Source organism: Mustela nigripes, chromosome 14 (genome assembly GCF_022355385.1).
Source record: "Mustela nigripes isolate SB6536 chromosome 14, MUSNIG.SB6536, whole genome shotgun sequence".
NCBI lineage: Eukaryota > Metazoa > Chordata > Mammalia > Carnivora > Mustelidae > Mustela > Mustela nigripes.
Window position 1 is genome coordinate 33,120,696 of NC_081570.1, and position 71,263 is coordinate 33,191,958.

The 71,263-nt window shown below is 43.4% G+C and overlaps 4 protein-coding genes across 5 annotated transcripts; 1 reads left to right on the top strand and 3 right to left on the bottom strand.

Annotated features, from left to right (window-relative positions):
• Positions 1-11,838: 11,838 nt before the first annotated feature.
• Positions 11,839-19,600, bottom strand: LOC132001676 (L-amino-acid oxidase-like). 2 transcript variants are annotated; one of them, XM_059376447.1, is made up of 7 exons: positions 19,421-19,600; positions 17,121-17,335; positions 16,564-16,676; positions 15,287-15,488; positions 14,698-14,766; positions 14,345-14,481; positions 11,839-13,822 (listed from the first exon to the last, which is right to left on the bottom strand). In XM_059376447.1, the coding sequence occupies exons 2-7, from the start codon at positions 17,310-17,312 to the stop codon at positions 12,997-12,999; spliced, it is 1,539 nt and encodes a 512-aa protein (XP_059232430.1). In that variant the 5' UTR covers positions 17,313-17,335; positions 19,421-19,600; the 3' UTR covers positions 11,839-12,996. The 2 variants fall into 2 exon arrangements, with proteins under 2 accessions (XP_059232430.1, XP_059232429.1); XM_059376446.1 differs by lacking the exon at positions 19,421-19,600 and adding an exon at positions 18,968-19,038.
• An 18,428-nt stretch (positions 19,601-38,028) lies between these two features.
• On the top strand, positions 38,029-38,976 carry LOC132001678 (olfactory receptor 2A12-like). Its single transcript, XM_059376448.1, has one exon. It carries the CDS (start codon positions 38,029-38,031, stop codon positions 38,974-38,976), a length of 948 nt encoding a protein of 315 aa, XP_059232431.1.
• A 7,503-nt stretch (positions 38,977-46,479) lies between these two features.
• Positions 46,480-47,427, bottom strand: LOC132001679 (olfactory receptor 2A12-like). The gene has a single exon (XM_059376449.1). It carries the CDS (start codon positions 47,425-47,427, stop codon positions 46,480-46,482), a length of 948 nt encoding a protein of 315 aa, XP_059232432.1.
• Positions 47,428-64,266: 16,839 nt separating this feature from the next.
• On the bottom strand, positions 64,267-65,220 carry LOC132001680 (olfactory receptor 2B2-like). The gene has a single exon (XM_059376450.1). The coding sequence runs from the start codon at positions 65,075-65,077 to the stop codon at positions 64,280-64,282; it is 798 nt and encodes a 265-aa protein (XP_059232433.1). The 5' UTR covers positions 65,078-65,220; the 3' UTR covers positions 64,267-64,279.
• Positions 65,221-71,263: the final 6,043 nt, after the last annotated feature.

The following is a 71,263-nucleotide window of genomic DNA, read 5'->3' on the forward strand; positions in this document are numbered from 1 at the left end:
TGAGCAGGCTAAATAAATGGTGTAAAGAAGCCATCAGACCTTGTAAAAGCAAAGACTTGAGTACATATATTAGTGTTTGCAGGGATATCAACGACAGTGTTATTCAAGGGCAGGTTATGGCTGCAGCTATCACTCAAGGTTTACAAGGATTACAGGGAGCTCAACAATATAAACATAGGGATACTCCTGGAGTTTGCTATTACTGCAGGAAGCCAGGACACCTGTAGGAGCTATAGTTACCAAAGAAGAGAGTTGGACCTTCCTATTTCAAAGCTCCTCTCCCCAAGAAACCAAGCTTCTCACAGTGATAAAAGCATTTCAAATGTTTCATCAAGAACCCTTCAACCTTTTATCAGATAGAAGATATGTGGTGCAAGCTGTCTCTAATATGAGTGACTTACAGAATGTCTCCCGACAGCTCTCCCAATACTTGCGGGAAAATTAGTCTGCAGAATTCCAAAACTATACTCAGCACCTGCTACTAGGCATAACAAGGATAAATAACACCAGAGGTGAGCTTGCAACCCTCCCAGAGATAATCAAAACATTGCAAGATGTGTTAACCTTTACGAAACAATGGGCTAGCATAATTGGTCTGATGATAATCCTCATAGTGGGCTTCATTCTACTAGTAAGGAAACTGCAAATTTGGAGGTGACAGCAACATAGGCAACAGCAAGCCATGGTGCAGGCCTTGTTAGCCATCGAGGCTGGAACATCCCCCCAAGTGTGGCTAAGTATGCTGGATCGGTAGTCAATGACGGGTAAGATTGGTGGGGGAAATATACCAACCTAAGACAGGACACAGATCATTGATATCTGCCGTCTGATGACGGGTAAGGATATTCCTCACCACTGACAACCTAAGACAGGCACGATCCCTGCCATAAAAGAAAAAAGGGGGAGATGTCGGAGGCAGGCCCCTGGCCAGGGCGGCGTCCACCATTAAAAGATGGCGTCTGGCTAGTTGCCAGGTTAGGATTGCCTCGTGAGACTAAGCGGAACGCCCAAAGACGAAGTAAACAGCATTGGTTGCTAGCAAAGTTGTTCGTTTAGGTGCACAGCCTGATTTGCTCCCTCCTATACCCTGCTTGCTGATTGGTCATGTAAACGTATATAAGTGTGTAGACTTGCGGAAATAAAGAGAGAGAAGAGAGAGAAGATGCATCCAAAACCAGGGTTCTTGTCGTCCTTGCGGGGCGAGGGCGATACTTATTGGTTATAAGTCTGTTCAGGTTTTCTATTTGTTCTTGGTTCAGTTGTGGTAGTTTATTTGTCTCTAGGAATGCATCCATTTCTTCCAGATTGTCAAATTTGTTGGCATAGTTGTTCATAATATGTTCTTGTAGTTGTTTGTATTTCTTTGGTGTTGGTTGCGATCTCTCCTCTTTCATTCATGATTTTATTTATTTGGGTTCTTTCTCTTTTCTTTTTGTTAAGTCTGGCCAGGAGTTTATTAATCTTACTAATTCTTTCAGAGAACCAGCTCCTAGTTTCGTTGATTTGTTCTATTGTTTTTTTGGATTCTATTTCATTGATTTCTGCTCTGATCTTTATGATTTCTCTTCTCCTGCTGGGTTTAGGCTTTCTTTGTTGTTCTTTCGCTAGCTCCTTTAGGTGGAGGGTTAGGTTGTGTATTTGAGACCTTTCTTGTTTCTTGAGAAAGGCTTGGACTGCTATATATTTTCCTCTCAGGACTGCCTTTGCTGTGGCCCACAGATTTTGAACCATTGTGTTTTCATTATCATTTGTTTCCATGAATTTTTTCAATTCTTCTTTAGTATCTTGGTTGACTCATTCATTCTTTAGAAGGATGCTGTTTAGTCTCCATGTATTGGGTTCTTTACAAATTTCCTCTTGTTTGAGTTCTAGCTTCAGAGCATTGTGGTCTGAAAATATGGAGGGAATGATCCCAATCTGAAAATATGGAGGGAATGATCCCAATCTTTTGATACTGGTTGAGACCTGATTTATGACTCAGGATGTGATCTATTCTGGAGAATACTCCATGTGCACTAAAGAAGAATGTGTATTCTGTTGCTTTGGGATGAAATGTTCTGAATATATCTGTGATGTCCTTCTGGTCCAGTGTGTCATTTAGGACCTTTATTTCCTTATTGATCTTTTGCTTGGATAATCTGTCCATTTCCGTGAGGGGAATAATTGTATTATTGTATTATTATATTAATGTAATAATAGTAATAATATAATAATTGTATTATTGTCAATGTGTTTCTTTGGTTTTGTTACTAATTGGTTTATATAGTTGGCTGCTCCCGTGTTAGGAGCATAGATATTTAAAATTGTTAGATCTTGTTGTAGAGACCCTTTGAGTATATAAAGTGTCCTTCCTCATTTCTTGTTATAGTCTTTAGCTTAAAGTCTAATTGATCTGATATAAGGATTGCCACCCCAGCCTTCTTCTGATGTCCATTAGCATGGTAAATTGTTCTCCACCCCCTCACTTTAAATCTGGAGGTGTCTTCGGGTCTAAAGTGAGTTTCTTGTGGGCAGCATATTTATGGGTTTTGTTTTTTTAATCCATTCTGGTACCCTGTGTCTTTTGATTGGGGCATTTAGACCATTAACATTCAGGGTAACTATTGAGAGTTATGAGTTTAGTGCCATTGTATTTCCTGTAAGTGATTGTTACTGTATATTGTCTCGGTTCCTTTCTGATCTACTACTTTTAGGGCCTCTCTTTGCTTAGAGGATCCCTTTCAATATTTCCTGAGAGCTGGTTTGGTGTTTGCAAATTCTTTGTTTTGTTTGTCCTGGAAGCTTTTTAATCTTTCCTTCTATTTTCAATGATAGTCTAGCTGGGTATAGTATTCTTGGCTGCATGTTTTTCTCTTTTAGTGCTCTGAATATATCATGCCAGTTCTTTCTGGCCTGCCAGGTCTCTGTGGATAAGTCTGCTGCCAATCTAATATTTTTACCATTGTATGTTACAGACTTCTTTTCCGGGCTGCTTTCAGGATTTTCTCATTGTCGCTAAGACTTGTAAATTTTACTATTAGGTGATGGGGTGTGGACCTATTCTTATTGATTTTGAGGGTGGGTTCCCTGCACCTCCTAGATTTTGATGCTTGTTCCCTTTGCCATATTAGGGAAATTCTCTACAATAATTCTCTCCAATATACCTTCTGCTCCCCTCTCTCTTTCTTCTTCTTCTGGAATCCCAATTATTCTAATGTTGTTCCATCTTATGGTGTCACTTATCTCTCGAATCCTCCCTTTGTGGTCCAGGATTTGTTTGTCTCTCTTTTGCTCAGCTTCTTTATTCTCTGTCATTTGGTCTTCTATATCACTAATTCTTTCTTCTGCCTCATTTGTCCTTGCAGTAAGAGCCTCCATTTTTTATTGCACCTCATTAATAGCTTTTTTGATTTCAACTTGGTTAGATTTTAGTTCTTTTATTTCTCCAGAAAGGGCTTTTATCTCTCCAGAGAGGGTTTCTCTAATATCTTCCATGCCTTTTTTGAGCCTGGCCAGAACCTTGAGAATCGTCATTCTGAACTCTAGATCTGATATATTACCAATGTCCGTATTGATTAGGTCCCTAGCTTTCAGTACTGCCTCTTGTTCTTTTTTTGGTGGTTGAGTTTTTTCACCTTGTCATTTTGTCCAGATAAGAATATATGAAGGAGCAAATAAAATACTAAAAGGGTGGCAAAGACCCCAGGAAAATGTGTTTTAACCAAATCAGAAGAGACCCCAAAAGGGGGGGGGGGGGAGAAAGGGGATAAAAAGAAGTTCAGAAAAAAAATTTAAAAAAGAAAACAAATTAAAAAAATATAAAAAAGAAAAAATATATATATTAGACTGATGACTACAACAGTGTCACCCACTTAATATGGGGAGTATTTTGGTCTCTTAGAAGAAATTACCTCCCAAAATTTTAAAGAATGAAAAATTCATATAAGGGCAGATACAATGAAGGGATGGAATATGCCTATAAAGATGAAAAAAAATTTTTTTAATTTCTAAAAAAGGAGTTGATAAAGTAAGTTGGTTGGGAGAATAAAGAAAAAGAAAGAGGAGAGATTTTGCTCAGGCTGGAGACTAGAACAAGCCCAGAGCTAGAGTTAGGGTATATTTTGACTATTAGAAGAAGTTGTACCCCAAATTTTTTAGAAGAAAAAACCCTAGTGTATACAAAAAATAAAATTAGATACAATGAAGGATAAAATATGACTATAATAATGAAGTTTCAAAAAAGATTATTATTATTTTTTTTTAATGAAGGGTATTGTTAACATAAACTAGTTAAAAATGTTAAAAGAGGAAAGGGTAAAAGTTAAAAAAAAATTAGACGAAGAAAAAACAATTAAAAAAATTAAATTAACTGCAAGACTAAAGAATCATGGGGAGAAAGCCATGAATTCCATGCTTTGCTTTCTCCTTCTCTGGAATTCTGCTGTTCTCCTTGGTAAGTGGACTTGGTCTTGGCTGGATTTCTTGTTGATCTTCTGGGGGAGGGGGCTGTTGTAGTGATTCTCAAGTGTCTTTGCCCCAAGAATTGCACCGCCCTTACCAGGGGCCAGGCTAAGTAATCCGCTTGCGTTCGCTTTGGAGAGCTTTTGTTCCCTGAACACTTTCCGTAGAGTTCCGGAGGGCGGGAATGAAAATGGAGGTCTCCTAATTTCCGGCCTGGAGGAGCCGAGAGCTTGGGGCCCCGCTCCTGAGTGTTCCCTCAGAGAAAAGCGCTCAATCCCTCCCGTCTCCCTGGCCTCTGGCTGCTCTGGCTGTGCGCCAAGTTCACCCAGCCTGTGACCAGTTCAAGGTAACCCCAAGTTGAGAGCTCACTCCTTGGCTCTGTCTCTGTAGCCGGCTTCCCCGCTCTAATACCTGTGAGCTCTGTGACACTCAGACACCCCTGATCCTTCTGTGACCCTGCAGGACCTGGGGCCACACAGACCCCGTGTGGGCTTCACCGCGGTTTAGCCTCTGGAGCGATGTCCTTCAGTGGAGCAGACTTTTAAAAGTCCTGATTTAGTGCTCCATTGCTCTGCTGCTTGCCGGAAGCCGGCCCCTCCCCCTGCGGTCTATCTTCCCGTCGCTTTGGATTCACTTCTCCGTGGTCCTACCTTTTAGAAAGTGGTAGATTTTCTGTTTCTAGAACTGTTGCTCTTCTTCTCTTCAGTCTCCTTTTAGATTTGTAGGTGTTTGCAATGGATTGATAAGCTATCTAGCTGATCTCCTGCTACCTGATGTAGTCTCAGCCTGCTACTTCTCTGCCATCTTGACTCCTCCCACCAGACCATCTAATTTTTTTTTTAAAGATTTTATTTATTTATTTGACACAGAGAGATTACAAGTAGGCAGAGAGGCAGGCAGAGAGAGAGAGGAGGAAGCAGGCTCCCTGCTGAGCAGAGAGCCCGATGCGGGACTCAATCCCAGGACCCTGAGACCTGAGCCGAAGGCAGCGGCTTAACCCACTGAGCCACCCAGGTGCCCCATCTAATTTTTTATATTCTCTTTCCCTTGATCATGTTTTTAATTCCTCTGGGCTTTTCAGTTTTCCTATTTTAAAAATAGGGGTTGGGCTCCATATATTTTAAGGACAGTTTCAATCCCTGCCTTCCTCTTGGGGTGGAGTGTGACATGCTGGTGGTGATCAACATTTAGGTCAGAGCTCTTCGGTTGAAATACCCTTCTCATTTGGGTATTTCAGGATGTCAAGTTTGGTCTAGAAGTCCTACTCTGGTGCCACCTCCTGTTAGGGACCTAGCATTTCCATTGCACTGGCTAAGCCTGAAAATCTTCAGTCCCATCTGCTTGCTAAGTGCAGAACAGCCTTGGAGGCAGTGGCTGACTCACTTCTCCACTTCCATACCCATGGGGCATCAAGATAGGGACCATTTCTTTTTTTTTTTCTTTTTTTAAAATTTTTTTTAAAAGATTTTATTTATTTTACAGAGAGAGAAATCACAAGTAGGCAGAGAGGCAGGCACCAGAGAGAGGGGAGGAAGCATGCTCCCTGCAGAGCAGAGAGTCCAACATGGGGCTTGATCCCAGCACCCTGGGGTCATAACCTGAGCCGAGGGCAGAGGCTTTAACCCACTGAGTCACCCAGGCACCCCAATGGGGACCATTTCTAATGAAAGCAATTTTCCAATCTTTGCAGGTACACAGATGAACATACTTCCTAAAGTCAATTTGTACCTCCTTCCAGTATCACCAGAGATCTTGTTTCCTTCTTCTCCAGTCTTGGAGAGATGGTCAAGGCCATACCCCTTGTACTGAAGAAAAACCCTTCAGATAGCTAGAGGATCAAGGGAGAAGCAGCATTCTGATTCTTTTGAGTTAAATGGTTTCAAAGACAGAACTAAGTCTGGCTCTGGTTTTTACTGGCTCACGTTTTATTACAGGGGATCTGGGCAATCTTTTGATTTAATTTACCTATCAGACTAAAACTTTAAGTTTGTGTGGACATACAGGGCACCAAACAGAAATGTCTATTTATTCAATTTAGAACAAAATAAATTTTCTTTTTTTTAAACAGTCTTTTTTGGAGATACAATCCACATACCATACATTCACCCATTTAGGTATATAATTCAATGATTTCTAGTATAGTCATCTTTTCAACCTCACTATAGTCAGTTTTCATTTTCATTATCTTAAGAAAACCTATACCTTTTAAGCTATTAATTCCCTCCCGTCCTCCCTCCCAATCAAGCAACCACTGATTTGCTTTCCATCTCATAAATTTCCTTCTTTGGGCATTACATATACATGGAATCATAATATGTGGTCTTTTGTTACTGGCTTCGTTCACTTTGCTTAATGCTTTAGTGGTTCATGTTCTAGTTGTCAGTATTTCATTCTTTTTGTATGACTGAATAATATTCCATTGTATAACTGCTAAACATTTATCCATTTGACAGTTGATGGACATTTGAGAGGTTTCTATCTTTTGGTTATTTATTTATTTATTTTTAAGATTTTGATTTTATTTATTTGACAGACAGGGATCACAAGTAGACAGGCAGGCAGGCAGAGGGAGAGAGGAGGAAGTAGGCTCCCTGCTAAGCAGTGAGCCCGATGCAGTCAATCCCAGGACCATGGGATCATGACCCAAGATGAAGGCAGAGGCTTTAACCCATTGAGCCACCCAGGCACCCCTATTTATTTATTTTTTAAAAATTTTAAATGTTTATTAGAGAGAGGGAGAGAGAGATCGATCCAGCACAAGTGGAGGTAGGGGCAGAAGGAGAAAGAGAATCCTAAGCAGGCTCCATGCTGGGCTTGGAGCCTGACATGGGGCTCGACCTTGCAGCCCTGAGATCATGACATGAGCCAAAATAAAGAGTTAGATGTCCAACTGACAGAACCACCCAGGCAATCCTACTTTTGGCTAGTATGAATATAATGCTGCTGTAAACATTCAAGTACAAGTTTTTATGTGCCTGCATATTTTCATTTCTTACCCTCAGAATAGAATTTTGAGTTGTATGGAAACTATGTTTGGTCATTTGAGGAACTTCTAGAAAAATAACTTTTCTAGCTCTTAATTCCTTCATTTGTAAAATGGAGATGATAATGGTGTCTACTTCATAGAGGGTTTTTTGGTTTTGTTTTGTTTGCTTTTGAGTGGGGGTTCAGTTAGAAAATGAATGTATGGTTCTAGCTCAGTACCTGCAAGTGGAGACTGAGTAGTGAAGGCTGTTCTTACTATCATCTGGTCTGAACTCTTCCACTTGCATACTGGGTCCATCTCACTCTTGGGGCTTGAATTCCTTGTCTGTCAAAGGACGACTAACATTCAGTGATGAATACAAAATGGCTTGGAAAAGGAAGTTGTAGAGGGGCTGAGTTGTTGCTCCTGGCAGGGTTCAATTCCTCTTCCTTCTCTGCCCCTCCTGCTTCACCCTTTTTCCTGGGGCTGATTAGTGGGTTCTTGGCATCCAAGGGGCCCAGCTCCAAGTTCCAGCCCTCCTTCTTCATCAGAGTTCTGAAACCTGGTCCTTGATGTCCTTATAGGTTCTAAGAAGATGTCTGTGGGCAGAAAGAGAAGATGTCATGCCCAGGGACTCCCAAGTGAGGTTTTGTTCAAGGTGCTCCATGCTCCCAAGTGAGCTTCAGCCTGGAATGATCAGAAGTTAGACCTCCAAATAGATTGTGTGGCTGGTGCATTTTGGAGAGGTATGGGGCGTGCTTTCACCTCTTAATAGTTATTGAGTCATTCTCAACTGCTCAAACCTTCTGTTAAGGTTTATGTCACATATACTGTTAAATGTGCTCACACTTCTATAGTGTTCTCAGATTTTGATACATGAGATAAAAAAGCAGCTTACTGCAATTTGAAGCAGAGATCTGTAGAGAGGCTGTTGATTTTATGAGCTGTAACATCATCCTTTTTTCCCTTTTCAAGAAAGCATGTAGGAAAGAAAATAAGGGAGTGTCACATTCTAGGAATAATGTATCACCCAGAGAGGTGGTCCATTCTACCCACACTCTTCTAGGCCTTCATGGAGCTCCTGCCACCTTGCCTTCTTCAGTGTCTGTTGGTTTGGATTTTGCCCTATCTCCTTCAGGCCAGTCATTCCTCTCTCTGCTAGACCAGCAACGTTGTGCTGTGGAAGGAGCTAGACTTCTGAGTCAGGCAGCCCTGGCTGCAAATCCTCTCTGAGCCAGGCACGGTCAAACCTTCAGCAAGTCCCTCAGCCCTGCTAAACCTCAGTGTCCTCATCTTTAAATTGGGAATAACTCCTCTCTCAGAGCATTAAAGTGCAAGGACTTATTGCATGTGCTCTGTACACAGACCTTCCAGGTGACTTTCAAGCACAGTCTCTAATCCCTTCACCTGTGATGTGGTGGGTGCTGTCCTTGTTGACTGGTTGAGGCTTAGAGTATGCAATGGCTAATGTAGTAGCGGTGTTCTGTGCCCCATCATCAGTTTGGGCCTTATCTTGACTTCTGTCTTATGGTTGCCAGCGTCATCACTTATTCCCTATGCCTGGGGAACCCAGCACAGTAAGGTTTGAGGGAAGGCAGTGCCTCCCCTCCCACCACAAAAGACAGAGTGGTATTGGCTGCTTGTTCTCCCCGACCCCCAGGCGGGGAGTGAGCACCGCCCTCAACTCAGCCAATTGGATGCTCCCATCTGGTACTTTGAGTCTGAGGGAAATGACACAAAGAAGCAGTGGACAGTTGAGAACTCATTCTGACAGCAACAGGTCAAGTTCCTCTTCAACTCAAGTCACTCAGACTTGGTTTCTATTGTTTGTCATCAAGAACTCTGAGTAGCAGCTATGTGTCCCCAAAGGTAGTCCTCTGGTATTTCTGAACATTTTCATTTTCTGCCTACTGCTCCCATCCAAATCCTGGGAGTCATGTGTCTCTGCTTTGTGCCAGTCTCAATCTGTCAATGTTGGCTAGAAATGCCAGGAGACACTCATCTGGCCCTGGAGAGGTTCCCGCAGACATTTCCCCTTTCCAAACCAGTGTTGTGACTGGATTGACCCTTGTGGTTCTTACGATTATAAGGCACCTTTCAGTAACAAGCACTAGGAAATGTTGAAAAAATAAAGAGTTATTTCTTATAAGACCTGGGAATTACCCAGCACACCTGGGTCCACATAGGAAAGTTGCAGATAGAGGGCATACATGGGCCTGGAGTTCTGTTTTTATTGAGGTTGAGGGTGGGGAAACTAGGTTTTATAGGCATACTCTTTTTTGGTGAATTTAAAACAGAAAAGCAGGAATTTAAAGCTTAGGAAGATGAAAGACACATGGCCCAAATGGTCAGTTACCAAAGTCAATGGAGATCTCTGAAACAAAGGAGGTAGTCTGGTTCTTTATCTAGCATGGCTATCTGCAGCATCTTTTAGCCCAACCCTGGGGTCTGGAGGAGTTGCCATTTGTAGTGTACATCTGTTGTTTTTATCTGCCCTGAATACTCTTCTTAAGAGATGGTCCTTTCTCTCCTCTTCCACTGGTGGCTGGGGCTGCCAGTCACAAGACAAACTTTCTACGCCAAGGAGTGGGCTCCTGATCCAGCTGGTGGACAGGTAATGTGAAAATACTTTTAAAAAATGCATTGGAAGGCTATCAGACACTTGAAAAAATGTTCATCATCACTAGCCATCAGGGAAATTCAAATTAAAACCACATTGAGATACCACCTTACACCAGTTAGAATGGCCAAAATTAGCAAGACAGGAAACAACATGTGATGGAGAGGATGTGGAGAAAGGGGAACCCTCTTATACTGTTGGTGGGAATGCAAGTTAGTACAGCCACTTTGGAAAACAGTGTGGAGACTCCTTAAGAAATTAAAAATAGAGCTTCCCTATGACCCTGCAATTGCACTGCTGGGTATTTACCCCAAAGATACAGATGTAGTGAAAAGAAGGGCCATCTGTACCCCAACGTTTATAGCAGCAATGGCCACAGTCGCCAAACTGTGGAAAGAACCAAGACGCCCTTCAACAGACAAATGGGTAAGGAAGATATGGTCCATATATACTATAGAGTATTATGCCTCCATTGGAAAGGATGAATACCCAAGTTTTGTATCAACATGGATGGGACTGGAAGAGATTATGAGAGTGAAATAAGTCAAGCAGAGAGAGTCAGTTATCATATGGTTTCACTTATTTGTGGAGCATAACAAATAACATGGAGGACATGGGGAGATGGAGAGGAGAAGGGAGTTGAGGGTAATTGGAAGCGGAGATGAACCATGAGGGACTATGGACTCTGAAAAACAATCTGAGGGTTTTGAAGGGGCGGGGGGTGGGAGGTTGGGGGAGCCAGGTGGTGGGTATTACAGAGGGCACATATTGCATGGAGCACTGGGTGTGGTGCATAAACAATGAATTGTGTTACACTGAAAATAAATAAATTTAAAAAATGCATTGGGAGAGAAGAGCCCTTTCTTTCCCCTTGGATGACCACCTATGAAGATACAACCTTGGAGTTGCTTCTGACCTCCAAATGGATTCAGAACATTTTGTTGCCAGAACAAGGAAGGAGGCTGTATTAGTTTGCTAGGGCTGCCATAACAAATTACTACACAATCCGATGGCTTAAAACAGCAAAAATTTTTTTTCTCACGGTACTCAAAGAAGTTCAAAATCAAGGTGTCACCCGGGTCAGTTCCTTCTAGTAGTTCTGAGGAAGAATCTCTTCCATGCCTCTCTACTGGCATTTGGAGGTAGCTGGCAATCGTTTGCATTCCTTGTCTTGTAGACGCATCACTTCCACCTGCCTCCATCCTCACATGGCAGTCTTCCTTCTGTGTGTGTCTCTGTCCAAACTTCCCTCTTCTCAGGATACCATTATTGGATTAGGGTCCACCCTACTACAGTACAGACCTCATCTTAACTTGATTAAATCTGCTAAGACCCCATTTCCAAATAAGATCACATTCACAGGTTTGGGGGGGTGGAAATGAATTTTGGGGGGAACATTATTTAACTCAATACGGAAACTAAGTTAGCTAAGGGTCAAGAAGCGGAAAGAGAGAGAACCTTAATGACAATGAATTAACTCCTAAACCCAGTCAGGCTGGATGAAGTGAGTTTTACCCTGGACTTTCCAGATAGGTAAGCTAAAACATTTCATTTCTGAGTTTGGTTTCTAGCACCTGTAACCGAAAAGGCCCTGACTAATCTAGGGGTGAGTAAAAAGCCGGAATAAAGCCAGCTGGGATTTTAACAATGCAGTAAGAAAATGTGAGTCTTGTTTCTTTATTCCCTTCCTTCCACGCAATGCACCAGTCTCAAGACATAACATTACCTGCATCAAGCTGGTCTTCAGAGTCTTCCAGGGCCACCCTAATTCTCCAAGGAAAGGGAGTACCCTTCTACTTAGTTCTTCCTTTTGCATGATTGGGCCCAGATACCCAAGAAATTGGGATAAAAAATGAGCTGTGTTTGGGAGCTGATCATTGGAGGTATGGGGTCCCAGGTAGGGTTGGAGGTTGGATTCAACGGCATAACTTTGCTTATTCTTTGTATCTGGCATTCAGCACATTGCCCGATATATGGTAGATGCAAAATGAATATTTATTGAGAGGGTTAGGGAAAGAGCATATACGTAGTGTTTTCGGGGGGAAATTAACCAAAGCATACGTGATATGACCCCAGCACTTGGGGCTCTCAGGGTAGATGGGCAGATAATATGCCCTTTCAGAAAGTAATTATGTAACAATATAAGAAGACCCACAGTCCAAACATTTAGGACTCTAAGGAGGAAGGGTGGAGGTTTAAGAGAGGGAAAGATCCCTGGGGTTTGGGTGTGGCTGTTAAGAGAGGATTTGGGGAGGGGGAATAAGTTAGCTGGGTCTGGAAGGACAGGACTCTTCTGTTAAAGAAGAGCAGAGGGGAGTATGGAGAATGAATTTTGTCTCCTCCCAGGGAGATGTGTAGGCTGGACAGGCAGAGGTGGGGAGGGGTGTCTGGTTGGTGATGGGGAGGTAAGAGTGGAGAAGAAAAGTCTCCAGGAGGGCCAGGAGGTGTCTCTGGGAAGCCAAGATCCTGCTCTTGCAAACTCAAAAAGAGCAGACAAGAGCCCTTAACTCTCCCATCCATCTAGACTCCATGTTGGGCCAAGATGTGAGGCCCCCAGCTCAGGCACCCAATAATGGGGTTTACGTGCACTATGGGTTTAACATTGCTGCGGTTTGGGGTTTGTTCCTTTAGAAGCTTCTAGTTGTATATGACAGAAATTTGGGTTTATTGGAGCGTTTCTCTTTTGCTTGTAATCCAAGCTAACAGCTGATGCTAGCGTTTACCATCCTTGATTTGTTCCTTACGCTCCATATACGCTGACTCCGTTGCTTCCCTCCTCAAGGCCGGGCATGGGAGAGAAACTGGAAAGGGGGTGATTCTTTGTGGACTTGCCAGATGATTCTTTGGCATTTTGGGATTCTTGCTTGTGGATTAGGGGGATGAATGGTGACCTCTCTCCTGGGTCTCTGTCTCCAGCTCCTACCCCGCAGCACTTTTCCTGCCAGGTTCCCTCGGGGATTTCTTTCCTGGGTTAGACCTGGTTCTGGGTGTTAGGGAAGGTCTTCTGCTCTCCCGTAGCCTCCTTATCCACAGCGGCCTGGATATTCCTGGCTGCCCGAAGGCCGGACTTGATGGCAGTGTCTATCCAGCCATGAGGCGTGCAGGTGTGCTCGCCTGCAAAGTGGATGCGGCCCTCGGGCTTGAAGAGCTCCTGTGAATAGTCAATAAATTGGTAGGGTGTGAACTCAGCAAAGGCGCCCAAGGTGAGGGGGTCCAGAGACCAGCGTTTGGCCGCAGAAGAGGGGCATATACGCCGCAGCTCATCCTTGGGTATCTGGTGCACAGCTGCCAGGTCCTCCAGGATCACATCCACTATCTGCTCATGTGTTAGGGAGGTGAAGAAGAGGGAGTCGTCATCTACGGTGTAGGAGGCCAGCAGGATGCTCTTGCCATTGGGGAAGCTGTGGCTGGGATAGTAGATGTAGCGCGAGGGCCGGTCGGTGACAGAGTACCCACCTCGGATGCCATCCCTCTCCCAGAAGGGCTCCTCACAGGTCAGGATCACCTTGGTGGCACTGGTGTAATGCACCAAGCGGAGTGCTTCCCTCTTATCTTGGGAGAGCGGTGGCTTAAAGGTGATGAGGCGTGTGGCCTTGGCTGAGGCCGTAAGGATGACAAAGTCCGCAGTGAGGTGGTTCAGCACTGAACCGGGCTTGCCCACCCGGTAGGAAACTCGGACCTTGGACCCATCCCTCACTACCGTCTCCACGCTGGAGCCCAGGCGGATGGTTCCAGTCTTCAGGGTAGCACTGAGGGCTTTGGGGAGCTGGTCGAAGCCACCGGTGATCTCAGAAAAGCTGCAGGGGTGAGGGGGAGGGTAGATGGTGAGTGTAGGGGCCCTGGGCCTAGAAGGAAACTAGCTTCCTGAAGCCATGTTGGATGCTTCATATATGTCTCCTTAACTAGTCTCTGGGAGAGAGGGATCATTGTTTAATTTTATACTTTGGGAAACTGATACCTGATGGAAAGGGACTTTCCCAGAATGGCATGCATAGCCTAGACCCATAGCCCATGGATTCAGCTACCATGCAGTCCTGGATCCCAGGAGGAGCCCCACAGACCTGGGTGTGGATTCTGGCTCCAGTTTTCACCCATTATGTGAACTTGAGTAAATTATAGAACTCCTCTGAGCCTCAGCATCCTCGCCAGTAAAATGGGTCTGAATAATAGTACCAATCTTCAGGTGATTCAATGGGACAGTTTTTGGAAAGTGTCATTGTGACTGGCACATAGTGTCTATTCAGGAACCGTAGTTCTATTTCTTTGCTCTGAGGGTTAGAGGAAGGGCAAATTCCAGCCCTGGTCCCAGTTGGCCTTACTTGTTACTTTGGGAGAAGATGACGCTACTCCGCAGGGACTCTAGGAGGGACTTATAGTATCCAGAATCCTCATTCATCACAGTTCCGATCATCTTTACTGCTCCTTCGCTCAGTTCTCCTTCCTTCACCAAGTAAGCCTGTGGGGAGGTGGAAGGTTCACATGGGGGGCCCAGCATGTAGGAAGGGGCTTCAGCAGGGGTCTAGGGCAGGCGAGGGGCAGCACTGGACTCCAGGAAGGTGAAGTCTTTGGTGGTGGAATGAAAAGGTTCTGGTCATCAGGAGACAACCCCAGGGGGCTAGGCTGGGCACAGACCCCCTCCACCCCTCTCTTAGGATTTATGTGCATCATGTACCTTGGTGGAGTAAGAATCATAAAAGGACAGCAGTTGACTGCAGTTGAAATTTTCAAAATTTTCTTTGACCTGTGAAAGAGGAGAAAGGGGAAGCAGCTCAGATTGAAGCCATAGAACCAGTGGTAGGACTCTGGCATTCTCTGGATGTCCTTTTAAAGTGGGGGGGGGGACACAGAGATGTGGGGGATGGAAAGACAAGGGAAAGGATGCTTCCAAGATCTCCTAAATGTTCTTTTTTCCTACCAAGTCTCCCCTTCATTGAAGGATGTTTGGAGACTAAAATTTAAGGGGGAGACATTCACTGTAATTCAAGAAGATTGATTCATTACCAAGGATTGGGTTACCTGGTGATTCCCTTTCCTTATATTGTCACCATCAAGCAGTGAGCCATTGGACCAAGAGGGATGGGGAAAAGATGGCATGGGGCACTAGGACAGAGTGGCAGCATTCTTAGGGGACATTAGAGGAGAAACCCATCACAAGAGTGCTAGATGGGACCAGGTCACTGGGTCTGTCCACTAACTTGCCAGGTGATCTTGGGCCAGAATTTGTTCTTTCCCAACCCTAGTAGGAGTGAGGCAGAAGGTACCTTGGCAATGGACTGGTGGAAGAGCTTTGTAGGGCTTTTGCCCTCCTCTGTTGGGCTCAAGGAATAGCCCAGGATCTCTGGATGGTCCTGGACCTCCTTGCTACGATGGCGTCGTCCATTGATGAGGTACCAGGTGTTGCCATCATACTGTATGAACTTGTTCAGCTTCAGGCCAAGCTTCTTGATGTAGGTGTGAATCAGCCTGAAGCAGAAACAGGGATGACATGGTACCTCTACCAGTGACACTTCATTCCTGCTGTCCTCACTATAGAAGCCATTTCCAGGGAAACCAGTTCCTTCATGTGCCAAGGGAGCTCAGTCTGTTTCCTCAACTCTAACCCTGCTTCCTCCTGTTGTGGTATTCATTCTCTTCCTTCTGTTTTTGCCCCAAGGAAAATTGCAAGGACAGAGTTTACCTATTTCCCAAGGAATGCCCTGTAGGAAATCCCCAAGTGCGGGATTTTAAGTAGAGACCAAGGCCTTTGGTCTCAGACAGTATTTGAAATCCCATCTTCCATTTTTAAGGAAGTTGAGGCCAAATCTAGTTTGGGTTAGTTCCTTCTGTTTTTGTTTTTGGTGGCATTTGGAGGCAAATCTTGGGTTCAGTTTACACTTAAGGCAAAAAAGTAGTCCTGTCCCATGTAGTTAGGTACATGGGACACTAGGCAAAGGACCTCTTTTGTCTTAGAAACTTCAGAACCAGGGGCTGGATTCTGTTCCAGGAGCCAGTTAGAGCGTAGGGGTCGAGCATATGTTTTTGGGCCAGTTGCCTCCTTGATTTTGAAGAGGAGCTCTGTCACTTTCTCCTAGGAGAACCTTGGGTGAGTCATTTAATACCTCTGAGCCTAGTTTCTTGATTTGTAACTGGGGAAGATAAGAGGATCAGATGAAATAATGCACCTGTGGCATTCAGCAGGGCACTTGGCACATAGAGGTGCTCGAAAAATGCAGCTGATGGGATTATTAATTATTATTAGTTTGTAGGCTAATGGGGTATAATTGCCAATGTAAGAAGCTGTCCATATTTGAAGTACCCAATTTGATGAATTAATGGTAACTATTATTATTAGTTTGGGACTTACCACTTTCTGGGCTCTGAGACTCAGTCTTCCCTGTCAAATGGGAGACCGGTGTTTGTCCCAACTTGTATGATTGAACCACAGGAGACAGCGGATCTGAGAAGCTCTGACATGGTGGCCCAGGGTCCCTCACCTCCCCCCTTTCCACCACCTAATACCTCTTTTTTACCTTTTGCCCATTCCTTCCCTGGGACTTACCTGTGGGACTCTGGGATTCGCATGGGCCCCAGTTCATGGTACCAGCCCTCCTCCTTGTTCCTGATTGTGGTAACTCGACCCCCGATGCGGTTGCTGGTTTCCAGGATGGTTACCTGGGGTCCAAAGAACATGCGGGTTTCCCCAGCATCATGCTTTCCCTTCTCCCACCTTGCACACCCATCTCCTCCTCGCCATAGGCTCTAGTCCGGAATTCCCAGCAGTGGGTTCCCTGAATGTGCAGGATAACCAGAAGGAGGCTGGCAAGGTCCTGAGTAATGTAAGTGGGGCAGAATGCTCTGTGGGGGTGGGGGACTGAGTGCCTCTTAAACTTTTCTTGTTAGTGTAACTCTTCTCCACTTTTGTTCCCATGAGAACATAAGTGAAGTTAGGGTCAAGTCTCGGGCGTTGTGAGGAACGTAACTAAGGGCTAAGAGACCCAGCCAGTTAGGAGAAGCCATCTAAGAATTGGCTGTATTTTCTTTTCTTTTCTTTTCTTTTTCCCCACCCAAGAAAGCAAACCGGGGGCAAAGGATTGAAGCCCTCCAAGATCTGCTCACCTGGTGGCCAGCATCCTGTAGGGCCTTGGCCGCCACTAGGCCTGACATGCCAGCTCCCACTATTACCACGCGCTTGGGCAGCGGGGAGGCGTGGAGCCCCTTCTGCGCTGTGACGAGGATGGACTCATATTCGGGGTCCTGAAAGCACGTGAACAGGTCCTCCAAGAAGCCAAGGCAGCTAGAAGTAGCCATCAGGAGCCCCAGGATCAGGATTCCTGTGGTAGAGAAGGGAATTGAGGGCTCCTTTTCTGGGACTCAGGCTCTGTGTCCTGCCCTACCCAGGATGAGTTTGGCGGTGTGAATGAGGGGGGTGGTGAGGTCAGGCAGTATCTATCAAATGTGTGGTTGTAAACATGTCTATTTCTGGTTGTGTCTATGTGGTGGCAATTGTGTTGTGTGGGGTACTGATGTATGGGTGAGCCGTGCTGGTGTTAGCTGTATGACAGTAGACGTGAATGCTGTGTTCATGTATGTGCATGTGATTGGGAACTCATGAGTGTGTACAGGGTCATCTCTGATTGTGAATATGCCCGCTTCTGCTGGTGAGTGTGTGTGTGAGCCTGTCTGTGATGTAAGTTGCAGTAATTGTGAATTTGTGATTGTTGCCCTCTAAGACTGTGCATCATCTGTGATTTCGTGGAAGAAAGCGTGTCTGTGGAGTGGTGCGGGCCCCTGAGCAGATGTGTGGATGAATCTGTATGGGACAGTGAGGTGGGTGTGTGTGGCCTGGGTCTGAAGAGTGTGTGTGACATGTGTGCATTTGCTGGAGTTTGAGAGGGAATGTGGTTGTTGGTGTTCTTGTGTGTGATTCTGTGAGTGTGTTTGAGTGTGAGGCTGGGTGGCAGAGCCAGAGGGTGTCTGTGTTCTTTGAGAATGTGTGCGTTTGTGAGAGGGTGGGTGTGTGGAAGCTGGAGTATGTGAGGCAAGCTTCTCTTTGGGGGGAATTGTGGTCAGTTTCTCAGTGGCATCACCAGTGCCCCATGGGATCTTGGCAGGCCCACTGCTCTTCTCCAGCCTCACGGTATTTTTTCAAATCACTCCAGCTTTCCTACTGTGCAGTCAAGACAGGAAACCATAGTTAATATGTAACGTGCAACAAGTCCAGAGTGACGTGGTTTTTGTCTCCACAATTAACCACTCTGGTGCACAGAGAATTCACCTGGGAGTCTGCAACAAGAGCCTGCGTGGTTTCCTGAGTGTCACTTGCTCTGAAGGGGAACAGCCAGGAGTTGTGATGCACTGTACCCCCTTGTACTAGCCCTAGGATTTTTGGGTGCGGGAGAACCCCCTTAGTCCAGCCTTTGTCCATGCTGGACACAGGAGGCACACAGAAGGAAAGAGATCTTCAGGGGTCTCCCCTGGAAGAGGGGCAGGAGACCCAGCGGGCTCCAAATCCCAGGAGAGCCTTCTGCTGGGGTGACTCCTCGGAAAAGAAGAGAGGGTGACCACACATCATGGCAGAGATTCCCCAACCCTCACCCACTCTCCCCACCTTCCAGGCTTACCTCAACCTCCCAAATCTATTCTAACCTGACAAACTCTCCCATCTCCCTGCGCTACCACCATTCCTGTCTCAGGCCCCATTCTCCTTCTCCTTGAATGGGCCCAACCCCCAGACTCATCATCCAGACCTGTACCCATTCTCTTGACTCACTTTCAACACCTGGACCTATGTGCAACCCCTGATCTAGCCCTGTCCTGTCTCTGTCCATATGGCTCCATGCCCAGACTCCTGCTCTGGCCCATCTCCACTCCCTCCCTCCATCTAGTTCCTTGCCTTGTTTCAGCATCCAACATTCAACCCTCAGGTGCCTCACTCTCAGACTTTGAGGGGGCACCACACTTACCCCTCATCTTGGTCATGGCCGTGCAGCTCCTACTGAGTCTGGGGCAGCTCTCCCTCTCCTTATGAAGAGCTAGCTCCACTCCAGGAGTGGCTGGCCACGTCCCACCAGCCTGCCCCCAGGGCTGGGCCAAGCAGAGAAGCCCTGCCCTCATGGTGAAAAGACCAGGATGACTAAGTCCCATACCTGGCCTCATCTTCCTCCTGGACTGTCTTCCTTTGGAGGGAAAACCCCTTCTCCCAGATCAGTCCCCAGCCCCTGGGTACCAGTGGGGAGGTGGGGTTGTGGGAGCCTTGGGCCATCCCAAACCTGCTGGAACAATCTTCCAGGAAATGAGTGGGGATTGAGGCTAATGTGTCTGGGCTTCTTTGGAAGGCCAGTGTCTGGGATCCTCGCCCAGGTCAGAGCACCTGACTGCTCCTACCAGAGAAATGTCTGGTCCTACTATTGTCTCACCGTGAGCCTTCTGTTCCACTGTACATCTGTCCAAGGTCGGGATTCTGGCCAGGAGCTCCCATGGAGGACGATGCCCTTCCTGCCCTTCTCAGGGTCTCCCCCAGCAGGCTGGGCAGACATCTCTGGCTGAGGAGTGTTTCGTTTTTTCCCCCTCTTCCTCTAGATTTTCTGGGGTTTCCATAGACACAGGCAAGCTTCTCTGGCACTGGAATTCCTTCTCCTGGGGAATCAGGCCAGCTGGCTGTGGCACCAAGACTAGCTCTTTGTTCTTTCTGTATACAGTGCGAGTGGAGACAGTCTGGCTGGTGAGAGAAGTGGACAGGAAACACGCACCAATCTAGCAGCATGGGGCTGGGGAGGAGGGCAGGTAGGAGCACTCAGTATCAGGGATACAGGATTCAGATCCTGGGAGCCACGGGTGGCATAGGGGAAAGGACAGAAGCAATGACGTCCAACAGAGCTGGTTTCAAATCCTGTTTTAGTATATCAATGCTGTGTGTCTTAAGGCATAAGGCTTATATCTGTCTGAGCCTGGGTTTCTTTATCTGTAAAATGATGCTATAACATTTTCTTTTTAGGATGCCTCAGGATTAAACAAGATAATGTTTGTGAAGAGCCTGGTGTAGCACCTTACACTCTATAGGCATTTAAACTGGCTTCCTTTTTCTTTTGTGGAGGTTGGGTCTGATTTGATACCAGATCACACACAATCATAATATCTTTCGTTTTTTTTTTTAAGATTTTATTTATTCATTTGACACACAGAGATCACAATTAGGCAGAGAGGCAGGCAGAGAGAGAGGAAGGGAAGCAGGCTCCCTGCTGAGCACAGAGCCCGATGTGGGGCTTGATCCCAGGAACCTGAGATCATGACCTGAGCCGAAGGCAGAGGCCTTAACACACTGAGCCACCCAGGTGCCCTCATAATATCTTTCAAATGGAGGTTATTCCTTTACCACAAGGTGGCTGGAAGAACCAAAGAAAATAACACATGGAGGTTACAGTATGAAAGCTGGGTTTTAGGCACAGGTCAAGGACTCTCTCTGCTTCTGTTTATTTTTTATAATAACTTTATTGAGATATAATTCACATACCTTACATTTCTTCCATTGAAAGTGAGTAATTCAATCGTTTTTAGTGTCTTTACAGAGTTGTGCTACTATCACTGTGATCAATCTTTTTTCAAGATTTTATTTATTTATTTATTAGAGAGAGAGAGAGAGAGAGAGAGCGCCCAAGTAGGCAGAATAGCAGGGAGAGGGAGAAGCAGGCTCCCCACCATGATCAATTTTAAAACATTTTCAAGATTCCAAAAGGAACGATGTTACCTGTTAACCATCACTGCCTATTTTCCTTGTCCTCCCAGACCTAGGCAACTACTATTCTGCTTTCTCTCTTGATGGATTTGCCTGTTCTGGACATTTTCTATGAATGGCGTCACACAACATGAAGTCATCTGTGACTGGTTCCTTTTGTTTGTATAATGTATTCAAGATTTACCTATGTTGTAACATGCATCAGTACTTCATTCCTTTTTATGACCAAATAATATTCCATTTATGACTGAATAATATTTCATTTACACCATAAAGTCGATCCATGTTTCAGTTGATGGCCATTTGGGTTTTTCCCCCTTTTTAGCTGCTATAAACAATGCCACTCTAAAATTCTTTTATAAGATTTATGTGGGCATAGAGTTTCATTTCTCTTAAATGTATATATTTGGAATGGAATTGCTGGGTTACATGTTAACTCTATGTTTAACCTTTTGATGGATTGCCAGACTGGTTTACAAAGAGGCTGCACCATTTTGTTTTCCCACTAGTAGCAAATGAGAGCTCCAGTTTCTCCCCATCTTTGACAACACCTGTTACTATCTGCTTTTGATTATAGCCATCCTAGTGGGTGTGGAGTGATATCTCATTGTATTTTTGATTTGTATTCCTTTCATGATTAATGATGTTAAACATCTTTTCATGTGCATAATGAACATTTGTGTATTTTCTTTGGAGAAACCTGTATTCAGATCTTTTGCCTATTTTTATATCTGATTTTTTGTCTCTCTATTATGGGGCAGTTCTTTATATACTCCAGATACAAGTCTCTTACCAGATATGGTCACATGTATTTGTAAATGTTTTCTTCCATTCTATAGGTTTCCACTTTCTTTCTTTTTTTTGGAAAAGAGTTTTATCTATTTATTTGAGAGAGAGAGCAAGAGTGTGGACACAAGTGGGGGAAAAGGGACAAGCAGACTCCCCACTGAGCATACAGCCCAACATGGGGCTCGATTCTAGGGCCCTGAGATCATGACTGGAGCTGAAGTTGGATGCTTAATCAACTGACCCACCCAGGTGCCCCAGGTTTTCACTTTCTTGATGATGTTTTTTTGAAGCACGGAACTTTAAAATTTTGATGAGACTCACATTATCTGTTTTTCCTTTTATTGCTTGTGCTTTGAATATCATATATAAAATCCTATTGCCAAATCCAGGGTTATGAAGATTTACCCTTATATTTTCTCCAAATGGCTTTTTATTTTTCAATTTTTAAATTAAAAAAAGATTTCATTTATTTGTTTGAGAGACTGAGTGAGAGAGTACAGAAGCAGGGTCAGAGGGATAGGGAGAAGCAGAGTCCCCCAGCACCAGGCTTGATCCTAGGACTCTGGGATCATGATCCAAGCTGAAAGCAGATGCTTAACCAACTGAGCCACCCAGGCACCCCTCTTAATTTTTTTTTTTTAAATTTTAAACTCTTATATTTTGGTCATCAGTCCATTTTGAGTTGTTTTTGTATATGGGGTGAGGTAGGGGTCCAAGTTCACTCTTTTGCATGAGACTATCAGTTGTCCCAGCCCATTTGTTGGAAAGACTTGTCTTTCCCCTATTGAATGATTTTGGCATTCTTGTCGAAAAGCAGTTGAGCATGGACATGTGGTTTTATTTCTGGACTCTCCTACTGTCTTAATGAACATTCTATAGTAAGTTTTTAAATTGGGAAATGAGTCTTCCTACCTTATTTTTCTTTTTGAAAATTGTTTTGGTTATTCCAAGTCCCTTGAATTTCCATATGGATGTTAGAATCAGCTTGTCAAACTCTATGAAGAAGTCAACTGGGATTCTGATGGGGGTTGCTTTGAATTTATAGATCAATTTGAGAAGTGTTGCCAGTTTAACAATATTATTTTCAATCCATAAACGCAAGGTGTTTTTCCATTTATTTAGATAGTATTTACTTATTCCAACAATGTTTTACAGTTTTCAGAGTATGATTTTTGTGCTTTTTTTTTTTAAGATTTTATTTATTTATTTGACAGAGAGAGATCACAAGTAGGCAGAGAGGCAGGCAGAGAGAGAGAGGAAGGGAAGCAGGCTCCCTGCCTAGCATAGAGCCCGATGTGGGACTCGATCCCAGGACCCCGAGATCATGACCTGAGCTGAAGGCAGCAGCTTAACCCACTGAGCCACCCAGGTGCCCTGTACTTTTGTTTTTAAAGATTTTATTTATTTATTTTACAGAGAGAAATCACAAGTAGATGGAGAGGCAGGCAGAGAGAGAGAGAGAGAGGGAAGCAGGCTCCCTGCTGAGCAGAGAGCCCGATGCGGGACTCGACCCCAGGACCCTGAGATCATGACCTGAGCTGAAGGCAGCGGCTTAACCCACTGAGCCACCCAGGCGCCCTGTACTTTTGTTTTTAAAGAACTTTTTCTTATGAGGTGCGGTTCATACAACATAAAAGTAATTATTCTAAAGTGTACAATTCAGGGGCACATTAACTGTGTATTCATAACACATTCATGGTATTGTACAACTGATACTTCTATCAAAAGTTCCAGGCATTTTCATCATCCCAAAGGATGACTTTGTACCCATTAAACAGCCACTCCCCATTCCTCCATCCCTGCATTTCCTGACCACCAGCAGTTTTCTTTCTTTGTGGATTTATCTATTTTGGATATTTCATATAAATGGAATCATACTATATGTGACTTTTTGTGTTTGTCTTCTTTTACTTAACATAATGTTTTGGAGGTTCGTCCACATATAGCATGTATCTGTACGTACTTCCTTACTTTTAATAGCTGCACAATATTCTGTTGTATATGTATACCATATTGTGTTGATCCATTCTTCCTTTGATGGACACTTAGGATGTTTCCATCATTTCACTATTGTGGATAGTGCTGCTATGTACATTTGTTTAACAATTATTTGAGCACTTATTTTCAGTTATTTTGGCTATTCTAGCAGTTCCCTAGGGCTGCCATAACAGATTGGCACCTGAGAAACTTACTCTCTCACATTTATAGAAGCTTCAAGTTCTCAGTTACAGCTGTTGCTTGGGTCGTGCTCTTTGGGCACTTCCCTTAGTGTTCTAGGGAAAGATTCTTTCTTGCCTCCCCCAGTTTTTGGTGACTCTAGGTGTTCTTATTTTGGGGCTGCCTACCACCCATCTCTGCCTTCACATGGTCTTCCTCTTTCATGTCTAAGTGTCTCAAATCTCCCTCTGCCTTCTCTTATAAGGACATCACTGGATTTAGGTCCCATCCTAAACCAGGATGATTTCCTCTCAAAAATCTTTAACTTAATTGCATCTGAACAGACCATTTTCCCAAATAAGGTCACATTTACAGGTTCCAAAGGTTAAGACTTGAACATAGCTTTTGAGGGGCCACTCTTTAGCTCACTACAGTCTACGTTTTGCCTCCCCAAATTCATGTCTGCCTCACTTGCCAAACATATTTGGCCTCAAGTCCCTCAAAGTTTTGATACATGACAATATCATCTTAATCCAAGATCTCGTCTAAATATTGTCAGCTCAAAGTCCCAAATGTGGTTTTCTGAATCATCTAGATCTGGTATGGGGAAGACTCTGGGTATGATCCATTGTAGGACAAAATTCCTTTCTGTGGTGGACATGGCAACCTGAAAAACCAGTTATATGCTTTCAAATACAATGGTGGAAAGACAAAGAGTAAACATCCTGTTCAAAGAAGTAGAATGTGGAAGAAATAAAGGTGTCACAGGTGTCAAGCACGTTTGAGATCCAGTACAGAAAATTCCATTACGTTTCAAGGCTGGAGAAGAATGCTTTATGGCTTGATGCTCTGCTCTCCTGCCTTACCGCTCCACCCTCTGGGCCTGTAGCTCTGCCTTCTGCTTCTGCTTTCCTCTCTACCTCTGCCCTTGGAGTTGTTCTTTCTTTTCCTGAAGAGTAGCAAATGTTTGAAGACAACAAGAGTTCAGCAGAGAGAGGAGAGAACAAGTTCCACAACTGAGCCAGGTGCACACCATCTTTAAGATATAGACTCTGGGGGCTGCCTGGGTGGCTCAGTGGGTTAAGCCTTTGCCTTCAGCGTGGGTCGTGGTCTCAGGGTCCTGGGGTCGAGTCCTGCATAGGGCTTTCTGCTGGGCAGGGATCCTGCTTCCTCCTCTCTCTCTCTCTATCCCTCTGTGCCTACTTGTGATCTCTCTCTGTCAAATAAATAAAATCTTAAAAAAAAAAAAAAGAAGTAGACTCTGCAAAGGAGATTGAGACGGGGAACTGGAGAGATAGGAGGAATACAGGAAGTAAGCGGTCCATGTCCAGGAATCCACATGAAGAAAGTGTTTCAAGGAAAGAGTGATCAGTTGTATAAGTGCTGTCAATGGGAATGATGACCGAGAATTGTTTTAAAAACAGGAGAAGAGAGTTGGGGAGATCGGAGGGGGAGACGAACCATGAGAGACTGTGGACTCTGAGAAACAAACTGAGGGTTTTGGAGGGGAGGAGGATGGGGGAACATCTGCCTGGTGGTGGATGTTAAGGAGGGCACGTATTGCATGAAGCACTGGGTGTGGTGCATAAACAATGAATCTTGGAACACTGAAAAAATAAAATAACATAAAAATAAAAACAGGGGGCTGATTACAGTGGATTCAAAAGAGAAAGACAGGAGGAATTTGGGATAGTGAGTAGATCAGCTTTTTTGAGGAAATTTGCTGTAAAGGACAGCAGAAAAATAGGTAGGTAGTTGCAGGATGAAGTGGAGTCAGAAGAGGTTTTTTTTGATTTGCTTTTGTTTTTGTTTTGTTTTGAATAAACCCAATTGCAAAGATAGTATAAAGGGTTCTCATATACCCCATACCATGTTTCCCCTGTTGTCAGCATCTTATGTTATTATGGTACGTTTGTTGCAATTAATGAACCAACATCAATGTATCACTATTAACTGGTCTATATTTAGATTTCCTTATTTTTACTGTCCTCCCCAAAATGTCCTTTCTCTTTTCCAAGATCATCCAGGATGCCACCACTTTTAGTTGTCCTGTCTCTTCAGGATCCTCCAAATCATAACGTACAGAACACAGCTGGGTGTAGGGCAGCATGCTGTAATTAAATATTTCAGCGCCAAAATGTATAAATGTTCAAACCAGCTTAGGTCAGATCAATCTGTTCCAGGTTTTGCCTCTAAATAAGTTATGAAAGAAATTGGTTTTCAGAGTTTTGTTGTTATTTTTAGAATTGAGGAGGAGGGACTTTAGACTTCGCTCTTTGTGATTTTTGTACTAATATTCATTTTGGGGGTTAGTCAATGAGTTTCTCTTCTTGTGTTACCCTTACTTAGTTTTGGTGTCAAGGGTCAATTCAATTCATAAAATGCATTGGGCAACTCTCTCTCTCTCCACTCTTTGAAACAGAGTGATAGGGATTTGGTTAAACTTCCCCCACTTGATGACTATCTTGGGGGAGCAGCATTAAGGGCATAGAATACAATCTGAAGATGGGTTAAATTGGTGATGAGATTAAGAAGCCTTTAGTTTTGAGTGAAGCCCAAGACAAGATAAGGTTATGTAGCAAGTCCAGACTTCCATGCAAGCTGCTCTGCCAGCTGCTCTGCCATTTGAACCATATGGTCCAGCAGATCTCATGGAGCTCAAAGTCAGCAGCAGATAGAGATGTTGTTTGGGGCCTTTGACAGGCCACTAAAGGTGAATCACAGCACAGACTCTGAGGATTTTGGAGTAAAGCTTTGATACTCTCTGAGGATAACTACTCTTTTTTTGAAAAACAGCTTTTGGCTTGCTATTGGGCTCTCATAGAGACTGAAGGCTTGACCATGAACCACCAAATGAGCATGTCATCTAAACTTCCACTGTGACCTTGGTCTTGTTGTCTGACTTACCAAGTCCAACATTGTCATGCACAGTAATACCACACCATCAAATAGAAGTGAAATGTGTGAAACTGGACTCCAGCAATCCCTGAAGGTACAAGTAATTCGCACGAGAAAGTGGCCCAAATGCCTGTGGTCTTGTGGTTGTCCCCTGCGATGAACTGATGAGGAAGAGAAAACTCAGGCCCAGTTTACAGATGGATCTGCATGATAAACAGGCACCATCTGGAAGTTGACAGCTGTACTACTTTCTGGGTACTTTCTTGCTTTTATTCCCCTGAAGGCCCACGGTGTAAAGAAATCCTCCTAGGCGGTAGAATATCAAGCTGGGCACTTGGTTGTTCATTTCATCTGGAAGGAAAAATGGCCAGAGGTAAGAATCTATATTAATTAGTGGACTGTAGCCAGTGGGTTGGCTGGATGGCTGGGGACTTGGACTTGGAAGAAAACTGGAGAGACCAGGTCTGAGGGTAGTCCTCTTCCAGCTAACAAAGAATGTGATGATGTTTGCATTCCATATGAATGCTCACCAAAGGGTGTCCCCAGCAGAAGATTTTATTTATTGATTTATAAAGATTTTACTTATTTATTTTACACAGAGAGACACAGAGAGAACACAAGCAGGGGGAGAGGCAGAGAGAGAAGCAGGTTCCCTGCTAAGCAGAGAGCCCTATGATGCAGAGATCCCAGGACCCTGGGATCATGACCCGAGCCAAAGGCAGACACTTAACTGACTGAGCCATCTAGGTGCCCCAGAACTAGATTTTAATAATCAAGTGGATAGAACAATCTGTTCTATCTATAAGTCAGCCTCTTTACCCAGCCACCACAATCACTGCTCAATGGGTTCATGAACAAAGTGGCCATGGTAGCAAGGAGGAAGGATAGGCATGGGCTTAGTGACTTGGACTTTGACTCACCAAGGCTGACCTGGGTGCATGTCTTCCTTCCTTTCTTTCTAGGGAGTTGGTTGTTAAACGTTTAACATTATCCCACTTGTTAGTACCTACACTGTCAGTTAGTGGCTCTCAGACATTGTTCATATTACAAATCTCCATGACTCAGTTTCCTCATCTGCAAAATGATGAAGATTACACCATCTATTTCATAAGGATGTTTTGAATATTAAATGAGTTACTGTAAGTAAAGGATTTAGAAGAGTGCCAGTCACTCAGGAAGCAATACCTCATAAGGGCTGGCTGTGACTACTATCATTACCATCATCAGTATCACTGTGTTTGCTGTTACTATTATTCTATCCCTGTAGCTTGTTTGGGTGGCTGCCATTGACTCACACAAGATTCACTGCCTTGGGGGGGATACAGACACCCAGGAGTCAAGATGCTGAGGGGATGCATGGTTGGGTCCCTGGGAGTGACTCATTATTGCTGGTCAGATGGACAGCTCGTTCTTCCAATTTCCCAGAGAGCAGAGCAGGGCGGGAAGCTTGGAGATGATGGAATGGACCCATGGCCAAGAAGCAGGAGGTCTGGGTTCTAGTCTCCTCCACTAAGTCATATAGGCCCATGACTTTCCTTCTCCCGGCTTAATTTTCCGTGCTGTGGAAGAGGAGTGGGGAGCTGGGCATGCTGACCTTGAAGACCCCTTCTGACCTCAGCATCAAAGTGACCAAAACCACTATCAATGCCTACTTGAGGACCTGGCCTGTGACAACTGCCCAGCAAGTGTCTGTCACCATTGTTCTCATCATCTGTAAAATGAGGACCATTAACACCTTCCTCACAGGAGTGCTTAGAGGACCTGGTGATAAAAAACACATGTGAGGGCGCCTGGGTGGCTCACTGGGTTGAGGCCTCTGCTTTCAGCTCAGGTCATGATCTCAGAGTCCTGGGATCGAGCCCCACATCGGGCTGTCTGCTCTGCGGGGAGCCTGCTTCCCCTCTTCTGTCTCTGCCTGCCTCTCCGGCTATTTGTGATCTCCATCTGTCAAATAAATAAATAAAATCTTAAAAAGAAAAAAACACACGTGAAAGTGCTCTGTAAACTGTAAAGTGCTATGAGCCTGTCCCAAAGCACCAATAAGATAATCTTGATCATTAGAATCATCACCACCTCCTACTATCTGTTCAGCCCCTCTCCTAGACACAAACCCAGAAAACTTTCTGCGGCACCTGTCTTAGCAAATGAGGGCCAAATCCCACAGGGTCCCTCCCAGAGGCGTTCTCTGCCTGGGGCCAATTAGACAGCCCAGGTGGTTAGCACTGTGGGCCTCAGCCCTCCCCTTCTCAAGAGCCCACCCTCTGCCCCTTGAGGCCTGCGAGCCCCTGGGTCCAGAATCAAGCATCTGGAGTACAATCTTCTCTCATACCAACCCTTGGCTGACCTCACCCCCACTAGCGACTGCAACCAGCTCTGGGGACAGCAGGCAGGACTTCAGTTAGAGGTCATGTATAGCCATCAGCCCAGATTAGAGCACTGAAGCATGTGATATTGTGGACACAGCATCAGCCCGGGAGGCAGGCACCAGGGTTCCGGTGCTGGCTGTTCCATTGTTTAGCTGTGTGGTTTTGGCCAAATCCCTTGGCTCTTTCTGGCCATGTTTCATGTTCTGGGAAACAGAAGGTAGACTATGCTTGGCAGTCTTTAAGTAATTCCATCATGGAAAACTCAAGGTGTCCCGAGTTTCATCCTGTTTATGACCCTAGATTGCTTCTGACCTGGGGCAAGTCAGTGTACCTGCCTGGGCCTCAGTTTTTCTCCTCCATTTAGTGAGAAGGTGGGCACCGGCATGGATACCTCTTCACATCTGAGGTGAGGGTACAAGACAAGTACTTCAGGGCCTTGGGTCCGAGCAAGGGGTGCTTATTGTTTGCATCATGGTTCTGAGAAAGAGAATTGAATGAAGCATGTGTTTATCATCCTGAGTTCTGCACCCACACTCAGTCCTCCCCTGAATCTGTGAGCTCATCAGGAGGGGCTGGGAGAAGTGGGGGGATGTGGTTGGGGTACAGGGGAAGACTACCCCAGGGCAATCCCCTGAGAGTGTAGCTGAGGCTGAGGAAGAGCTGAGGGTTGGAGAGAGGCTTGGGATCACAGTTCCCTTCACCCCACCCTGCCCAAGGAAACACAAAGCAAATTCCATGCTCCTAGCTCCAGAGATGCCACGCAGGAGGGAATGTGTCCCCTCCCTGCCAGGTGTGACTGGAGGCAGTGGGAGTGTGAGGGGAGATCAGGAAGTAGATACAGGGATGAGATTAACCTTTACTGGGTGCTTCTTCTATGCTAAACCCTGGGCTCCAAAACACACACACACACACACACACACACACACACACACACGCACCATCTCTCACCGTCTGTTGATTTGCATGGTAACAAAGCGGGAAAGGGAGAGGGAGAGGGAAGTGTTCCCTATTTTAGAGATGTGTAAACTGAGCTTGTCTCATCTGAGGAAGCCTGGACGCTGCCCCAGTGTTCCTCTGCTTCTCAGCCATGTGATCTTTGGCAAGTTCCCTACTGTTTCTTCACCTATCACATCCCTGTCCCCTGAGGCTGAAGTGGTGCCCATGCAAACTAAGCTTGGGGGGATTTTGTCCTTTGCTTCCACTGGGGCCTGGGAGGCGCCAAATGGCAGAGCCAGCCTGCTACATGGTCTGCATCAGAAGGCCTCGACCATGGGTCTGAGGAGGCTGACAAAGGTCCAGACAGAAGGGAAGGAAGGGCCAGGGGCTATGCCAGACTGTCTGGGAGCCTCTGTCGGGGCGTGGGGGTGGGGGTGGGGAGAGGACTGGAGCTGGTGGGCTGTGCCTCTCCTGGATGAAGCTGCTCCTCCAGGGCTCTCCTAATTCCTACCAATGCCTCCGGCATTAGATTATCCTGAGATATCGAGATTCTTAGGACTCAGGACTAGAAGCAGTGGTGTGCTGGTAAATGTGTAATATCATTCCTGGAAGGGAGAGAGGGGTTCTGATTTGTATTGTTTGCGGATTTCTATGGTATTAATATCCCATCCTGGCCAATTTCAAGCTAAAAACACGATGTCACTGCACCCAGAGGTGGGAGGAGATGCACAGAATTATCTCATTATGGAGTATTTCCATCATACAGCTCTAGTACACGCAAACAACTTCTAGATCATGGAGAACGCTAAAATGTAGAATAATTAAGTATGAAGAGTTTTGAGCACTTTTTGATCTTTTTTTTTCATTTTGTAAGCTGATTTTTGCTCCAAATTATTGAGCTATAATTGACATATGACACTGCACAAGTCTCAGGTATACAAATGTGATGATTTGATGCAGGTATATATTGTAAAATGCTTACCGCTATAAAGTTAGTTAATGCATCCTCACCTCATGTAATTACCATTTTGTTGTTGTCTTGAGAACGTTATAGCTGTACTCTCATAGCAACTTTCAAGCGTACAATACAGTAGTGCTAACTGTAGTCAGTCACACGCTGTGCATTAGGTCCCTGGAACTTGATCATAACTGAAAGTTTGTACCTCTTAACCAGCCTCTCCAACCCCACCCCGCCGGGTCTGGCAACCATTCTTGTTTCTGAGCTTGATGTTTTTAATGTTCCACAAATAAGTGAGATCATACAGTATTTGTCTTTGCCTGATTTATTATACTTAGCATAATAACCTCAAGGTCCATTGCCATTTGTGTTGGTGTCATTTACTTATCCTTGTTTACATAGATTGAATTTAATAATGGCTTTGTTTAGTAACTCTCTGATGACATTTGTGAACATTCAAATGGGCTCTGTGGCCTGTGGCTGGTGGGGGAGGTGATCAGAGCCCAGCCTCCTCATTCTGAATAGATGGGGAATGGAGGCAGGTGGGAGAACTCATAGTCATGGAAGCATGGCCAGGACTCCTGCCTGGGCTTTCAACACATTATCATATTTAATTCTCCCAGGCACTGTAGAAGGTTGGGGATATTAAGAAATTATTATCATTTTACAGAGGAGAAAGCTGAGGCAGGCTAACAGCAAGTTTAAGAGAACAGGCACAAGAAGGTGATAGATCCTGCTTTGAGTTCTGGTTCTGTACTCAGAAGATGTGAGCCCTTGGGCAAGTTCCTTACTCGGCCGGACCTCAACTTCCTTATAGGCAATATGGGACTGCTCCATTTCTTTTCCAGATACTTTTTGCCAGGACTGGCTCAAGATCTGGCATAGGGTAGGTGCTTCATGGTCAACTCTTTAATTATCATCGGAGAGGCTGAGTAAGTTGTCTGAGGTATTTGACTGGTGGGGGATTGGGGGAGGATTGTGATTTGTCCCAGGTGGTTCAATAAGCAATAGAGATGTGACTCAAACATGGTCTAATTGATAAGTTGGGGGAACAAGGGTTTGGGAAGTAAGAGGCAAATGAGAAGGAGGCCTTCCTAAAGTTCTTAACATTTCTTCAAGTTGACCAGGTCCAACCCCTTCTCTGGCTGAAGCATATCCTCCAAAAGGCTGGAAAAGGAAAGTCAGGTTACTACCCTCCCCCGGCCCCCACCCCAACGTGGGTGTTGTTTGCTTTAGCTGTGTCCCCAAAGGCCTCTTTCTTGTAACGTTCTTGTTAACTATGTTCAGAGACATTTGCCATCCTCACCAGGGACAGGGATGGTGGCAGCAAGAGACAGAGGGATGGCCCTTCTTCAGGTCTCCTAGGAAAGCCTGGTGAGGAGCGGGTCCATAAAGCCTCAGCAGCTTGGTCCACTGAGAGGAGCCTGAGATAGCCAAAACTCCCTTTTCCTGTGCCCCAGGACCAGGCAGGCAAGGCCTTCAGGAGCCAGAGCTGCCGGGCCAGGTGCAGACAGCTGTACAATGGGGAGAAGGCAGGGGGTTCAGCCTCCAACCTCTTCGAAGTCTCGTGTTTTTCTGGAGACTAGGCTGCCTGGAATCCTGATACACTGGACTCAACTGCCCAGGTGTGCTCCTGTTAAGTCTTTTCCTCAAGTTCAAGTGAGAGCCTCTCTATGACTTGTTTCTGTGGCTAGCTGAGGGGTGGGATGATCACTGGGTTTGGGGCTGTGGTCAGGATCCAGGCATGTATAGGGCCTAGGAATCAGAAGTAACCCAGTCCCCTAGTCCCTGGGTCTTCTCTGGACCTCCCCACCAACACCCCCGGCCCCGATTCCTTATTTCCTAGTGTTCTTACCTCACCACTTCACACTTCAATCCCTGCCATTCCTTCCTTCTTCCTAGACCCCCTTCTTTCTTTCACTTATTTATTTAATAAATATTTATTCATAGTTGCCCTGTGTTAAGCCACTTTCCAAGGGCTAGAAACAGAGAAATGAATCATATAATTTCCTGAGCTCAAGGATCTCCCAGTCTAGCTGAGAGCTATATCCATGAAAGGACAATGATGATAGTTATCTTGGGAGAAGCCTGCAACAATGACAGGGGTCGCCATGATGACTAGGACCCCCCTCTGTGCTCTTGTAAGTCTGGCTTGGGTATTGTCTATTAAGACAGAGACTACTGGGCTGACAGAATCTCAGAAGTTTTTGTTTTGTTTTTTTTTTTTAAACTGAATGATGTCCCTCATCCCATGGAAATCAACTACTACTCTGAGAGAGGCTTTTACAAAGATTTGCTAAATTCCAGAATGGCAATACTTTCCCATGGATTCTTTTTTTTTTTTTTTTTAAGATTTTATTTTTTTATTTGACAGAGAGATCACAAGTAGGCAGAGAGAGAGAGAGAGAGGAAGGGAAGCAGGCTCCCTGCTGAGCAGAGAGCCCAACGTGGGACTCAATCCCAGGACCCTGAGATCATGATCTGAGCCGAAGGCAGAGGCTTTAACCCACTGAGCCACCCAGGTGCCCCCTCTTCCATGGATTCTGTCTGCTTCTAGTGCAATCCTGTGGCTCCTCATACCCATATGATGGGAGCAGATGGAGGGAGCTTTATGATGAGAGAGAGCTTGTGGCTGCCACTTTAGCCCTTTGCCTTGGGAGGATTCAATCCAATCTTGTCCGGTGGCTGTCTGAACCTCAGAGGCCATGATTCCATTGAGTAGCTCCTGACCAATCTCAAGATCAAACTGATGCATTGATGGGGAAGTTTGCTTTCTTCACCCTTCCCACGTACAGCCTGTTTGCTGGAAGCCAGTGAAGTTAATAATTAAGAGTTGGCCCTGAAACCACATTGCCTCCACTCCAACCCCAGTTCCACCACACAGACCCCGTTATTTGAACTGAATCACTTCTCTCTGTGTGCCTTTATTTTTCCCTCTGTAAAATGGAGGTCATCGTACTTACCTCAAGGGGCTGTTGTGAAGATGAGGTAGTGTAACAATGTGTGGCACACAGAAATTAGTTAAATATTATCTATTAGTTAATTAGTTAAATATTGTCTATTATTATTATTATTGTTGTGGTTGTTGTTGAAAAGAAGGTTATAAATTCACCCATATATCCATACTTTATTACAGGTATTCCAAATCAATTGGTGGGAATTAAGTTAACGGGGGAAGGATTTCCCAAGATATTAGATCTCCAGCTGCATATCAGAACCCTCTAGGATTGCTGGGATTATAACTTGCCAGTAAGCACAGGTGTTCTGGGAGAAATAGAGGCAGCATCTAGTTGAGGTTTAGGAGTGGGAGATGGCGGTGTAGGTCAGCGGCAGCTTCCTGGTGGGATGATACCTAAGCTGAAACCTGATGTAGGAATAAGGGGTGGCCCAAACGGAGTGCATGTGGGTGGAGGGATGCAGCAGGTGGTACTCCTCCATGCTGCAGACCTCGGCAAAGGTGTGAAGGTGTGACAGCAGTAGACACATACAGGAAATTGGGCACACCTGTATGGAGACTAGGCTTGTATGGAAGGAGATGCACAGGAAGAGGGTTGGGTTTCTGAGGCTGAAGAAGTCAGGGGTGGGGGGAAGATCTTTCAGGAAGGGCTCTGTGAATCTGTCTAAAGTGAGGGGTCATGGGGAACACTTAAAATATTTTTAATGGGGGAAAAACAGTGCTTCTTATTGTATTTATTTTGAAATTGATTTTTAGCCAATTTCATGATAATCAGAGAATATACTCTAAATGACTTCCATCCTTTGGATTTTGGGATCTTAAATTTCTTTTCTTTGTCATTTTTATTCATTTATTTGACAGAGAGAGAGAGCGCGCGCACACGAATGAGCACAAGCAGGGGGAAGGGCAGGCAGAAGCAGAGGGAGAAGCAGGCTCTTGCCAAGCAAGGAGCCCAGTGTGGGGTTCAATCCCAGGACCCTGGGATCATGACCTGAGTCAAAGGCAGACACTTAACTGACTGAGCCACCCAGATGCCCTCAGATGTTACATTTCTGATGCAACATATGGTCAATTTTGATAAATGTTTCATGAAGCGACATGTTTTTTTGACTAGTCTCTGCATGGTATATTTTTTTCTGTTCTTTCTTCCTAGTGCACTGGTGTCCTTAAAATGTGTTCCTCTCCTCCATCCCACCTTTATTGAGCTATAATTGACATAACATTATGTAAGTTTAAGGTGTGCATTGATTCGATACATTGAAATATTGGAAAATGGTTAAGGTGCTTTTCTTGTAAGCAATATGTAGGGTTTTTTAAAACCCAGTTTGAAAATATGACTTTTATTAAAATATTTAGTCCTTTTGCATTTAAAGTAATTGTTTAAGTACTTAAGTTCATATTTACCATTTTTCTATTTATTTTCTATTTGGCCTACCTCTTTTCTGTTTGATTTTTTCCCTCTCTCTAAAGAGCATTATTTTGGATTAGTAAACATTTTTTTGTCCATTTTCTACTACTTTAGGTTGTTAGTAATGCATTATTTATTCTTTTTTTTAAAAGATTTTATTTATTTATTTGGCAGACAGAGATCACAAGTAGGCAGAGAGGCAGGCGGGGGGGGGGCAGCAGGCTCCCTGCTGAGCAGAGAGCCCAATGTGGGGCTCAATCCCATGACCCTGAGATCATGACCTGAGCTGAAGGCAGAGGCTTTAACCCACTGAGCCACCCAGGCGCCCCACATTATTTATTCTTTTAAGGATCTCCTTAGAGATACAACCTAAATCTTGCATATTAAAGTCTAAGGCAAATAATTAATTTTACCATTTTTCCAGTTACACTGCATACTTAGAAAACTCTGACTTTATTTCCCCCTCAATTTCTTGTGTTATTGTTACATTATCTTTGCCCTTCATTTTTTAAAATTCCACAAGAGTTTATTATTGTTTTATGTTCATTTTAAATTTATATTTTACCCACATATTTATCCTTTCCTTGAAGGACTTGCCCTTCTTTTTTGCATTTTTATGTTTCTATCACTTTCTTTTTGCCTGAAGAACTCCCTTCACATAATCTTACTATTTGTTTGTCTGAAAAAGTTATTTCACATTTAAATATTTTTTTTAATTTTTAAAAGACTTTTGGGAATAATTTCAAATTTATAGAAAGGCTGAAAGAATACTACAAAAAAATCCCGTACGCCCCACACCCAGATTTATTAATTTTTAATAATTTGTCATGTTAATGTTATAATTTCCAGATGACTTGAGAGTAATTTCCAGACATCCCATTCCTTTACCCTTTAATACTTGTGTAAATAGTTCCTGAGAATAAAGGAATATTCTCTTACGTAGTAGTTGTCTAATACAGGAAATTTAATGACACATATATCTAATCTAATTCAGTTTTATCAGTTATCTATTTCAGTTTTATCAGTTGTCACAGTAATGTTATTTATGCCATTCGTCCCTTCCCAAATTACATATTGCATTAATTGTTATGCTTTGTTTTTCAGTATCCTTCCCCCTATATTGATTCTCAGCTTGCCTTTCTTTCTTCCTTTCTCCTTTCCTTTCTTTTCTTTCTTCTTTTTTTTTTTAAAGAGAGAGAGTGCGAGAGAGCGTGTGTGGGGCGGGAGGATGAGTGAGGAGAGAGGCAGAGGGAGAGAGAGAGAGAGTCTTAAGCAGGCTCCCTGCTCAGCGCTGAGGGGGACTTGGGGCTTGATCCCATGACCCTGCCATCATGACCTGAGCCTAAGAGCCTCAACGGCCTGAGCCGTGGAGGCACCCCGATTCACCCAGCCTCTTTTTGTCTTTCGTGGTGAAGATATTTTTGAAGATTAAAAGCTAGTTATTTTTATGGAGTATCCCTCAATTTAGGTTTCTTTGATGTTTCCTCATAATTAGATTCAGATTTTGCGTTTGGGGCTGAACTAATATATAAATGCTATATTGTTAGGATTTCCCATACGGAGACACAGTGTGTGTCTATCTGCTCCTTATTGGTGATGTTAACTGTAATCGCTCAGTTAAGATATTGCCCAGTTTCTCCACTGAGAGCTACTATTTCTTCCTTAGGTAGTTAATAATACTTTATAGATAGAGAGCCTGTAACTATTCCCATTCCATTCCTTATCAAATTCACTTGACATAGAGTTAACGTCCATACCAGTTAGGGTGCTGTCAGAAAACAGAACACATCAGTCGTGTGAACAGGGAAAATCCAATATAAAGAATCATTAACTGGTAAAATGTGGGTAACTATTAAAAAGGATGAAAGAGATCCAGAAATAGCAAGTAGGGGAAAAAAGCAGCTACTATCTCATGGCTGAACGAAAGGACACACGGAGGGGGAACTGAGGATTTAGAACCTCTTTCTCTTTCACCCCTGCTCCTGACCCCCCCCCCCCAAAGACGGATTTCATACTTTTTCAAAGAGGGTGTGGCTACCACAAGGATACCTGACAGCTGCTGGTGGCCAGGGTTTGCATAGGAGTGGCCACTGGATGGGAAGAGTGTGGCCTGAGTGTGTGACTATAGTTGGTCCATTGAGGTCAGTTGAGGTGAGTGCTACTGGCCCTTCCACCAGTCCACTGGCTCTCAAGCTGAGTGAAGGACTGAAGTCCCAACCTCAGTGCCTTCCGGTGATTAGCACATCACAGTGCCCCTCTAGCGCCCTCTATTGACAAAGCCTCATATTGACTGCCAGCCAAGGAGAAAGGTTTGCGGAATGAGGAGAGGCTTGTAGCGGCACTTCCAGACAAAGGATCTCTAAGGCAAAGGGGAACTCCACCTCTAAAGGTTTGAGGGCTGGAGCTGATGTGCTGTACTTCGATTGTTACTAGATGTGGGCAACCAATTTGTCCGTTGAGGGGTGGGGAGTAAGACTGGGGTGATTGCATATGAGCACTTGGCATTCTGTATTCTTTTAAGGCATTGTATCAGATGCTTTATATATATAATATATATCCTCTTATACACACACACACACACACACACACACACACACATATATATATATATATATATCTCCTCTACTCCTCATAAAGCCCCTGAGAGATGAATATTACGAGCGACATTTTGCAGATGAGGAGACCGAGGCTCAGAGATGTTAAGTAATTTGTTCAAGACAGTAGAGTCATGGGGGTCAGAATTAAAATCCCTGCCTCTAGGGCCGACATTCTTGCTGGATTCAGATGATGTTTAAACGAGTGTGATTCCCTTATAGGCCCCACCATGTGGATGCCTCCAGGGCAGAACCAAAGCTGGGTTTCTGAGTTTATTCTTCTTGGCTTCTCCAGTGACCCCACATCCAACAGAGTCCTCTTCATTGCCTTCCTTCTCCTTTACCTGAGCTCAGTCCTGGGCAATGTGCTCATCATCACCCTGATCTGCCTGGACATGCAGCTCCACACACCCATGTACTTCTTCCTCTGCATCCTCTCCCTGCTAGATATGGGCTATGTCAGCACCACTATCCCCCAGATGTTGGTGCATCTCCTCGCTCACTCTCAGATGATCTCCTTCGCTGGCTGTTGGCTGCAGATGTATGTGTTTGGTGCCCTGAGCCTAACTGAGTGTATTTTCTTTGTAGTCATGGCTTATGACCGATATGTGGCCATCTGCCACCCACTGCGTTATACTGTCATCCTCAGCTGGGACCTCTGTACACAGCTGACAGCTGGGACCTGGGCCTGTGGTTTCTTCTTCTCTCTGATCCATACTTTCCTCACCATGAGGCTGCCGTACTGTGGGCCCAACATGGTCAACCACTACTTCTGTGAAGGCCCCTCAGTACGAAGCTTGGCTTGCATGGATACCCACTTCATTGAGATGGTGGACCTGATCATCAGTATCTTCATAGTTCTTGTCCCACTGTCCCTCATTTTGGCCTCCTACATCCGTATTGGACAGATCATTCTCAAGATCAAATCTACTCAGGGCCGCTGCAAGGCTTTCTCCGCCTGTGCTTCCCACCTGACCGTGGTCACACTCTTTTATGCTCCAGCCATATACATCTACATGAAGCCCAACTCCAGCTATTCTCCTGAGCGAGACAAGAAGATCTCACTCTTTTACAATGTCTTCCCTGCCTTCCTCAACCCTGTGGTCTACAGTCTGAGGAACAAGGACATTAAAGGGGCTTTTTTCAAAGTGATGGGGTGGGGTAGGGTGGCCTGGTAAATTAGGAGACAGGAGAGGCCTGAAGTAAAGTGTCCAGTGCTAAGGAAAAGGACAGCATTTATGTCTGCAAACAGTACTGTGCATTGGAACAAATATAGCACCTAGTCAGTGGGACAAATGTGGTGCATGAAACCAACAACCGTCTTGCTGAACTTGCTACATTGTGGTACAGTGACAAAGAACTCCCTAATCTTCCTGGCTCGCAACAGCAGAAGCTCATTTATGGCTCATTTTCCTTGTCAGTTGTAGGTGGACTTTGGCCTTCTGCCATTGTATTCTTGGATCCAATCTGAAAGGGGAGGCTCTATCTGGAATATCCCATTCTTGTAACAAAGAGAAAGACATATGATGGCTCTTAAAGCTCCTGCTCAGAAGTGAAATACATCTCTTTGCTGATTTCCTACTGGTCAAAGCAAATCATATGGTCAAACCCAATAGCAAAAGGGCAGGAAGTATTTTCTTCTCACAGAAAAGTAATACATGTCATGTGGCAGCAGTATGGTTATAGAATTCTTCTATAGTGAAAGCAGCAATAATGGGGGTGGTAATTAATATAATCTACCATAATGATATAGGAATAGGATACATGTAACCAACATGAAACATGGTAATTATAAATGACATGGTACATGGACACAGTAGAGGGCCAAGATGATGTAGATGATCAAAGTGGTACATGCAAACAGTGAATATATGTAGCCAACATTGAAAATTAAGCCACTGGTATATGGAACCAAGATAGCCTGATACCTGACTTGGTGCACAGAACCAATGTGATTCATGGAGTCAATGGTATACTCTGTGTTGTGTTGCAGAAGGACAGACACAGAATCTGACATTAAGAGACCTGGGTTCTAGTTCCAACCTTGTAACTTGTTTTATGACTCTAGACAATTCATTTTCTTTCTCTGAATCTCACTTTACTCATCTATAAAATGATCATCTTAAATTAATGGTATCCAAGACCTCTGTATCTCTAAAATTCTATGCCACAGAAGGTGGAGTAAATGAAACTTGAATGCGGTAAACTTGTGAATCCTCTCTGAACCACAAAATGGGTTAAGGAGAACCTAGAAGAATAAAAGTTGCTGCATGTGTGTTGTCTTTTGTAAACTACAGTGGGCAGCACACATAGCAGTGACTCTCATTCTTTCAAGGGATTTAAATGACATATGAAGCTAAGAATCCTGGCATGGGGACTCAGAGTTAGCATGAACATGCAGCTTCTTTTCAGGCCTCAGTGGTGGCCCAAAGGCCTCAGGGATGAGTTGATTCAGTTCCAGTATTTCTTGAGCATCCATTTTGGCCAGGTATCAAGCCTTGGGGAAACCAAAACAGATATGTGGAGAGATTTACAGTCATGAAATTACAATGCCAAACCCAATGCCACAGTGACTCTGAAGGACTGATGACCTCATAGGAATGAGGTTCTCTCAATGTGTGCCAGACACAGAGGACCAGACCACTTCTCATCCCACTCCTATTCCCACTGCATACCCCAGCACTTTGTAAGTTCTCCAGAACTTGGAGTCAGGGAGAGGGAGATAGAAATCCCAAGAAAATGAGTATTATTTTTCTCATACTGGAGTGATAGCTCAAAATGGAAACTAAGCTCAGTTATTGAGAAATGAAGTTATAGTTGTCTCAGGACATAAGTAGGTTCTGCAATAGAGAAAAATGGAGGCAAATCTACTTACTGAAAGCTGACAGGTTAAGGCCCTGGTAAGGTTTAAGGTTTAGCTGATACCTGTGGATGAGAAGAGTCACCCTTGCAAAGAGTCAGGAAAATGGCATTTCAGGCAAGCGGATACTAGATACAAAGGCCTCAGGTCAGGAAAGGACTTTGCATTTTCCGAAGAGCTGGAAGAAGTCTCCTATGGTCACCATAAAATGAGCAGGAGAGGTAGAGATATTGAGAAGTAGGAAAGAGATAGTCCTAATGAGCCCTATAGAAAGTGTTTACTTTATGCTCAGTGCAGTGGGAATGTTTGGATTCTTACTGAGGAGCAGTGCCGTTTTAGGAGTGATGGACTCCATTGTGGGTGTGGCTTGAGATGACCAGAAAGGAAGTGGGAGAAGAGGTCATTGGGTTGAGAATGTCTGGGAACTCACAGGTTAGGAATGAGAACCAAGAACTTCTCTCTTAGAGAGCGTCAGGGGGTGTGGTGTCCCCAGGGAGAATTCCAGGTTGAGGATACTGTGGGCGCAGTGGCTGAATATGAGGCCAAGATGGCAAAGAGAGACAGAACTGGGGAAAGGGAGAAGTGGGGACTTGGGTAAATGGAGGGGGGGATATGCAGAGTCTGAGAATAATGAATGACTAGAGAGCTCAGGGTTTGGGGGTGATAGAGATTTCGTCTCTGGTACTTAGGTGCAGATTTGGGTGCTAGTATTGTCCAAAAACATTTACTCAGTGATGAAACAGCCCTGGGCTAGGCAGGGCATTTGGGTGGGTGGGTACAGCTGCACCAATGGGCTCCAGTATCTGGCATGACAAAGAGCCAGGCAGCAGTTCCAGAGGGCTTCAGGCAGAAAGTGAAGGGTCTCGTGGGTTTTTGAAGTGTTTCCTTCCCCCATCTGGGGACAGGGTAGGAAGCTATGGGGTTGGTGGAGGGAACTTGGTAGTGAAAGACCCGCGGATCCCCTTACCCAAGAATCCAACACTGCCACTGGATGCAATCAGCAAGAGGTTCTTTATTGTTACGCAGGCGCCTGCGGGTGGTCAGCAGCTCCTGCTAGCTGAGCACACCAGGCTGGGGTAGTGCAGGATTTTTATGGACAAACAAGTTTCGGGAGGGGCTGAGCTGACTGATTGATAGTTTGAACAGGCATACTTGGCGTCAGTGGAGTGGATCAGGGGACCCACGTGCGAAAGCAGACAAAGCAATCTTACAGAAGCAGAACTGGCCGGTTAGCCCACGCATACGAATGAAAGCACTATCAGGATATTGAAGGCCTGGTTACTATCAAGCCAAGGCCATTTTCCCTTTAATGAGGTCCTAACATAAAGACAATTGGGAGTCTCTCCTGGTGAAATGTTACATTCCTGCTATCAAACGTAAGGTAACTTCTTTGTTGTAAATCTCAAGGACATTTGCAAACCAAGGGAGACTCCTACCCTGCAGGACTGTGATTTCTGCAAGTTAACTATTTATAATGCTACACATATGGAGGGGAGCGGATGGAAGGGGGGGGTGCAAGGCGCCAGCTTTTGCTTTGTCCTCAGCCAGCCTCTTGCTCCTTAGAGTTGAGGGTTTAAGCAATTTTTCATTTCTTAGCAAAGCATTAGAAGCATTATTATACAGAAGCCAGAAACAGCTGGGTTAAACACAGATTTTCGCTATTCGTTATCCTGTTATGCTGCTTGCTGACTCCCTTATCTATCGTCAGCTAGCTACAGTTTCTCAGTTAGCATAAGCTGGTTATAAAAAGAATGTTAAAACTTATAGGCTATAGTATAATTCTGACCTGGGGTCCTTCAGTAGCTGATGAGAGCTTCCTGCTTCAGGCCTTGTGGGGAAGTGGGCTACCTCGATAATGGGGGAGAAGTCTTCTTGGCTGTCGGAGTTCCTTCCAGAAGGTGGGATGTCCACCTGGTGGCTCTTTTACAACTAGACAGTCAGGGATCAGGGTAGTGGAGAGGTGAGTCTAGTGGCTAAAGTGTGATGAGGTTTTATTAGTTTTTCTACAAGGACAGATTGCTACAGTTTGTAATTCAGGGTGATAATGGATTTTATCTTAACAATGATGAACGACCTGTATTTTTAAGCATCAGGGGTGGGGGATGGGGTGGAGGAGAGGTGGTGATGCAGTATTTTCAGAAGAATGGCTTGGGATACCTGATGAGGGGTTGGATTGAAGAGCACTTACTGAGGGAGATCTCGGCATGGTTTGTGAAGGTGCTTGTCATGGATGGCGGCAGTGAATGGGGAGATGCTGAAAAATGTGACAAAGGAAGAAGGAAGGATACGTGATGCCTTGGTGTGTTGGTGAACTAAAGAAATCAAGAAAGCTAGCAAGGTTTTATTTAAGCCAGCTTTACCTCCATCTCTGCTTCCCGATAGTTCGCGGATGGGAGCCAGTTGATTGCCCATTGTCATTCCCAGATCCCTGGCACTGCAGAAAGAAGTCACAGTCCCTGTCCTCTTGGAATTTGGTCTACAAACCAGCACAGGTCATAGGAGGCAGATGTATATTCAGGGATGGAGTTAGAAATTATTATTGTTAGGGATGCCTGGGTGGATCAGTTGGTTAAGCATCTGCCTTCAGATAGGGTCGTGGTCCTGGGGTCCTGGGATGGAACCCTGCATTGGGCTCCCTGCTCAGTGGGAAGTCTGCTTCTCCCTCTGCTTGCTGCTCCCCCTGCTTGTGTTTCCTCTTTCACTCACTCTTTTTGTCAAATAAATAAATAAAATCTTTAGGAAAAGAAATTATTATTAAATAAATTCTCTGTTAATTTGGGTCCCAATGAATTAGGTTTTCTTTGTTTTTGTTTTTTTGTTTTTTGCTTTGGTTTTTACTCCCTTCCCTGTCAAGTTTCCTTGAGTTTTTCCTAGAGGCAACACTCTTGCATTAACTTTTTTCCTAAACACCTGGAGTATTGCGCACCTTGAAGTCTAAATTTCCTGTATTCTCCCTGTCCTCCAGAACTCCCCCAGTTCTCTCTAAACCTTAATACCACCACACTGTTCTCTGGCCTAATCCAATCCCTTTGTCCTTCCATTTCCTCCTATTTTGTACCACTATTATCTTGATGTATCCTGGAAAGCGTAACTAACTCCTGTAATATCTCTACTATCCATTCTTTGCCCATGTAATCTGGGGGCTTGGTGTGTCCTGTCAGTCCTTCTGTGTGGTATCTGCTTGCTCTCTCCCAATGCCCAGCATGTCTCCTCGAGCCTCCTTCCTTACTGCTTTCTGAAATATGTTCAGTAAATGTCCTATAACCAGGGGTGAAATGTGAGCCCAAATATTATCCTTCCAAATACAAGTTCTAGTAATAACTTCCATTAATGCCACAATTATTACTACTTGATTTGCTGAGTTCAAAATACCTTCAATGATATCTGGTTGGGTTGAATCTGTATAACTTTTTTTTTTTTAAAGATTTTATTTATTTATTTATTTGTTTATTTATTTATTTATTTGACAGACAGAGATCACAAGTAGGCAGAGAGGCAGGTGGGGGGTGGGAAGCAGGCTCCCTGCTGAGCAGAGAGCCGGATGCAGGGCTCGATCCCAGGACCCTGAGATCATGACCTGAGCTGAAGGCAGAGGCTTAACCCACTGAGCCACCCAGGCGCCTCTCTGTATAACTTTTGTTGGAACCATTTTGGTTTTATTGAGGACTATCAGTTAATGGAAGTTCCATAATTCTGAGGTTAAAGAGGCCTGATATTAATCACAACGTGGCTTAATAGTCTCGAATTTCCTTTGTGTTCAAAGCGAGAATCTAACAGTACTTTTCCATGGCATCATTACACTGAATAACCTGTCACTTTTATCCATTAGGTGATTTAGATTTCAAATTCAAAGCCAAATTTGGAACAGGAAAAGCTGGGATAGTTTTGTGGGCTATGGGAATTCAGAATCATGACAAAGATAAAATGAATGCCAGGAAGTCCTGCTTCTTTCCTTTTTTTTTTTTTCCCCCTGGTCGTAGAAAGATTGAAGGCAAAACTTGGAGATTTTGTGAAGGTCAGTAGGGGCTCCTCATGAGAGCTTACCTTTCTAATCCAGGCTTCACTGAAGTGTTGCTTTACTTTCTTGCTTCTGGAGTATTGCCTGACTCTTTTGATAGGTACTGGCTGGTCAGTTCAATTGCTGAGATTCTGTGGAGCAACTTTTCTGTGCCTCCTCCAAGGGGCTGGGCAGTCTATGGGGCCACAGCTATAGGCAAAGAGTTCTGACACTGGTAAAACAAGCCAGCACCATTATGATCATTATATCCTGCCATTCCCATCAGTATCCTCTTGAATCGAGTATTCTCGTAACACCATTATTACTCAGTTTAGAGTTGAAGAAATGTTTATTTAAAAAGCTCTACCCAGGGGCAACTGGGTGGCTCAGTGGGTTAAAGGCTGTGCCTTCGGCTCAGGTCACAGATCCCAGGGTGCTGGAATCGAGCACCGCATGGGGCTCTCTGCTCAGCAGGGAGCCTACTTCCTCCTCTCTCTCTGCCTGCCTCTCTGCCTACTTGTGATCTCTGTCTATCAAATAAATAAATAAATAAATCTTAAAAAAAAAAAAAAAGTAAAAAGCTCTACCGGGGCGCCTGGGTGGCTCAGTGCGTTAAAGCCTCTGCCTTTGGCTCTGGTCATGATCCAGGAGTCCTGAGATTGAGCCCTGCATTGGGCTCTCTGCTCAGCGGGGAGCTTGCTCCCCGCTCTCTCTCTCTGCCTGCCCCTTTGCCTACCTGTGATCTCTCTCTCTGTCAAATAAATAAATAAAATCTTTTAAAAAATTAAAAAGCTCTACCATGTGAGGATATCAGTAAAGGTATCTTTTGAGGAGTGCTGGATGTTTGTAATCAGGTTCTCTTCATTTGGTATCTTGAAAGGGTGTCATGATTTTTCTGTAGTTTTTCCAATTCAGAGTTCATGAGCTTCTTGGTGACAGACCCAGACTTACTAAATCCACACCAGAATGAAATATAAACAAATGCCAACCTCTTCATTTATAATGTTAGCTATCCTTTCCAGAGAGCCAAGTGGCCCCTCTTTTGAAGCTGAAATGGTCTTGATCAGTTGCTTGGTAATTGTGGTATTAGGAAAGGGAAGTAGAGCATAACAAGAATGGCAATGTTTATATAAAGCGTGCAATGCATCGAGCACTATTTTGAGAAGCTTACTTGCATTAACTTCTCACAGCAATCTTACAAGGTGAGGGTTTGCTGCAAAGTATGCACTCTGACCTAGTGTGAAATGGTTTGGGTGATGTTTTATCTGTATACAAGGGGGCCCCTCAAAATATCTCTTCACCACAACAGGGACTCTCCGTGTACCTTGGACCCATACTCCCATGGGAAGTGCTGTATGAACAATGACTGATTTCTGAACCCTATTTCTAAGACCACTTTTCCTTTCTCCTGAGACTGTGTTTCTTTGATCTCTTCATGCTCCTGACTGAGATAAAATAAAGTCACTAATATGGGTCCTGTCAGTCTTCTTGTCCTGGCCATCTTGAGTTGATTTAATAGGCTCAATCCTTAGGAACTCTGCCATTTGATTAGCAAATGTTAATGATGCTTTGTTTGTTCCAGATCCTGGGCTAAGCCCTGGGAAAGAGAAATGAATCAGACATAAGTCCTGATTGGCACTTTGTCTACAGTAAAGTTGGGTTTCTTAATGTTTGAAGGTAGCTCAACAAGTCACAGTCAGGCACCTTCCTTATGTATTATCTTCCTTCAGTCTGTGATTCTTGCCTATCCAGTGGGTAATGCAATGGAATGGGGTGGCACTTGTGGTTTCAATTCTGGCTATGGCCTCCTGTGCTCTGGTGGCCTCACTCAGAGGCCCTGCTCCAGCCTGTTAACTTAAGGAAAGCCCTCTTCACATCTTTGTTTCTAAGGCTATAGATGATGGGATTGAGAAAGGCAGAGATAACATTGTAGAACAGAGCCAGTTTCTTGTCCCTCTCTGGGGAGGCATTGGCCCCGGGGTTCATGTACATAAACATGGCAGGTCCACAGAACATGGTGACCACGGTGATGTGGGAGGCACAGGTGGAGAAGGCCTTGAGTCGACCCTGGGTTGAGCGGATCTTCAAGATGGTGGCAAAGATGCAGACATAAGAGGCCAGAATGAAGGAAAGGGGTACCAGGAGAAGGATGAAGCCCAGGATGAAATCCACTTGGTCATTGAGGGATGTGTCTGCACAGGCCAGCTTCAAAACAGCAGGGACCTCACAGAAGAAGTGATTGATCTCATTGGGGCCACAGTAGGGCAGACGCATCGTGAAGACAGTGTAGACTAGGGAACAGCTGATTCCCCACAATCCACAAAAGACCACCATTGCCCCACACAGCCATGGGGTCATGATAATCTTGTACCTGAGTGGATAACAGATGGCTACATATCTGTCATAGGCCATGACAGAGAACAGCCAGCCCTCAGTGATGCCCAGCACCAGAAAGATGTACATCTGGGCCACACACCCAACATAGGAGATAGTTTTCTTCTGGCAGATCAGATGTACCAACATCTGGGGCACAGTAGTGGTGACATAGCTCATGTCCAACATGGAGAGGACACTGAGGAAGAAGTACATGGGTGTGTGGAGGTGGGAGTCCATGTGGATCAAGGTGACAATGAGCCCATTGCCCACAAGTGTAGAGAGATAGAGAAAGAAGAAGATGTTGAAGAGGATTACATTAATGTAGGGATCCCTGGAGAAGCCCAGAAGGATGAATTCAGACACGAAGCTGTGGTTGTCCCAGGGGAAGTTCTGCATTCTCCTTCAGCTGCAGGAAGAGAAAGAGAACTACTAATAACCCAGCATAGGGTGCACATTCAGATACCATGACAATCACTTGCTGACAAAGTCAGTGATTATTTGCATACTCCTTGGAAGTAATATGAAGTTAGAGACTGAGGTCTAGCCAGAACGAGGCTAACTTTGGGGAGGGTAAAGGGAAGGAAATCTTCTTGGTATTCTCTATTTCTCAGGCCCAAATCTTTTTTTTAAGACTGCCAGAGACTCATTTTATTATATCAGCCCCAGCAATGCCACCTGCTTTCTTGTCATTCAGGAGCTACCATCACATAGTACATTGGGATTCTTCTCCTCTAGCTCTGGCTATAGAGGGGGGTGATGATCTGGAGTTCTCCCATCCATCTTCTCAAAAACCAAACACTCAGAACACTTTTCTTTGGTCCTCTAGCCTTCCCATGATTACAGATATATAAAGTGGGTGAGTCAGAAATATGGGAGGATATATGAATCCAGAAATGTTAAAAGTTTTTAGAAAATTTTACCCATGTCTGTGTTTCTTAAATCTTTTGAGTCTCTGGAAGCTTCTTCACATGTGATTTTATTTGAGATGAAGTTGTTCACCACTCTGCCTTCTCCTGGCTTTACCCACGAATTAAGGGAGGAATCTGCCTGATTGACCCTAAAACTATAAGAGAGGTAGAATAATAACCAGGTTTTTGTTGTTGTTGTTTATTTGTTTGTTTGCTTAAAGGCAGCTTCAGTATCTCTGAATCCTTGCAACCTGGTGGGAAGCCCCTCCCAACCTATCCCTTGGAGTTCTTTCTTTCTTGCAGTTGAGGTTTATGATTGGAAGAGAGACATATTTAAAGACTGTGCATGGATTCAGTTTATATCTTAAAAGATAGGACTGTTTCCTTGATTGTGGTGCATAGAAGGTGGTGTGTTCTAGTGGAGCATGGGACTTGGAGTCAGAAGACTTGACTTCAAGTCTTGGTACTTCAACTATGATGACTCTGTTCAAGTAATTTAATCTCGCTGAACCCATTTCCTTCTTTGTAAGTTCTGTGTAATACCTACCAGGAAGAGATCTTGTGAGAAGGAGTACATAATAGGTGTAAAGCCTATAGCACTATGACTAGGACAGAGCAGGAGCTTAGTAATGTAAGTTCCCATCAAATTCCCTTCCTTATGGTGTCATTCATCAAATGGTCAATAAACATTAATTGAGCAACTCTTACGTACCAGGTTCCGTTCTAGGAGGCAAAGAGACGAGGACAAACAAATTATATTCTTAATTCTCAAGGAGCTTACAATCTGGTTGGAGAAATAGAGGAATAGAGACATAAACCATATTCCAATGTGTTAAGCACTATGATGGAAATATGTGCTAGCAGTCAAACCTCTTTGCTAAGCACTAGGAATACAATAATAAAACTCTCTGACCTCAAAGACCATACATAGAAAGGAGACTGGTAAGCAATGAATGGCAGTCAAATGATAATTGCTAATAGAAGTAAGTACAGGGCACCACCGGAGACCATTACAGAAGCAGCTAGGTAGTCTTTGGGAGTTAGACTTCTCCAAGAAGAGGACACATGATGTGAATCTTAAAGGATGAGCAAGAATTAACTAAATAAAGAACTTAAGGAAGAGTTTTTAAAAAGATGGAGTAATAGTTGTAAAGGACCATAACTAAGGGAGAGCTTTGTGAAAACACGGAGCACAAACCATAAACACGGATGCAGTCAGGCATCCACAGAGCACAAGCCCTGCACAGGGTAAGAGGGAAAAGATTGATAGGTATTAAGGAGGATTGCATGGAGTACTGGGTGTTATATGCAAACAATGAATCATGGACCACTACATCAAAAACTAATGATGTGCTGTATGGTGACTACCATAACATAATAAAAAAATCAAGGGTATTATATACCTTGATAAGGAGCATGGAGTTGATCATTTAGGTCATGGCAAGTTGCAGATGAGTTTTAAGCAGAGAAGTAATTCACTGAGGCTTAGGTTTTAGAGATATCACTTCTTGGGTGGAAGTTAGAAGAAGACATTGGAGGAAGACAACTTGAGGGTTATGGGGAAAAGGCAGAAGCAATGGAACATTCTAGACAATGAAGAAGAGAAGAGAGATTAGAGAGAAGTATAGGAAGTTGAAGCAACAGAACTTGGTATCTGAGAGGTTCGGAAGGTGAGTAAGAGGGAGGAGACAAAAATGAGCTTGACGTTTCAGGCTTGGTAACCATTTCAAGACAAATCTTGGGTAGAGGTGGAGAAGGAAGAGATGGCATGGAGCAGAAAATAATTGGCAGGTAATGATTAACTCTGTTACAGACATAGAGCTTGAAACATAGGGTAGCCTTGAGGATCTTCCCATCAGAGAATAGGACAGATAACCTTGAAACTCAGGATGGAGATTTAAGTGGTAGATCAAAATTTTGGAGGTAAATAAAGTCAAAATGGATGAGAACCCTCCTGGACACTTCCGATAAATCACAAGGGATCAAAAGCTGCAACCTGGGATGTAAGCATCCCTCAGAATAATATACTGCTTAAAATATAATAATGAGGAGTTGTGCTGGTCACACAAGCATGCTTAAAGATGACCTTGAGAAAAACATGTACTAGCAGTGGGCCTCTGGTGGAGAGGATGATATCCGTCCTTGAAGCCCAGCAACTGGAGGTGCCTAGCTCGCTCATTGTGGAACACTGCCTGCTTCCCTTTCTCGTTGTCTCCGCTGCCTCAGAGAAAGCCTGCTGTAAAGATAATTCCTTTAAGTGTGCTCGGGCTACTACAAATTCCATGCTGCTCGACCAGGCACACCCTATTCTTCTTCTTGTTTACCTGTAAGATCTATGACGAATGTATAACCTTCTTCTCCTTTGTTGGTTGTTATCTTGTATCTAATAAAGAGGGGACTGAGGAGTTGTTCAGGGCGACAGTCCTTTCAGCTGTCATCCCCTGCTCCCTTTCTCTTACAGCTGACTTGTTTGTGCCTCACTCTTCTCCTGAGCACTGGAAGTGGCCCTGGGGCACAGATCCTGGAGAGGTCAGCAGTGGAAGAGCCAGGGTTTGAGCAAGAGCAAGCCGCAAACTGAGGGAGCTGGCATCTCCCAAAGGGCACACGGTGCCAGACACTACAGAGAGGGCAGGAGGAGTAAAACTTTAAAAATATAATAATGTGGAAATTATCCTTGGCTTGTAAGTGGGAAATGTTGGTGGAGCGATGTAGGTGGAAATCAGACACCAGTAGGTTTGAGAAGTGAACTAGGTGGTGAAGTGGAGTAAGGGGGAGATATCTAAGGTTGGGACATAAGATGGGAGGAGTGTTTTGCTTATGTTGCTGTTTTTTAAGAGAGAGGGGAGTTCAGAATATATGTACACTGCAGGGGAAGCTGAAAGAGAGAGAGGGAGAAGTGACATTGCAAGGCCTCTGAGGCAGTGGGCAGCTGCAGGACGAAGGGCACAAGTCATGAGAGGCAGCTTTAGGAAGAGTACAAATGGAAGGGAAGGAGGTAAGAATGGGTTGCATACAGATCAGAAAATTCAAGATCATCTTCCCCTGGACCAATCAGTCTCATGACTTCTTCTTTCACAGCCTCTTACATAGATGGTGAGGAAGACAACCTAATCCAGTGGTTGAATCTCAAGTGGATAGAACAAGAAGCTGATGTCAAGAAAAGAAATGTTGGGGATGCCTGTGTGGCTCAGTGGGTTAAGCCTCTGCCTTCAGCTCAGGTCATGATCCCAGGGTCCTGGGATCGAGCCCCGTATTGGGCTCTCTGCTCAGTGGGGAGCCTGCTTTTCCCCTCTCTCTGCCTGCCTCTCTGCCTACTTGTGATCTCTGTCTGTCAAATAAATAAATAAAATCTTTAAAAAAAGAAAAAGAAAAGAAATGTTGTAGCACAAAGTTAAAATCGTTTGTTCCTTCCTTAGGTTGAAAAAGCCAACCATAACAGCATAGGTGGGGTAGCAGTTCATTGGGCAATAACTGAGGACTGAAAGTGGATCAGTGTAAGGAAACTTTCTAATAAGTCAATGTTACGGGCGCCTGGGTGGCTTAGTGGGTTAAGCCTCTGCATTTGGCTCAGGTCATGATCCCAGGGTCCTGGGATTGAGCCCTGCATCGGGCTCTCTGCTCAGCAAGAGCCTGCTTCCTCCTTTCTCTCTGCCTACTTGTGATCTCTGTCAAATAAATAAATAAAATCTTAAAAAAATAAAAATAAAAAGTCAATGTGAGTGACAACATTGATAAAGAATGCTGACAGATAACAAAAGGTATTTTGGAACCATATCTGCAGTAGCCAGACTTCCTATGGGGGCAGGTTTCTCATTTCTGGGGCCACATTTTTTTTTAAAAGATTTTAATTATTTATTTGACAGACAGAGATCACAAGTAGGCAGAGAAGCAGGCAGAGAGAGACGGGGGAAGAAACAGGATCCCTGCCGAGCAGAGATCCCGATGCCGGGCTCGATCCCAAGACTCTGGGATCATGACCTGAGCCGAAGGCAGAGGCTCTAACCCACTGAGCCACCCAGGCACCCCTCTGGGGCCACATTTTAAAGGGAGTGTGGCTATGTTGAAACAGGTTATAAGGAAAGGTCTGGAAGCCACATCATATGAGGGAGAGTTGAAGCAATTGGGGATGTTTGCCACGTGGAATAAAAGGTGAAAGGCATTCTGGAAGCCAAGGGCCGACTCTCTGAAAAGCTTTCACATGGAAGACTTATCTCAGACTTGTTCTGGGTGGTCTCAAGAGTACAGTTGGGAGTTACTTTAGGGAGGCAAGATTCAATGTAATGTAACCAACTTACATTAGTGAGGGCAGTCCACTGATAGAATCAGTTGGCCTGGAAGGCTGTGAACTTGCTGACCCCATGATAGGATCAAACAAAATGTCAAAATGCTAATGAATCATTGAACATTATGTCAAACACTAATGAGGTACTATATGTTGGCCAATTGAATTTTTTAAAAAGTACACAGTTATATTACCGAAGAAAAATGTCAAAATGCATTGTGACCGATCTGCTGATGGGGCAGGAGTTTCTCTGGTCTACTCTATCTGGAAGAGTTAAGGACTTTGCCATCCCTCTGTGCTCTTTCCAGCTCCATCTGGACGTGATGTCTGATGCCTGGACAATTGCAGTAGGCTCTCGGAAGGCATCCCATCCCCGGTCCTTGCTACATACACAGTGACCAGAATATGGTACAGAATTGAGGAAAAGAGGAGTGTAGTGGGGGAGGGGATAGAAGGGCCAGGAATAGATGAATGGCCTCCAAGTCCACTGTGAGGCTTCTCGGCAGCTACCCCATGGTCTGGCCTGGAGCTGTACCAGAGAGGAATGATAGGATATTAGTATCCTGTTTGGAAGCATTCATCTCCCTCCCCTTCCCAGTTAAGAGCATTGCAAGTCTTCCTAGTTCTAACATCTCCCTCCGGCTCCTCTCCTCTATAACTTGTCATCCCCACTTTCATCTCTCCTACCAAGGCCTTGTCCTAGATTCTCCATGGAGAGCCAACTGTGTTATCTCCACAGCAGCAAGCCTTAACTTCCTTCCACCTCTCTCCCCCTCAACTGAGGAGCACACCCAAAAGACAAGGAGAGAGAGAGAGAGAAGGACAAAGAGACAGACGGGTCACTGTACAGAGAGAAATCAATGTCACAGGAAGACAAAGGTCAGGAAGTTGAGCAGTTGCCTAGGAGGACCTGAAGTGGATAGAAAGGAAGGAGTCAGGCATCCAGTGAGACAGGCGGGGACAGGCATGGGTACCCAGGGATGGGACTGCATGGCTTGGGCCCCTGCCTCTGCCCCTTCTCTCCTTACCTGGCACTGGGCTCAGTGTGGGATGAGTTACGAGCCTGCTAGGTCCCTCTCTTATATTCTGCTCCTGATCCTCAGGGAAGACAAATCAAGTAGCTTCCTAATGAGCCTCTGTGTTGTGGGATTCTCCAGGGCCCATCACAGAGTTCCCAATCCCTGACCACACTTCACCTCCCCAGACTGGCACTCAATGCCTACAATGCCCAGGTCTCCAAGCCTCCTAGCTCAGTACCTCTCTGCTCTCCACTGGCTTCCTCCTACTCTGCCTTCAAGTCCAAGGGGACAGATGGGTGGGTGTCAGTTACCCTAAGTGCATGGATTGAGAAGTGCAAGACATAAGGGTTAGGCAGGCAGGCTAGGGAAGTCTTCCATGGACCATAAAGAATCCACAGAGGTTTTAGGAAAAGGAAGATGGCAAGGAAGGGCTCTGTTCTGCTCTCAGTCCCTGGGGCCCTGATGCACTCTCTCCATCGTGCCCTGCTGGTACTGGCCTGTGTTGTGCTCTGACATCCTATGCCCCCCAAAGACTGTGGCTTCCTGCAGGGTAGAGAATATACCCCCAACAATTGTGAGCTCTTACACGGAACCTGGCTCAGGATGAACAATTGATAAATATTGCACATGGGAGCAAAGTCCTGACCAGTTGGAAGGTCTGAACTCAAATCCTGGTTCTGCCACTTACTGATAGTATAGTATTGGACAAGATATCAGCCTCCCTGTACCTCAGTTTTTGGACCAGTAAAATGAGGCAATAACAGTATAGGGTAGCTGTGGGGATTAAATATGACTAGGTAGGAGGATGGACAGTGGTAAAATATGCATATTGTTTATGCTTGACATGACTCCCTAGTGTATGTCAGATGGTTGATCTGCTTGACCTACAAACATGTATTTCTACGAGACTCTGAGTGATCAGACCCTACAACATCTCCTTCTCAATCTGCTTCTTGCTTGGAGCAGGACACATAGAAGGTACCTCATAATTGTGGACAGAATCTGTCCCAAGCATGGATGGGGGAGATAGCCCCTTGGGTGACTTAGGTGAGAAGTCTGAAGTAGCCTTCTTTGATTTGTAATCACATCACTGGAGTCCAACACTAGTGCTACTTGGAGATGGCAAATGGAGTTGTCTTATGTTCAAACTCTGGTTGGTGGCAACTGCCTAGAACACCAATCAGGACAGATGCTGAGCCACCTCAGGCTCACTGAGAAAGACTGCCTTGATTGATCAGTAACAGCTGCCATGAGCACTGGAGGGAGGTTAGTGGAACATGATGTAGATATTAGTTAGTATGGTGTTTCAAAAGCCCCCTCAAGTTTTTTTTATCATTCTTTTTATTAGTATGTGCAATTCAATTCAGCAAAGTGAGTATCCTGTCCAGGGGATACTGGATACTGGATACTCCAGGTTTTCCAGGTATGTCCAGGTTTTCCAGGGGAAAACCTCAGCTGACTTTCATCCTCCTATCTGCAAACTCCCTCTATGTTTTTGTTGAAGAGAAAGAAAAAAGAACGCATTAGTTATGTTGAACAGAGCAGGGAAAGGGGGTAACACCTTGCAGCCCATTTTCCTGCCAGTTGCCACCCATTTCTTTGCTCCCCTCTGGAGGAAGTGGTATGCAGTTCCTCTCCCCACTTCATGTCCTACATTCTTGTCCAAAAACATTGTAGTCAGGTTTCACCATCATCATGTCACTGTGCCTGTTGGTTTGGCAGTGGTGGCCAAGAGGCAATCTCAGCTTCTAATTAAACAGAATGAAGGTTTTCTTTCCTAATGAAAGGGTTCCCCTTTGAGCACTAGAACCTCCAAACACACGAAACCTGAAGTTGCAGAGAGGAAGCAGAAATTTCTCCAGAGTTTTAATTCATGCATTCGAGAGAGGGACCACTCCCATCACACCTGGATCCATATTTCCCTTCAGAGGAAGATGGTACCATATAGTGATTGCTGGTTTAAATCACAAACTGTGTTCTTTAACAACACTAGAAACTTACAGGGTGTTTTCTCCCATGTGACATGATAACAGAACCTTCAGTAGTAACTCTTTCATCCCATTAGACCCAGATATTTCTGGGTGTTTGGGCACAATGAGAGACCATTAAGTTTTGTGAGTGTAAGGTCATTGTCATATACATATATATACACACAGACATATATAAAAATATTTTTTGAGATAAAGTGTGTCTCTTGTTCAGAGATGATGCTGCAAGTGATACTATGGCAATGGAGAACACTGTGCTCACATACTAACATATGCTGTGATAACTGGTAACATATGCTCACTGTGCATGTGTATGTAGCACACGTTTGTGTTAGTGTTCTGGGTCATGGAGAGGCACATCCACATGACCTTCTCTAGATCCCACATCATTAATCCTCCAATCTTCTTCTTTCCAAGTTTCTCCCATCCCATTAGCAACTGCCCATGAAATAGTGTATAGCCACATTGAGGGGCCTCTCTTATTCCCTGTAAAGCAGATAGCCAGATATACACTTAATATGTGATTCCATTTCTATAAGATTCTTTTTCTTTTAAGAGTTTATGTATTTATCTGGCAGAGAGGGAGAGCTCAAGCAGGGAGAATGGCAGGCAAAGGGAGAGGAAGAAACACACTGCCAATGAGCAAGGAGCCCGATGCAGGGCTCGATCATGTTGGGTCCATGGTCAAAGGAAGGAGACTGATACAAAGCGAAGGTCAAGCAAAGCTTTATTTCGCGCCAAGCATCGAGAATCAAACCCACCGTTCGGGGCCTTCTCTTTGCAAAGAGGCGACCTCTCCCTGCTTTACAGACTAACTTTTATAGAGCAAAGGCCATGTGCTTGAGCCTGGCCACACACAGGTGGCCAATTGAATTACAGTTCACCCTATAGTAGCTATTTGAACTAGCCTATCGCTCTCGTCAGTATTGGCGCCCAAAAGGCGCCCAAAAGGCAGGGCCCACATTCTTTGGTAGTCAGGGAGATAGTATGTACACTTTACTAATTTGGTATTTCCACCTGGCCCGACTCATCCTTGCATTCTGGGCTCTGTTATCTCTCCCTGACCTGACACGTCCTGGTATATGGGCTATTTTATCAGAGGCTGGTTGGCCATATTTTACCCTTTTCCCAGACCCATTTCTAAGTGAGTTCCTCTGGGGGGCAGGGTCAATCTAATTTCACTGCATAAACAACAAAATGGCTGTTCTACCGAGGTGGGGCTGCTTGGGCTAAGTAGATTCCAGTGATGAAGTTCTAGAATATAAGTGAGGTTCCGTGGGATGGAATCCAGAGCCAATGACCAAGAAAGAATTCTTGAGACATCTTTGGTGCAGAGTGGTGGTTTATTAAAGCATAGGGACAGGACTCATGGGCAGAAAGAGCTGCTGCCCCAGGATTGTGAGGGGTGGCAGGTTATATACTATGGGGTTGGGGAGGTAAGGAAAAAGAGAGGTTTCAAAAGAACTTTCATATGCTAAAGATACGGGAGGCCTTGAGGCCTTGCCATTGTCAAGGTTTTTCCCTCTAGCAACATATTAACATTAAGATAGTTGGGAGATTCCTAAAGAATGCCACATCAGTTCCACCCAGGAGTGGGGGTGCGGGAAGGTTGCATGGTGTCAGCTTTTGCTTCGTTCTCAGCCAGCCTTCTTCTTCTTCTTTTTTTAAATTGAATTAATTAATTTATTTTCAGAAAAACAGTATTCATTATTTTTTCACCACACCCAGTGCTCCATGCAATCCGTGCCCTCTATACTGATCCCTCATCACCACACCCTGGGATCAGGACCTGAGCCTAAGGCAGATGCTTAATCAGCTGAGCCACCCAGACACCCCCATTTCTGTAAGATTCTTTAAATGACAAATTAAAGTGATAGAAAACAAGTTAATAGGTAACAGGGTGAGAATTTTGGGGAGAGATGACTACAAAGGGGGTAACATGAGTGTCTATGGAAATGGAAAAGTCTGTAATAAAATATCATAGAACTCATACTGGTTTGCTAGGACAGCCATAACAAAATCCCGCAGACTAAAAGAATTAAACAAAGGAAATTCATTTTCTCACAATTGGAGGCTGAAAGTTCAAGGCCAAGTTGTTGGCCGGGTTGGTCTCTTCTAAGGCCTCTCTCCTTCGCTTGCAGACAGCTGCCTTCTTGCCAAGTCCCCACAGGGTTTTTTCTCTGTGTGCAAACATCCCAGGTGTCTCTCCGTGTGTCCTGATTTCCTCTTTTTATAAGGACCCCAGTCAGATTGGATTAGGGCCCACCATATGACATCATTCAACTTTAACTACCTCTTAAAGGCTCTATTTCCAACTGTAGTTATATTGCAGATTAGGGCTTTGATATGTGAATTTGGTGAGGGACAGGGGAGACACAATTCAGTTTGAAACAAAACTTCCAAAAAAGCTAAATGCATATTTAAAAAACTGGTGGAATCTGAATAATGTCTTTGGTTTAGCATCTTGGCTCTTTCCATAGTTTAGCGACTGTGGCCATGGCTTCTATGAACACTGGGGTACAGATGGCCTTTCTTTTCATTACATCAGAATCTTTGGGGTACATACCCAGTAGTGCAATTGCAGGGTCATAGGGAGGCTCTATTTTTAATTTCTTAAGGAATCTCCATACTGTTTTTTAAAGTGGCTGTACCAACTTGCATTCCCACCAACAGTGTAAGAGAGTTCCCCTTTCTCCACATCCTTTCCAATATTTGTTGTTTCTTGTCTTGTTAATTTTGGCCTTTCTAAGTGGTGTAAGGTGGTATCTCATTGTGGTTTTAATTTGAATATCCGTGATGGCTAATGATGATGAACATTTTCATGTGTCTGTTAGCCATTTGTATGTCTTCTTTGGAGAATTATCTGCTCATGTCTTCTGCCCATTTTTTGATATGATTATCTTTTTTTTTAATTTTTAAAATTTTATTTATTTATTTGACAGACAGAGATAACAAGTAGGCAGAGAAGCAGGCAGAGAGAGAGAGGAGAAAGCAGTCTCCCTGCTGAGCAGAGAGCCCGATGTGGGGCTTGATCCCAAGACCCTGAGATCATGACCTGAGCCGAAGGCAGAGGCTTCAACCCACTGAGCCACTCAGGTGCCCCTGATGATCTGTTTTTTGGGTGTTGAGTTTGAGGAGTTCTTTATAGATCTTGGATGTCAGCCCTTTGTCTGTAGTGCCATTTGCAAATATCTTCACCTATTCTGTGGGTTGCCTCTTTGTTTTGTTGACTGTTTCCTTTGCCAGGCAGAAGCTTTTTATCTTGATGAATCTACCTGATTTCAAGCTTTACTACAAAGCTGTGATCACCAAGACAGCACGGTACTGGCATAAAAACAGACACATAGACCAGTGGAACAGAGTAGAAAGCCCAGATTGGACCCTCCACTCTATGGTCAAATAATCATTGACAAAACAGGAAAAAATATACAGTGGAAAAAAGACAGTCTCTTCAATAAATGGTGCTGGGAAAACTGGACAGCTATATCTTGATGAATCTAATACCTTTACCTTTTTAAAAATTTATAATCAATTAATTAACATACAGTGTTATTAGTTATTAGGATTATTAGTTTCAGAGGTTTTCAGAGATAGAGTTTAATGATTCATCAGTTGCATACAACACCCAGTTCTCATTACATCCAGTGCCCTCCTTAATGACCATCACCCAGTTACCCCATCCCCCCACTTACCTTCCATCCAGCATCCCTCAGTTTGTTTCTTTTGAAGAAAAAAATATATATATTTATTTATTTATTTCAGAGGGAGAGAGTTTGCAAGCACAAGCGGGGGGGGGGGGGGGATGGGCAGAGGGAGAGGAAGAAACAAACCCCCCGAAGAGCAGGGATCCTGATGCAGGACTCAATCCCAGGACCCTGAGGTCATAACCTGAGCTGAAGGCAGATGCCTAACCACCTAAGGCACCCAGGCACTGTTTTCTATGTTAAGAGTCTCTTACATAACACAATAAAAAAAAAATTTTTTTTAAATCAGCTTATTGAAAAAGAAAAAAAGAGTCTCTTATGGTTTTTCTCTCTCTCTGCTTTTGTTTTATTTTATTTTTCCTTCCTTTCCCCTATGTTCCTTTACCTTTTTTTTTTAATTTAATTTTATTTATTTGACAGAGAGAGACATTACAAGTAGGCAGAGAGGCAGGCAGAGAGGGAGATGCAGGCTCCCCGTTGAGCAGAGAGCCCAATGTGGGGCTTGATCCCAGGGCCCTGAGATCATGATCTGAGCCAAAGGCAGAGGCTTAATCCACTGAGCCACCAAGGTGCCCCTGTTCCTTTACCTTTTTATATAAATTTTCAGATCTACTTGTTTATATCAACAAAAAATTTCTGCTGGGATGTTGATAAGAATTGCATTAAACTGTAGACTAATTTGAGGGAAAATTGGCATCTTTGTTATGTTAAATTTACAATCCCGGAGCATGAAATGTCTCTCCATATATTTACTTCTTTGATTTTTTTTTTTCATCAGTGTTTTACAGTTCAACACAGATACTGTACATATTTTGGTAATTTATACCTAAGTATTTAATTTTTATGATGCTATTATAAATAACATTGTGTAATTTTAGTTTCCAATTGTTCATTGCTAGTATATAGAAATGTAATTTATTCTTGCCTGTTAATCTTGTATTCTGTGATATTGCTAAACCCATTAACTAGTTCTAAGAGTTTTTATGTAGAATCCTTGCCTTTTTTCACATGGACAGCTAAGTTATCTGCAAATAGAGACAGTTTTACTTCTTCCTTTCTTATCTTCTCTTTTCTTGCCTTATTGCACTGGCTAGGACTTCCAGTACCACTTTGAATAGGAGTGGTGAAAACAAACTTCCTTGTTTTGGTACTGGTTTTAGGGGGAAAGCACTTGGTCTTTCACCACTATTTATGAGGCTAACTGGAGGTTTTTACCAAAAAATGATCACAGAGAATCAATTTCCTTTTACTCCCAATTTGCTGAGATTTCTCTTTTTTGTCTTTTTTTTTTTTTTCAAATTATGAATGAGAGCAAGGACATTCCAAGCCACATGCATTTGAGCCTTATGAAAATATATTTGAATGATATGTTTGCAATTCTTGGTGTCAAAGGGACTGGAGGCTAAGATAAGGGTTGGATTCCTTTAGATCTCTCCCAGCCAAGTATTCTATGTGGGACAAGGAGGATGAAGAATTTTTTTTCTGGGCTGAAAGTAGTTAGGAAGCTTCCTGAAGAAGGGACCTGCATGAGTCCCTTATGGATGAACACGTAGATAGTAAGCAAATGCGGGACAGAGCTCTTTGGGTGGAACAGCCTATGCGAAGACCTGAGCAGTTGGGACTGGCCAGAGGAGAGGGATCATGCCAGGAGGTGGGAACATTGAATGGGCCTGCTATGTATTTCTACTGCTTTGAGAACTTGAAGAAGGAAGCCCTATTAGCTCCAGAAGATGATCCTCAGTTGCCACCTCTAATGACCCAGAACAATTTTCCTAACAAGTCCCCAAGAAACAAAATCAGCATGTTTTGCTGACAATTCTTTTTTTTTTTTTTTTTCCTCAAGATGATCAAGGCTCCTCTTTCCCCACAGTTTTTCTCCTTAGAGGTTGTGGCCTTCAGGGAGGGGAAACCTTAGGACTCCAAACACTTCCCTCCTCAAGATTCCACATCACTCTTAGAGTTCTCATTCCTTTAATGCTTGGGGAATGCTAAGAGTGCTCTGGGCTGACCATCCTCCTAAATTTATCTTCTGGAGAAAGTTGCTAATCAGCAAAACTCACTTGTAGCATTTAGTAATCTTTTAGGCTTTATTAATGTTCAGATAATCCTTGTTTTAAAATAAAACTTTTTACTAAGTAGCTAAGAAAAATTGGAATATTTTGTTGATTGAATCCTATTAGAAAGATGTGTAGAGAGCAGTTGATTTTAAAAAGGTTCATTTTATATTGCCATCTGGAAAGCAATTTAATATTGGTCTGAATTCAGAGTGACCGAAATTTGATTTGCTTTGAGAGCGTTAGAAATACTTTAGTTCCTGGTTAATATGGCAGCTGATGTGATTGTGTCTCACTAATTTTGGTGTGTGTGTGTGTGCTTAATGTATGATTCCGTGTATACAGTCAGTTATCATCATGAGTATCTAACCCACACATCCTGACCTCACACTACTGATCTTAACGCTTACATTTGACAAATACAAGCTACCGTTAAATAACTTAATGAACATTTTCTAAGGTATCTAGCTTTGAAGACAATGACTCTCTAATGATAATTCATATAATCATTTAAGTTTTGAGGCCTCTTCCCATTTGAACTTAAAAATAATTTTATATTATAACCCGAGTCAGGTATGATCACTATCTCCATTTTAAAGATTGGGGAACCAGGGGCACTGAAGTGGCTCAGTCATTTAAGCATCTGACTCTTAATTGGGTCCTAAATCAGGCCCTGAGCTCAGCAGGGAGTCTGCTTGAGATTCTCCCTCTCTGCCCCTCCCTCTACTCTCTCTCCTTTTCCCTCTCAAAAATGAATAAATAAATCTTTAAAAAAATAAAATAAAGATTGGGGCACTGAGTTCCAGAGAGATTAGTTGTTTTTTCTAAGTTCTCAACAAATTAAGGAAGGATTAAACCTCAGGGATCTTCCCATTGTCCCCGTGGTCTCTCTGGTGGCAAAAGAAATTTCAGAGTAAGTTAGTTGTGGAAATCAAAACACTCTATTTGTGAATAAAAGACTAGGTTTCTGGAAGCTACAGTTGCAGTTATGTATAATGAAATGAGAGAGAGACCCAGGAAAGTGAAGAGGAGCTGAAAGAAAAATTGGGGAGCTTGCAGACCAAGGACAGAGGTGGGGCTAGGAAAAAGCACTCAATAAACACTTACTGAGAAGTTAATGGTCTACAGCACAATGCTATTTATTTAGCCTGTGGAATGCTGGTGAGGAAGATCTAAAGAGTCTAATAGAGCGCTAGACTTCATGGATTTGACCCTATAGTTGTGGCTTAGAATGATAATCCTAAGTATACATTTTCCTCAATACCATCGCATCCATTATCTCAGCTGAGCCTCAAAAATCTCTATTAACAATTCAAGAAATAGCATAATATAACAGATGGCATTTAGCAACTTACTTAATCTTCTTGTGCCTCAGTTTCTTTGTATGATGAAGATAATAATACCTATCTCTGGAGTTAATACTAAGTCTATATAGTATATTAGTAAAATACTAAGTATATATAAAGTGATACCACTTAGTGACACCATATGCAAAGCAATCAATAAAGTCAGTTATTATTACTTAAGCACAATGAGTATCATAAAAAACATTTTATAGATGTGGAAATTACATCTCAGAGAAGTAAGGTGATCCTTCCAAAGCTGCAGAAGATCAATGATGTATTTAATATTTTTCATATTTACTTTGTTTATTTTTTCTTATAAAAATAGAAAGTCAGTGATTTTTTTGGTCAGTGATTTTTTTATTACATTAAAAGTGAAGGTGATTATAAAACCTTTAAATATTCTCAGTATGATGATGAAAAAAAAAAAAAAGTTGAACACTTTTCATAGAAAGCCACAAGCCAAAGGCAATTATTTCTTGGCTCTTTTTTTTTTTTTTTTTTTTTGCTCAGTTATGTAAATGTCCATTTGTGCGAGCAATGGAGTTGATCCAGAATATCATTTTATTTTATTTTTTATTTTTTATTTTCTTATTGTGTTATGTTAGTCACCATACAGTGAGTGCATCATTAATTTTTGATGTAGTGTTCCATGATTCATTGTTTGCATATAACACCCAGTGCTCCAAGCAATCTGTGCCCTCCTTAATACCCATCACTAGGCTTACCCATTCCCCCACTCCCTCCCTTCTAAAACTCTCTGTTTGTTTCCTGGAGTCCATAGTCTCTCATGGTTCATCTCCCACTCCGATTTCTTCCCCTTCATTTTTCCCTTCTCCTAATGTCCTCCATGCTAGTCCTTACCTTTCACAAATATGTGAAACCATATGATAATTGACTTTATCTGTTTGACTTCTTTCACTTAGCATCATCTCCTTCTGTCCCTTCCAAGTTGATGCAAAAGTTGGATATTCATCCTTTCTGATGGCTGAATAATATTCCATTATGTATATGGGCCACATCTTCTTTATCCATTCATCTGCTGAAGGGCATTTTGTCTCTTTCCAGATTTTCCAGTTTCCACATTTTGGCTATTGTGGACATTGCTGCTGTGAATACTGGGGTGCATATGGCCCTTATTTTTGCTACATCTGTATCTTTGGGGGTAAATACCCAGTAGTGCTATTGCTGGGTTATTATATTGTATTGTATTGTAGAGTAGCTCTATTTTTAATTTTTTGAGGAACCTCCATACTGTTTTCTAAAGTGGCTGCACCAATTTGCATTCCCACCAACAGTGTAAGAGGGTTCCCCTTTCTCCAGAACTTCTCCAACATTGGTTGTTTCTTGCCTTGCCAATTTTTGCCAGTCTAACTGGTATGAGGTGGTATCTCAATGTGGTTTTGATTCGTATTTCCCTGATGGCTAATGATGATAACTCTTTTTCATGTGTCTGTTAGCCATTTGTATTCTTTTTTGGAGGAGTGTCTGCTCATGTCTTCTGCCCATTTTTTGACTTGATTAATTGTTTTTGGGGTGTTGAGTTTGAGAAATTCTTTATAGACCTTGGATATCAGCCCTTTCTCTGGAGTGCCATTTGCAAATATCTTCTCCCATTCTGTGGGTTGCCTCTTTGTTTTGTTGACTGTTTCCTTTGCTGTGCAGAAGCTTTTGATCTTGATGAAGTCCCAGAAGTTCATTTTCACTTTCGTTGTCCTTGCCTTTGGAGACATGTCTTGAAAGAAGTTGCTGTATTTAAGCTTTGAACACAGTTCTCCCTGAGTCATTTCCTAATATTTTTTAGTGGTCAAATTAATGCAAAGTGTTTTTTCTTTCCAGATATTTTCCTTACCCTGGGCTCCTCAACCAGTCCAGTGACTTCAATGGAAGTGTGGATGGGACGAACAGAGATCAGAGATGAGGGCACTGTAGGTAGCCTCAGTTCATGGCCTATTGGCCATCCTCACTCATTCCAATTAACTTGAGGAAAGCCCTCTTCACATCTTTATTCCAGAGGCTATAGATGATGGGATTGAGAAAAGCAGAAATAACATTGTAGAACAGGGCCAACTTCTTGTCATCCTCTGGGGAGGCTTCAGAGCTGGGCCTCATATACATGACCATGCATGGAATACAGAACATAGTGACCACAGTAATGTGTGAGGCACAGGTGGAGAAGGCTTTTATTCCTTCCTGTGTGGAGTGAATCTTTAGAATGGCCATAAAGATGCAAACATATGAGGTCAGGATGAGAGATAATGGGATCAGGAGCAAGAGGAAACCTAAGATAAAGTCCACTTGGTCATTGAGGGATGTATCTGCACAGGCCAACTTCAAGACAGCAGGAATTTCACAAAAGAAGTGGTTGATTTCATTGGGGCCACAGTAGGGCAGATTTATTGCAAAGACAAGGGTGCAGGTGAGACTACAAAGGGCAGAGCTGACTTCCAGGACTACACACAGGGTTTGACTCATCTTGACCCCGTAATGGAGTGGATAGCAGATGGCAAAGTATCTGTCATAGGCCATGGCTGCAAAAATCCAGGTCTCAGTGATGCCTAAGGTCAGGAAAATGTACATCTGGACCACACACCCAATATAAGATATGGTCTTTCTATTGTTTATTAGATGGACCAACATCTGGGGCACTGTGGTGGTGGCATAGCTAAGATCCAGTACAGAAAGGATGCTGAGGAAGAAGTACATGGGGGTGTGTAGACGTGCATCTACTCTGATCAGGGTAACCATGAGCCCATTGCCCAGGACTATAAATAAGTAAAGAAATAGGAAGAGGAAGAAAAGGATTCAGTTGGTCCTGGGATTTCTGGAGAAGCCCAGGAAGATAAACTCAGTTACAGAAGTGTCATTTCTCCAGCCTCAGCTATGCATGGTCATCATTCTGAGGAAAGAAGAGAATATATTCCTGAATATCTTGCTGTCTTAATGAGAGGACACCACATGAGATACACAAATGCAGGGACCAAAGGCATCTCGTAGCTAAACAATCAAACCAAGTATGCACTTCCATGCCCAGGGAACATTCTGTTCCAATCGGCCAACTGTTGCTCCAGGCACTTAGTAGGAATTCTAGAAATATGTATTGGTTTGTCTAACAAACTAGCTGTTATAATATTCCAAGGGTTTTCTGGAAGGAATTGTACCAGCAGAAGTCTTTTGAAGAATACACACACGTACACACACACACACACACACACACACCCCATAAACCAAAGTACAGAGGCTAGAAAAATAAAAAATGTTTTATAGTAAACCAAAAGTTGTAGTGGTCTCTGTAATTCTTAGTCATTCTTTCAAGTATCAAGGCTGTTAGGTGTTGGAAAGGACAGTGTATGTGTGAAACAAACAAAACCCTTAGATTCTTCTCTTTGCTTTCTTCCTCTCTGGTGCTGTACCATTGAAAACTCACATACCATAAGTTTTCAGGAACAAGGAAAGTTTTAGATAATCTTTTTGGGGAAGAGCAATCTTTCCCCTAGAGCATTTATCCCCTTTTATACTCCCACTTCCAGGCCTACCTGCGGGGATTACAATTATAAAGAACAAGTTGGCAGATAAAGATGGTCAGAGATTCAACAATTGAAACCTAGAGAAAATGTCTGTGCCCCTGGCATTTCTCAAGAAAATGAAGCATATTTACTTGAGAATTAGGTACCTGTGTGTCTGGAAGCTTTTCTTAAAAACCAATAAGGGCTCTTTCGCAGTCATACTGCTCTCAGGAGAGATTTGGGTAGTGGGTGAAATTCCAGTTAGACCGGGACTCAATCCTTGATCCCACGTGGGCAGACCTGGATGACAGAACATGTCACTGACCAGTCCTTTTCTCTTTCTCCTTGCTTTAGTCCCTAAATGACTGCAACAGAACACAGACAGCTGGGTGCACCCCTTTTCCAGACCCAAAAGAAAGAAATGGTCATTTGTAAAATGGCATTCTATAAAAATGTTCTAATAAATGTGATTTTACTAAATTATCACCACAACCCATGGAGGTCAGAATTACTATTCTCATTTCATAAAATTAGCCATCCGAGGTGAAACAGAGTAAGACTCAAACTTCCAAAGTCACAAGCTCTTCACACCACATTAAGCTAAAATATGTCTCTCACACCATTAGATTTCATGCAAGGTTTAGCAGTTATTAAGCACAAAATAGGCCCACTTTAGGTGACATTGTGAGAGAAAACTGACCTGTGTAATCACACTTGTAGAGGGCAGAGTGTGCGTATTGCATAGCTTTGCAAATGGTCAGGTCTTTTCATAAGAGAACCCTAAAACCTTGGATCGGTATTTCAGCAGCTGGAATTGACTGGTAGTGAAAAGGCTGAGAGCTGTCAATTTAGGTTAAAATAATGCCATATGAAGTCATGGACAGGACTCAGGCTCAGAGGGATGAGAATAATAACACTGATACTCATTTAGAGATGCAATGGAATGGTGGCTAGTGGGATTTGAATATAAACCCTCACTCTGATTGTACATACAACCTAAGGCTTTAAATAGTGGTATATGTTGATATATTTTATATCATAATACATATAATACATATAATGTATTATTTGTTTCAGGGGTACAGGTCTGTGAATTATCAGTCTTACACAATTCACACCACTCACAATAGCACATACTCTCCCCAGTGTCCATCACCCAGCCACCCATCCCTCAACTCCCTCCCCTCCAGCAACCCTCAGTTTGTTTCCTGAGATTAAGAGTCTTTTATGGTTTGTCTCCCTGGTCCCATCTTGTTTCATTTTTTGCCTCCCTACCTACCACAACCCCCCACCCTGCCTCTCAAATTCCTCATATCAGAGAGATGATATGATAATTGTCTTTCTCTGGTTGACTTATTCCGCTTAACATGATACCCTCCAGTTCCATCCACGTCATTGCAAATATATACTGGTAAATCTGAACTATATTTCTATCCTAGATTTCTTCTCTTAATTCATCTATCCAATTGCCTCCTTGCCATCCATCTTCATTTGGATATTAAACAGGCATGTTAAAATACATATTTTCTAAGGTCAAACTTCTAATCCCCTATAAGCCTGCTCTTCTCACAGCTCAACTAATGGCAATTCCACCTTTTAATGTGGCTTAGAGTTTTTAAAAAAGCAACTTAAAGACTTTCTAACTTTTCTCTTTCTCATCAGCAATATTGCCAGTTCTCTTTTAAAATATGTATCCCAAAAAAATATCACTTCTTATCATCTACACCATTACTGGTCCAGATCATTATCTTCTCTTGCCAGGAATATTGCAATATCCTCTAACCAGTTCCTGGGAATCCACTCCCTTCCCCTACAGTCTATTCTTAGCACAGTAACTACAGTGATCCCATTAAAGTATAGGTCAGATCATTTAAATATTACATAAATCATCCTTTCAAACTTTCCAGTGGCTTTAGGTAATGCCCTGAAGAAAAACCAAGCACCCCCACCCCCATCACTTCCCTGGCTCCTTCTCTTACTTCCCACTTCTCACTCTGTATGTCCAGCCAACCAGCCTTCTGCTGCTCCTCATTCAAGACATGTTCCTACCTCAGAGCTTTTGCACTTACTGTTCTCCCTGTTAGAAATTCTCTTTCCCCTTCATCTCCTTCAAGTGCTTGTTCAATCTTCTCAGGGAAGACTTGAGTCTTTCTGACCACCCTGCTTAAAACTAAGATATCCCACACACCCTATCCCCATCTCCTGTTTTATTTTTCTTCATTGTAATTTCTTCTAATATACAATATAATTTTAACAGTTTCCCTCACAAGAATGTAAGGATTTTTATCTTCCTGATTGATTGTGTACCATCAGATTCTAGAACAGTGCCTGGAGTGGAGTAGGCATTATAAATATTGGATGAATGGATGGACCGAATCTGAGCTGGGCCTCTGAGGGGGCAAGCCACTGGTGATACTTATGATGGAACTGTATTTAGTGCTGAACTTGGCTTCCTGTAAAGCTAGCTATTGTGCTAAGCTCGTTTTGGGCTTTCTCTTGCACTTACATAGCTCTCCACAGGTTTCTAAATAAGAACTGGACCAGACCATCTACAGAGAGACACCATCAATAGTCATCCCATAAGGCCACAAGGTCAGTACTTGCTATTAACTAGGTAGAGTCTAAAGGCTGCCCAGAGAAGTTTTTAATTTTTGGACCTACAATTTAAAAGGGGAAATGACAAACTAGAGCTTGTCTACACAGAGAAAAGAGCTTTTCAGTAAAGGACCCATGAAACCATGCTATTGAGGGAAGAGTGGAAGATACTAGAATGCTTAGTTATGGGATTTATGAGGAACCAGAGAAACCTCACCAAAGACTTCATAAGTTGTCCTACAGAGAAAGGTGGAAAGAACCAAGATGCCCTTCAACGGACAAATGGATAAGGAAGATGTGGTCCATATACACTATGGAGTATTATGTCTCCATCAGAAAGGACGAATACCCAACTTTTGTAGCAACATGGACGGGACTGGAAGAGATTATGCTGCTGAGTGAAATAAGTCAAGCAGAGAGAGTCAATTATCATATGGTTTCACTTATTTGTGGAGCATAACAAATAGCATGGAGGACATGGGGAGTTAGAGAGGAGAAGGGAGTTGGGGGAAATTGGAAGGGGAGGTGAACCATGAGAGACTATGGACTCTGAAAAACAATCTGAGGGTTTTGAAGTGGCGGGGGGGGGGCTGGGAGGTTGGGGGAACCAGGTGTTGGGTATTAGAGAAGGCACGGATTGCATGGAGCACTGGGTGTGGTGCAAAAATAATGAATACTGTTATGCTGAAAATAAATAAAAAATAAATTTTAAAAAATGTCATGCCACCCAAAACAATCTCCACATTCAGTGCAATCCTTATCAGAATACCATCAGCATTTTTCATAGAGCTGGAACAAATAATCCTAAAATTTGTATGGAACCGTAAAAGTTGCTGAGTAGCCAAAGGAATGTTGAAAAAGAAAATCAAAGCTAGTAGCATCACAATTCTGGACTTCAAGCTCTGTTACAAAGCTGTAATCATCAAGACAGTATGGTACTGGCACAAAAAGAGACACAGAGATCAATGGAACAGAATAGAGAACCCAGAAATGGGCTCTTAACTCTATGGTCAACTAATCTTTGACAAAGCAGGAAAGAATATTCAATGGAAAAAAGAGAGACTCTTCAACCAATGATGCTGGGAAAATTGGACAGCCACATGCAGAAGAATGAAACTGGACCACTTTCTTATACCATACTCAAAAATAAACGCAAAATGGATGAAATACCTAAAAGTGAGACAGGAAACCATGAAAATCTAAGAGGAGAACAAAGACAGCAACCTCTTTGACTTCAGCCACAACAACTTCTTGCTAGTCACATCTCCAAACACAGGAGAAATAAGCAAAAATGAACTACTGGGACTTTATCAAGATAAAAATTTTTGCCCAGCAAAGGAATTAATCAACAAAACTTAAAGGCAATCTACAGAATGGGAGAAGATATTTGCAAATGTCTTATCAGATAAAGTGCTAGTATCCAAAATCTATAAAGAACTTCTCAACACCCAAAACCCCCAAAAAATCCAGTGAAGAAATGGGAAGACATGAACAGACATTTCTCCAAAGAGGACAACCAAATGGCCAGCAGACACATGAAAAAATGCTCCACATCATTCATTATCAGGGAAATACAAATCAAAACCACAATGAGATGCCACCTCATACTGGTCAGAGTGGCTAAAATAAGTAACTCAGGAAACAACAGATGTTGATGAGGATGCAGAAAAAGGGGAACCCTTTTACACTGTTGGTGGGAATGCAAACTGGAGTAGCCACTCTGGAAAACAGAATGGAGGTTCCTCAAAAAGTTAAAAATAGAGCTAGTCTATGACCCAGAAATTACATTATTTGGTATTTATCCAAAAGATACAAATCCAGTGTTTTGAAGAGGCACATGCACCCCAATGATTATGGCAGCAATGTCCACAATAGCCAAAATATGGGAAGAGCCCAGATTTCCACTGACAGATGAATGGATAAAGAAGATGTGGTATATATATATATATATATATATATATATATATATATATATATATCACATATATATATATATATGTGGTATATATATATATAATATTCCTATATATATATATATATATATAGGAATATTATTTAGCTATCAAAAAGAATGAAATCTAGCCATTTTCAACTATGTGGATGGAACTAGAGGGTATTATGCTAAGCGAAATAAGTCAGTCAGAGAAAGACAAATACCATATGATTTAACTCACATGTGGAATTTAAGAAACAAAACAGATGAACATAGGTGAAGGGAAGGAAAAAATAAAATAAGATGAAAATTGAGAGGGAGACAAACCATAAGAGATGTTAACTCTAGGAAACAAATTGAGGGATACTGGAGGGGACATGTGTAGAGGAAGAGATAAGTGGGTGATGGCCATTAAGGAGGGCATTTGATATAATGAGCACTGAGTGTTATATGCAACTAATGAATCACTAAATTCTGCCTCTGAAACTAAAAAGAAAGAAGAAAGAAAGAAAAAGAAAGAGAGAGAGAAAAGGAAAGAAAGAAAGAAATGGAAAACTCATGAGGGGAACATGATCAAGTAGATGGTAATGAGTTTCCTTTTGAACATGTTAAGATCTGCCTCTGAGATATTAAGTTGGATGCCAGTCAGGCAGAAGGACACAGATGTATGTTCATTAACTTTAACATTATAGAGGGCGAAGATTTACTATACTGAATCCCAATATTCAAATGGAATTGGAATTAGTTTCACTCCATAGCACAGGATTTTAGAATTTCCCTCCATCTGGGGGACTGGGTGGCTCAGTCAGTTGAGCATCTGCCTTCGGCTCAGGTCATGATCTCAGGGTCCTGGGATCCAGCCCACATCAGGCTCCCTGCTCGGTGGAGAGTCTACTCTGT

What these genes read in the sequence shown, in the direction of transcription:
- LOC132001680 (XM_059376450.1), bottom strand. Translation starts at nt 65,077, where the DNA reads ATGGTTACCCTGATCAGAGTAGATGCACGTCTACACACCCCCATGTAC.
- LOC132001679 (XM_059376449.1), bottom strand. Translation starts at nt 47,427, where the DNA reads ATGCAGAACTTCCCCTGGGACAACCACAGCTTCGTGTCTGAATTCATC.
- LOC132001676 (XM_059376446.1), bottom strand. An exon ending in ATGATTCTTACTCCACCAAG is followed by an intron (nt 14,482 to 14,697) that starts GTACATGATGCA and finishes ACCTCCCCACAG; the next exon opens with GCTTACTTGGTGAAGGAAGG. An exon ending in ATCTTCTCCCAAAGTAACAA is followed by an intron (nt 13,823 to 14,344) that starts GTAAGGCCAACT and finishes TCACCCCTGCAG; the next exon opens with CTTTTCTGAGATCACCGGTG.
- LOC132001678 (XM_059376448.1), top strand. Translation starts at nt 38,029, where the DNA reads ATGTGGATGCCTCCAGGGCAGAACCAAAGCTGGGTTTCTGAGTTTATT.